Source organism: Chinchilla lanigera, unplaced genomic scaffold (genome assembly GCF_000276665.1).
Source record: "Chinchilla lanigera isolate Chin_1 unplaced genomic scaffold, ChiLan1.0 scaffold00005, whole genome shotgun sequence".
Taxonomy (NCBI): domain Eukaryota; kingdom Metazoa; phylum Chordata; class Mammalia; order Rodentia; family Chinchillidae; genus Chinchilla; species Chinchilla lanigera.
In genome coordinates this window covers 21155573-21227661 of record NW_004955406.1, presented here as the reverse complement: position 1 = coordinate 21227661, position 72089 = coordinate 21155573, and the positions used below count along the sequence as shown (strand labels likewise).

At 43.0% G+C, this 72089-nt stretch overlaps 1 protein-coding gene across 1 annotated transcript; it reads left to right on the top strand.

The window, feature by feature from the left end:
• Positions 1-19509: 19509 nt before the first annotated feature.
• Positions 19510-45456, top strand: LOC106146425. The gene is made up of 4 exons (XM_013503176.1): positions 19510-19952; positions 41486-41519; positions 44777-44884; positions 45084-45456. The coding sequence occupies exons 1-4, from the start codon at positions 19718-19720 to the stop codon at positions 45454-45456; spliced, it is 750 nt and encodes a 249-aa protein (XP_013358630.1). The 5' UTR covers positions 19510-19717.
• Positions 45457-72089: the final 26633 nt, after the last annotated feature.

Sequence of the window (72089 nt, the reverse complement as noted above, 5' to 3'; positions counted from 1 at the left end):
CATTTCCTGTTTCCTCCCCATGGAACCTCTGGCTGGGGATCACAGGAGGTTCACATTTTGCTTCACTTTGCCCTGGGGCTGCTGCCTTCTGGGTCCCTGGTATGAACTGAATGTTTTGGTCCTCCCACTAGAAGTTCATACACCAAAGCCCTGATTCCCCTTAGGCGCTTGTGTTAGGAGCTGGGGATCTTTGGGAGGTGAGCAGGTCACATGAGGGCGTGAGGGTAGTGTCTGTGAGGGATTTAGGGCCTGGTTTTGTTTTTGTTTTTGTGTTTTTCCTATACTGGGGAGTGAATCCAGAGCCTTCACACTGAGCTACATTCCCAGCCCTTTATTTTTTATTTTGAAGACAGCGTCTTGCTAAGTCACTAAATTACGCAGGCTGGGCTCAGATTTGTGAGCCCCATACTTCTGCCTGCCAGAGGGCTGCTGTTTTGGTGTGCGCCACCACACCCTGCTGGATTAGTGGCCTGTATCAGAAGATAAGAGACAAAGTGGGAGAGAAAGAGATTGAGGTGCTGGCCTGCAGACCTGGGTACGCATCCTCAGCAGGACCCCATTGTGACCTTGGCCGCCTACGTCTCAAACTGTGAGAAGTAAATATCTGTGCTTCGGGCTGCAGGGTCAGGGGTGTTTTGTTGTAGTGGCCTGAGCAGACCTTGGCTCTGGACAAGATCAGGCAGTAAGCGATGGGGTGCAAGAGGATGTCCTCTTGGGTTGCTGCTCTATGTGGACCTAAACGCTCTCACCCTCGGGTCCCCCCATGGGTAGGAAATTGCTTAGAGGCTTTGGCTATGGAGAGGACAGTCATTGGCTGGTTTTGGTCTCCTCTCTGGGTGTCTCCTACCTTCAACCCCAGTTCTCAAGGCCAGGGCCAGGAGCTGGCATCCTGCTGTTAGGAGCCAGAGGACCTCAGATTCTAGTTTAGGGTCTGCCACTGAGCAGGAGACCAGGGCTAGGCCCCGCACTTTTTCTCCCTGGGCCACAGGCGCTCACCTGGCTGCCACTTATTCCATGCACTGATGTCAAGTGTGCAAGTGCCTGCTTGGTGCCGGCTCTTCCAGTGCTGGGATATGGCGCTGAGCAGGGCAGCAGTGGTTCCTGCCCTTGTGGAACTTGCCCTGCATGGCTAGGAGACAATAAGCAGGTAACGACTGACTGAAAAGTGCTGGAGGGAGGCAAACAGAATGATGCAACAGCCGGTAACTAGGAGGATGGGGTTGGGACTGACTTTGTCTTTTGTTTGTTGGTTTTTCTTTGGCCAGCATCAGATTCATTTATTCATCTTATGCATCCTTATAAAGTTTATTATCATACATACAGATTAACAGCCAGACTAAGAGGCCAAAAAAATGTAAAACACATAAAACAATCATAGTAAATCAAAGTACACTTTTAGACACGTTGTCCATGTTGTTATAACTTTTTTCTCTCTTTTCCTATTGTTTGTCTTTTACTTTGCACTTTACTTATATATTAAGTTACTCATAGAAGAGAAGCTATGTGATATTTAAGCTTGTGCATCCATTTTCCTATAAATGACTCCAGTTTATCCTTCTTTGTGGCAGAGTAGTACTCCATTTTTTATAAATATCACATTTTTCAATCCAGTTATTTGTTGATGGACATATAAGTGAATTCCAAGATTTAGCTATTGTGAATTATGCTGCTATAAACATGGTATGCATACATCACAGTGATATGATGTCTTTAACTCTTGGGGGAAGGTGCCTAGAAGGGGTATAGTGGGGTCAAATGAAATTTCTTTTTTTACTTTACAACTCTTTTTTTTTGGTACCAGGAATCGAACTCAGGATCTTGCACTTGCCAGGCAGGCGCTTGTGCCACTGAGCTATATCCTCAGCCCTCTTTTTTTATTTTATTTATTGTCTTTTGGAGATAGGGTCTCCCTATGCAGTTCAGGCTGGCCTTGAGCTCACATTGAAGCCCAGGCAGGTCTTGAACTCGCAGTAATCCTCCTGCTTCAGCCTCCTGAGTACTGAGATTACAGGCATGCACCACCATGCTCAGTGAAGTTTCTATTTTTAGTTTTTTGAGAACTCTTTGTACTGATTTCCATAATGACTGTACTAGTTCATACTCCCACCAACAGTAAAGAAGGGTTACTTTTCCCCACCCCCAGCCTCTCCAACATTTGTTATTGGGTAATTTCTTGATGTCAGCCACTTTTTCTGGAGTGAGATAGAATCTCAGTGTTGTTTTAATTTGCATCTCTCAAATGGGCAGGAATGTTGAACAGTTTTTCATGTATTTATTCTTTTTTGTTTGTACCAGGAATTAAACTCAGGACCTTGCACTTGCCAGGTGGGTGCTGCGCTATATCTTCAGCCCTGCATGTATTTATTCTTTATTTGACATTTGTACTGCTTCTTCTGAGACATCTCTGTTCATTTTGGATGGATAGTTTTGTTTGTTTGTTTGTTTTGTTTTGTTTTATGAGACAGGGTCTTGCAGTATAGTTCAGGCTGGCCTTGAACTCATTATGTAGCCCAGGCTGGTCTTGAACTTATGGTGATCCTCATGTCTGATGTCCATTTTTTGACTGGGTCTTTAAGTGTAAGGGAGGGGCTGGGGATTTAGCTCAGTGGCAAAGCGCCTGCCTGGCAAGCGCAAGGTCGTGAGTTCAGTTCCCGGTACCGGAGAAAAACCAAAAACCAAAAAAAAAAAAATTAAAAAATAAATAAATAAATAAATGTAAGGGAATCTAATTTGTTGAGTTCCTTATATAGTCAAGATATTAGTCCTTTGTCTGAGGAGTAGCTGACAAAATTATTTCCCATACTGTAGATTGTCTCTTCATTCTGTTGGTGGTTTCTTTTGTTGTACAGAAGTTTTAAAATTTGATGTGATCTCATTTGTAGATTCTTGGTATTATTTCTTGTGCCAGCAAGGTTCTGTTTAGAAAATCTTTGTCTATATCTGTGTCTTCAAGAGTTTTGCCTGTTTTGTCTTCTAGCAGATTATTTCTTTTTTAATATTTAGATCTTTGATTCATTTTGGTTTTAGTTTAGTGCCTGGTGAGAGATATAAGCTTAGGTTTAATTTTGGGATATAGATAGGTAGCTTTCCCAGCACCATTTGTTACAGAGGCTATTTCTCCTCCAGCAAAAGGATTTGGTCCTTTTGTCAAAGAGAAGACAGCTGAGTGTGCCTGGAGTTGTTTCTGCATCCTCTATTCTGTTCCACTGAGCCACAAGTCTGATTTTGTGCCAATCATTGTTTTTATCACTGAAGCTTTGCAGTATACCCTGAAGTCTGGAATCGTGGTGCTCCTAGCCTTGCAGTTGTGGTCCAAGATTGCTTTTGCTATTCTAAGTCTTTTCTAGGTCCATAGGAATCTTAGGGCTGCTTTCTCTAGTTCTGTGAGGAATGCTGCTGGTATTTTGATTGGGATTACACTAAATCTGTGTGCCATTTTTGGAAGCACAGCTATTTTGATTATATTGGTCCTGCCTATCCCAGAACAGGGGATATCTTTCTAATATTCTCTTTTTTTCAGAGTAGTATAGTTGTCATGGTCTTCACTTCCTTGGTTAGGTTAATTCCTAAGTTTTTCTTTTTTCTTGATGTTATTGTGAAAGATATCTTTTTTCCCCCTAACTCCTCTCTCAGTTTGTTACTGGTGTACAGGAAAGTTGTTGATTTTTGAGTGTTGACTTGAGAGTGACTTTCAAGAGATGATGTTTATTGAAAAACCTCCACCTGCATGCTGAGAAGGTGCCAGCCCTGCTAGTCATGGAAGAGCTTTCCAGGAAGAGTGGTGAACTAAAGGAAATAAAAATGCTTTAGAAAGGATGTAGTGTGGCACAGAGACCTCGTTTGATGGGAATGAATTGTCCTGAAGTCTCTGGCTTTACCCCCATTTCCTGATCAGGCTGAGAGTGGGCTCAGCTCCCTGGCGTCTGGAGACCGTGTTAGGGACCATTTAAGTTACATAGGAGGCCGGTGGCAGAGCTTTTAGGAGAAGGGCACAGAGGAAAGATGAGTGGACTGAGAATTCCATTCTCTTTAAGGACACGGCCCCCTAGTCTCTGTAGATTCTTGTCTCACAGCCTCGCATCCCCAAATGCTCAGTCCTTTATCGTGCTTTCAGTTTTCAGCTGGCATTTTGGAGCACCTGCTGAGAGACAGGGATCCTCCCCTCCTCCGAGCAGGCAGGAAGTAACACCCTGTTCTGCCATGTGCAAAGGCTGCTTCCCCCATCCTGCTGACCTTGGGCCTGTGCTGGCTACAGTCCACCTTGCTTGCTATCTTGCTCTCCAGCTGGATCCCTTTGGAAAGCCAGCAGAGCCATGAGAAGAATCGTGGTTCAGCATGCAGCTTCTCTCCCTGGAGAAATGTCATCCTGTCAAATGTCCTCTTGAGTAGGGAGTGATAGCGCAGTGCAACTTCTGGGAATCCCAGTGGCAGAGTTTGCTCACTGGGCAGCTGGAGAGACCAGAAGGTGGGGCTCTGGCTCAGATTGTCTCTGGGCACCTTTTCTTAGAGCTATGAGCATGCACAGGGAGCCATAACCGCGGGTTTCTGCTTGCTGAGCCTGAGATCTTTTACATCTCTTTGTTGTGCCCTTTCAACGCTTGACATTTCATAGCTGAGTGACGTTAGAGGGACAGTGATTTTCTAACCTCAGCAGTTGTTGGAATTCTCTAAGAGCTTGTCCTGTAATCCCAGCTACTCAGGAGGCTGAGATGGGAGAATGACAAGTTCAAGGCCAGCCTGCACAACTTAGCAAGACCCCATCTTAAAAAACAAAACACCCCCCAAAAACACCCCAAAACAAAATACACAGATGTAGCTCAGTGTGAGGTCCTCAGTTCAACCTCTAGTACAGGAAAAAAATACCCTGCAGATTCATCAACCTGCTCAACCAGTAGTACGGTCAGTAGGGGATCAGGGATTTGTGTCTCTTCTACATCCTCCACGAATGCCCTTTGCACCTCTGGGGTTTTGGCATTGGTGTCTCTGCTGTCTGAAACCTCTTTCTGTAGCTCCTTAAGAAGATGGCTCGTTCTCCTCTTCACTTCTTACCTCAGATGCTACCTTCTCAGAGAAGCCCGTGCTGGTTTTATCTAAATGGCCTTCCTTTATGTATTTTGCCTACCACTCTAACATTAATGACCTTTTTATGTTTTTTTATTGTTTATTGTAGGTTTCTTGCCGTTAAGGACTTTGTCTGCCTTGGACACTATGCTAACCAGTGGTCAGCAAATATTTGTAGAATGAATGCATGAATGTGTAAAAGAGGATTTCTCAAGACCAGGGGTTCTCACACTTTAGCATGCAGTGAAATCGCCTGGAAGGCTTTTAAAAACAGGATTGTAAGAGAAGGGGATTAAAATAAAAGAATTAAAACTCCCTAGGGGGAATGTGATCATTATGTACTTGAACACACACATACACACACACACATGATTGCAGAATCTTCATTCCCAGAGCTTCTGACTTTAAGTTTCGGGAGTGCGAGTTGGAAATGGGGCATTTTAACAAGCTCCAGGTACTGCTGCTGATCCTGCTGACCCAGACATGGTACTTTGAAGGTCACTGCACCAGGCTGAGCCTCACCTTGCCCCCACTTGCCACACAATGATGTTCTGGGTAGTGACAGATCACGCACACAGGAGCAGTCCCCGAAGCTGCAAAATTCCTATTGCCCAGTGATGTCACAACCACCCCGATGTTATATAGAAATACATCTCTAGTGTTCACGGTGATGCTGGTGTAAATAAACCTATTCTGCTGCCAGTCATAAAACCCAGAATATAAGGCTTGACCATGATAATATATGTTTGACTGTTACTGGTTTGTGTGCAATGCTTTTTAATCATTACTTTAGAGTGTACTTATTCAATTTAAATTTTAAAAAGTTTACTGTCAGATGCCATGTCAAGTTACACCAGCTGTAGCCTCAGACATTTTGTGTTACTGCATCTCTTGATTGTGTCCTTTATATTGTCCTTGATTTGGTCTCGTGTTGTTTTGTTCCTCATGACCCTTTCTGCATATGGTCCGGACAGCCTAAGTGTATAGTAGGATATGCCATCCAGGTGTGTATATACATTCAATCATGTTCCTGACATGATGAAATCAAGTAACAAAGTTCTCAGAAGCAGTGCACGGCTGTGCTCAGCAGTAAATCATACCAAGGAGGCTGAGGGAAAGACTTCAGGCTGAGGGACAGAAGTCAAGGTGGACGACCTCAAGGCACTGTGGAAGGTACGGGGCTCCAGGACCATGCTAAGGTCTCTTTGTTCTCAGAGAACCTGGCTTCAGAGGTCAAAGGCTGCTTTCTCAACAGGAAGCCAGGGGAATCAGCGGAGCTTTCCTTTCATGGCTGCCAAATAAGCAGAACTAAAAGTGTATCTTACGCTCCTAGACTGAACAAACAACGTAGTCTTGAGGTGCAGTAGTGTCCTGTGTTTTGGAATCCTTTCTGTCTTCCACAGTTCCAAACGATCTAAATGAGATTAAAAGTAGGAAAAGGAGAAATTCTTATCTTCATCCAAAGGCAGCTTTTACCAAAGTATATTCTGAAAAATAGTAGTTCCATAAGTTGTCCATGATGAAAGAGTTCCACAGTGAAATGAACTTCCCAGATGTGGAAAACCATGTCCCCTTCTTTGAGACTCATGGAGCACAGCTGAAAAATCTTCGAGTCTGGAAATCCATGTAAGATTGTGAAGTGCAGTCAGTGGAGATGGGACCGAGGAGCGTTTTTGCCCATAACACATACTTGGAAGCAAATATTTAGAGAAGCCCTACCTTTGGCTGCCTTCTCTGGTCAAAGGGAGGAGTTTTGTTTTGCTCTGGATGGAAACTCCATGTAGGCATTTGAGGATGTTCTGACACAAAAAGACACGCACAGGCACACATGTGGCCACCGCCAAACTCAGTCCCCAGTAGGCAGGGATGGAAGCATCTGGAGTGAACAGCCCACTTCTCTTCCTTTCCAGCTGGAATCTGCCCTGAGGTGCGACATTCCTTGCTCCTGGGTTGGGACCTGGGCCTGCTCCTTAACGGGGCAGTGAGGGTGGGTGGAAGAGGAGAAGGAAGAGGAAGCTCTGGGAGTGAGTGATAGGCAGGCAGGAGAGCCAGAGCCTGGGCAGCACTGAGTGGAATTTTCCCTGGAAATCTTTTGGAACTGCAGTAGGTTTGAATGCTGTACCCGTGGCCACCCAGGTCCCAGGGCTAAGTGACTTCTGCCTTCATTTCCAGTAATGATTAACATCACTGCAGTGACCACAGCTTAGATTTAACTATGGGGATGGAAGCAAGAAGGAAGCCTCTCCCCAAGGCTGAGTGAAATTTGTGTTCCACTTCTGACAGGTGGCGGGGGGAAGGAGGGCCTGAGTCCTTAGCATGCGGGGGAGGACTGCTCTGCCTTTTCTCATACACTGCGCAGTAGCTTATTATGCTATTTTGGCATAGCACCCAGTTGGGGAAACTGGGCGATATTTTCATCATCCTAGTGACCCTGCAGAGGGCAGTGTTTTGGACCAGGAAAAAAGAGACCGAGATACCAAGCAATCCTTCTGGAGTAGGAGCAGGGAGGACTGTGGCTATCTCCAGAGCCTCACCACTGGGTCCAGCCCCACATTTCACACTGAATGAACAAGCCAGATCTGATAACCAAGTGAGTCAGAGTCCTGGCCCCAAGGAGGGGATGCCCCTTGTGCGGCCCCTCATTGCGGAGGAATGCTTCGCCCCTGTCCCCAGCGTCCAACCAACTCTTACAAAAAGAAACATGTGCTTTTATTTTGTGTTTTAGATTTTGTCCATTTCCAAATGCTATCTCCTTCCTTCTCTCTTCCTTCTTCCTTTCTTCCCTCCCTTTCTTCCCAAGAAAAAGGAAAGAACAAAAATCATTCCCAAATTTGAGAGAGGTAGCAATAGAGAATCATCAGAACCTATAGCAATAAGGAATCTGCTTCACAGTGTAGGGAGGGAGCTACCTTTTGCAGACCGTGTGTGCCCTTAGAATGTAGAAGCAAAGAGGGATCCTGAGGGTTATCTCCAAGAGGAGCTGGAGGTTAATCTTTTGCACAGGACTCATCCACAATCACAGCTCCACCTCTTTCCCTGCCTACAGGCTGGAAGAGAGAGCATTTATTTGTTACTTAAGGTGGAGCTCTGTGGAGCTCCGTGCTGGGGTCTCTTTGGAACTTTAAAATGGAGCACCCTCTGGATTGTGCAGAGGACATGATCAGCTTGTTACCTGAAGGGCGCAGGAAGAAAAATGCAAGAAAAGGGAAAAAGGAGGAGGAGACCTGCAGATTCCAGTGTGTTGGTGGTGGGGTCTCTAAAATATTGGCCAAGTTTCCATCTAATTAATTATGTGTTTGGTTTTTTCTGTATCTTAAGTAACAACTTGAGCTATGAATAAAAAGAAGGCATAGGAACACTGTATGTATTTCCCAACATGAATCCAAGACTGGATTCACACCACATGCAGCACAGCTAGATAACGTCCCTCAGTGACAGCCACAAAGATGGCTAAGAAACTATGACAGCTGGGAACGTGAGGATTGTCAGATCGTTGAGTTGGGTCCTGGGGCTCATCTCATCCTTTTTCCTACCTTCTGGTTCTCAGATAGTGAGTGACTCTGGCTGGAGAGTGCTCCTCATTTTGTCCCAAGTAATCCATACCTGAGATGAACTCTTTGTTACAGTGATGCTTTTACTCTACTCTTGCATTTAGTTTTTTGAGACCCCAGTGTATGGATGAGAATGACTAACATTATCAAGAGCATGTATGATGTATCTGGCACTGTGCGCAGCACTTGTAACTCATCTTACCTCGTTTAATGCAACAGCCTGATGAGGAAGATGCTTCATTTTATGGATGAAAAGACCAATGCGTAGGGGCTGGGGATTTAGCTCAGTGGCACAGCACCTGCCTGGTAAGAGCAAGGTTGTGAGTTCAGTTCCCGGTACCGGAAACCCCCCCACAAAAAAAAGACCAATGCATAGAAGGGTGAGTGACTTTTTCTTGATTACAGTTTGCAAGAGACAAAGGCAGGGCTTAAACTCAAGTTTGCTGTTCTGCTCTTCCATCTGTAGGAAAGCCTTATGTTAGAGCCAGGTGTAGTGCTGTATGGCTGTAATCCCAGCTCTCAGGAAGCTGAGACAGGAGGATCACTGAGATTGAGGCCATACAGGATTACATAGTGAGTTCAAGGCCAGCTTGAACTACATAGCAAGATTTTGTCTCAGGAAAAGAAAGAAAAAGAAAAAGAAAGCCTTGTGTTAGAAAGTGGTTGTCACTTATTTCTGTATCATTGGATTTGATGTGCAAGTCAAAAGACAGTCTCTTGTAAGTAATTAGAGATTCATAGTTAGGGCTGCCAAATTTAGCAAATAAAACCACAAAGTATCCAGTACATTTGAATTTCAGGTACAAAGCATGTCGTTTTTTAGGTTAAGTACATCCCTAATATTTTGAGTATGATTATTTCCCAAATATTACATGGAATATGTTTAAAACCAAAAAACTTCTAGGCCTGGTGACACATGCTTGCAATCCCGGCACTCTGAGACCAAGGCAGGAAGGTGGCCATGAGTTTGAGGCCAGCCTGGGTTACATAGGATCTGTGCTGCTGAAGCAAGCATGAGGCTGGACTATGTAATGAGCTCAAGGCCAGTCTGGACTCTGTTTTGAAAAAATAAAAATAAAAAATAAAACACCAAAAAACTTCTGTCTGAAATTAGATTTACCAGACAGCTTATATCTTACCTGCCTTCCATAATCACAGCAAATGCCGCAGAGTTGGTAAGTTGAGTCCCTCTGAAGGTAACTTAGGGCTGCTTTCTTCCACAGCAATGCTCTCCCTGTTCATTCTGGTATAACTTGGATCAAGAATGTCCTCTCAAGGCCCCTGTGAAGGCTTGATCCTCAGCCCCTGTTGCTATGGGAGATGGTGGAAGCCCTAGGAAGTGAGGCATTGTGGGAGGAAGTCAGGTCATTGGAGGTGACCTTGATAGGGCCATCGGAACACAGCACTTTCCCATCTCTCTTTGCTCCTGGCTACCATGAAGTGAGCATGATCTTCTACCTTGTCATAGGCTCAGAAGCAATAGTCAACCCAACATGAACTGAATCCTCTGAAACTGTGAGCCAAAATAAACCTCTCCTCCTAAGAAGAGGTTTCTCTCAGGCATTTTGTCACGGTGATGCAAAGCTGATTAACATACCTGAGGTCTCTTCTCCCAAGGCAGTCTACGAATCGCTTCAGTCCCATAGTCCCTTGGTGTTTGTTTTAATAGTGGACTCTAGAGCCTACTTTTGGTTGGCTATTTGTGTGGCAAATATCTTCTTTTAGTTTGTGTCTTGCCTTTTCACTGTTTTCATGATAACAGATTTTTTTTTTTTCATTTTAGGAGAGTCAAATTTATCAATCTTTTCCTTTACAGTAAGTTCTTTTGATGTCTTGTTTAACAAATTTTTTCCTGTTCTGAGGGCACTCAGGTGTTGCCTTACAATTTCATTAAAATGGTTTTTAAGTTTTAGTTTTTTTGTTTTAATTTAAGTCTTTAACCCACTTAGAATTTACATTTTGGTGCAGTGTGTTGTAGAGACCTCCATTTCATTTTTTTGCCATAGAAATAACCAATGATAACCAGTTGTCTACAACCTTTTATGACTGTTCTATCTTTCTTCACTAATCAATATTTTAATGTTTCTTTGTGTGACTGTCTGTCCTATCAATAGAATAAGAGCTCCTTTTATGTCTGTCTTACCCGAGTCTAACATAGAATTTGTCTCTGACAGCTTGCTCAGTGATTACTGAATTATATTTTTTATTTCATTTCTTCCTTTTTTTCTATTTTTCCTTCTCTCTTCCGTTCCCCTCTCCTCCCTTCCCCTCAATTCCTTTCTTCCCTGAGGGCTAAATCCAGAGCCTCATACAGGCTTAGAAAATGCTCTAGCACTGAGTCATTTTGTGGTACTAAGGACTGAGCTCAGGGCCTTTGTACTGAGCTACATTGCCAGTATGTATGTATGTATGTATGTATGTATATATATATTTATTTATTTATTTGAGATAGGTGTCACTTTGTAGTCCAGGTTGGCCTTGAACTCACTATGTAGCTCAGGCTGGCCTCAAACTTGTGGTGATCCGCATTCTTCAGCCTCCTGAGTGCTCAGATTATAGGCATGCATCACTATGCCTGGCTTCTTCTTTTAAATTTGGGAAGTTTCCATGTGGGACTCAAACTTATGATCCTCCTGCCTCAGCCTCCAGAGTAGCTCAGATTATAGGCATGCATCCCCATGCCCAGTGTGTCCAGCTTCTTGAAATATATACCTTAACCCTGGGTATCATTTCTCAAAAATCTGTTCATGTAAGTTAGACAGGGGCATAGGACTTTTTTGAGTTACATAAAAAGTGTTATTGGAGTAGCTACTTGAATTGCCACATGAGTTACCAAGCCCTTTGTCACTGGAATAGCACTAATGTTTTCATAATAACTTAATGATACTGTTCATTGAGATTTGACCCAGGCTTGGTGGAGCTTTGCTCACATAGTGAAGTGTTTGGGAAGAAAATATCAGCATCACTGTTTAGAGAGGAAGAAGCTATGATTCACAGGGGTGCCCTGATTTCTAGGGGGGTCAGACCAGCCTCACTGAGGACAACTCAGAAAGTTTCTACCTCTGGGCGTGGCCACACCCTACCTTCCAAGCATCACAAGGTGCTCAGCCTAATATCCCATGAAGAGCACAGCTCTTCAGTCAGGATGTAGCTCAATAAGGACCTGAGGCATTTATAGCCAAAAAGCCCTTGGGAAAGAGCTGTAAGTAGAAATTAGCACGGCTTACATTTTGATTCAATTTGAGAAGAAGCTGTGTAATAGAGAATTATTCAAAGTGGAACCTCTGCTGCCACACAAGCTATAAACTTGTCTGTCCCAGGCAAACTGTGCCCTGCCTACCAGGCACAGGGACAGGTTCTGAGTCAGTGCCCACCTTCCACTCCACAGGTCTTACTTCCAGGTCTCCATTCTCTTGTTGTCTTGAGCCCCTTTTCACTCTGAGCCCCTATATCTTGGAGTTTGAGTATTCAACCAGCATTTCTTGGGTTCCCCTTCGATGTCAGGTACTATGCTAGCTGCAGAGGTTCAGACACAAATAAAACAGACCTCAGAATGGTCTGCTGAGGAGCAAAGATTCACAAACATGACTTCATTTAATCTAGTAAATGTTAAGGCATGCACTGGCTCCTAAGGAAGCCCAGAGGAGTGCCCTGGGCCCAACTCAGGATTTCAGAAAAAGATATCTAATGAGATACATGTCTCTTAAAAATGGGAAGTATGCCAGGTATGATGGCACATGCCTGTAATCCCAGCACTTGGGAGGCTGAGGCAGGAGGATTGTTGCCAGTTTGAGACCATCATGGGCTTCAAAGTGAGCTCAAGGCCAGCCTGAACTGCATAATGAGACCCTGTCTCAAAAAGACCAAAAAAAAAGAATGGGAAGCTGGTGTGGTAGCACGTGCCTGTAACCTCAGCACTAGAGCAGCCGAGGCAGAAGGATTCCAAGTTAGAGGCCAGGCTGGGCTATGTAGTGAGTTTAAGGCCAGCTTGAACTACATAGCAAGACCCTGTTTCAAATGTTAAAAAATTGGGAGACGCTGTGGACCAGGCAAAGATGGATAATGATCTCCCTCAGGATGATAGAGTTGGGGGCTGGGAGAGCCTTGCTCCACTAAGAACCACAGTTGTCCTGGAACCCTAGCATGGAATCTTTACATGCTCTACTGTGTATTCCCTTTCTGAGCTCCCTGGAGCTTTTCCCAATCTTTTCTCTGTGCACGGGAAGATTTGAGGTTCTCCCATTGTTCATTATTTTTGCCTGTTGCCAGAGAAGGATTTCTCTCCATAGACCTTTGTTTTATTCTAATTATGTTCTGGAGTCTGAAAGTCTACGGTTTTAAGGAAGACACTCAGACAGAAACAGGAGGTAGATGAGGCATCCACAGCACACCCAGCCGTGGTGGCAGCACCCACCACAGCGTGTCACTTTGTGCGCCTCACTTCTGAAGCCTGGAAGCATCCACTTCCTCCATGAGAAGTTACTTTCCTTCCCTGGGGCTCAGTTGTCTTATCTGTAAATTGTCATAGAAATAAGTGCCAGGCAGGGTCCCTCTAGAATTAAACAAAATGAGTAGAATAGACCGCCAGGCAGGTGCTCTGTGTTGCTTTCTTCCAGGCTTCATATTAGCTTTCCCATTGCTGGACACAATAACTGACATTCACAATTTACAAGGGCAGAGGTGCGGGGTGTGGTAGCTCACGCCTGTAATCCCAGCACTTGGGAGGCTGAAGCTGGAGGATCAACGCATGTTCGAGGCCATCCTGAGCTACGTAGTGAGTTCACAGCTAGCCTGAACTATGTATCGAGACCCAATCTCAAAAATAAAACAAAACAGCAACAACAACAACAACAACAACAAAGGGGCAGAGGTTTATTTGGCTCGTAGTTTAGGGGACTCAGTCTATGGCCAGCAGGCTTCCAGGCAGAACTGTCATGCAACAGGGCATGGAAGAGCAAAGCTGCTTAGTTCATGACCTCCAGGAAGCAAAGTACAGAGACAGTGTGAGAGGAAAGAGTGAGAGACCCGACAGAGACCTTAAGGTCTCGCCTCCATGATCCACCCAGACCCACCTAGAAGCGCACTCCACCCATATCTTGGGTGGGTCCTGCAGCTAATCAAGTTGACACCATCAAGTTTAATCATCACAAACTGACCTGAGGGAACGTACTTCAAGGTAACCATTACTCCTTTACAAAGCATTCAATGAAATTGTGAGGGATTTTGGACTTTATAGTCTTTTTTGTTTTAATCTTACTTGTGGCACTGATAAGCCTGGGATTTTCCTTAGAATCACAGGAGTGGGAGGATTTCAACTGTAATCTGATCTGAGGATCTCTCTCCAGCAGATGTGGTCACACCCTGCTTGACGATGAAGATATACCCCTAGCAATGCATCGCTAGGCAACCTTGTCCCTGTGCAAACATCGTATGACATGGTACACATACCTAGATGATATAGCCTGCTACACACCTAGGCTACATGGTACTGTGTGCGTGTGTCTGGTGTGGCCTGTTGCTCCCACAGCCATGATAAACAAAACAATATGAGATGAAATCAAGCACAGGAGAAAATGATGCAATCAGGAGACATACCAAGCAGGAAATGATGTATCTTCTGCTGGTGTAACATGGCATAACACTCTATAGTAAACTTTCTTTTCATCTGTAGGATTATACTCTAAAATAATGGTAAAGCTAGGCATGGTGGCACATGCTTGTAACCCCAGCACTTTGGAAGCTGAGGAGGGAATATTGGTGTAAATTGAAGGTCAACCTGGGCTGTATAGTGACTTCAAGTCTTACTGAAAAAGATAGCGAGATGTTTCAAAAACAAAACAGTGGTGAAAAGTATCATTGAGTACTGTATAGTAAATACAAAGGCCAATGCCACAGTTGTTTATTATCACGATCAAGGACTACACACCGCACATAAGCGCAGGTGCTGTCCTTCCGCATGACTGAAGGTGCCGGGAGTGTGTTTACACCAGCAACCCCACAAACTCCTGAGTGATGCGCTGCTCTGCTGCTAGCATGGCTACAACATCACTAGGTGACAGGCATTTTTTAGCTCATCATAATCTTATGAGACCCCTGCTGTAGATGAGGTCTGTTATTGGTTGGAACACCATGATGCAGCCTGTGCTGTGCTGGAACAGGTCACCAGGGAGATCAGCACCGGCCATCACACCATCCACCTGTGAAGGGAGCCTGCACAGCATCACATGCTAGCTCGGACTCTACAGCATCACACTGTTAAGGACGCCGCCTGTGTCTCATTCAGTCTCTTCCCCAGCACAGCAGGGCGGGAGGCTGCCAAGACACAGACCTTGTAACTGCTCCACAGCGTCCTGCTGCATTTAAAGCTCTGCCAGCTGCTCTATTTCCCTGGTGCACAAGTCATTATATTGCGGGGCTGAGTTTAAACTCGAGTTTTCTGTGTTGAAAATTTAGAGTGTTTTCTATTTTCTTTCACCGAGGGTCTCTTCTTACTGGTCACATGATCCAGGAGCATCCGGCATCTCCAAGGGCAGTGCAAGGTGTCTTTGTCCAGGAGTTAGAAGATGCTGGAGTCCCACTTTTGATCTCTTCCCTGTTCCCCTGGAGAATGCAAGGACACCGGATCTTTTCTTTATGAGCTTTTTAGGAATACCAGGGGCCTGAAGTAAAGCAAGAGTGTCCTTGGAAACTGGGGTCTTTGCATAGGAAGATTCAATAGTATGTTTATAAACTATGTAATGTAACTTATTATACATGTTAAATTATATAAACTAATATATAAATATAAATTTATGTAGAATATAATTACATTTTAAATTAATTTATAAGCTAAGTATGGTGGTATGTTCCTATAATCCCAGCACTCTGGGAGGCTGAGACAGGAGAATTGAAGTTCAAATTCAGCCTGGACAACTGTTTTTGAGACTTAGCATGACCCTGTCTCAAAAAAAGGGGGAAGATGTGGTGGGGTATAACTCTGTGAGAAGGCCCTGGGCTCAATCTTCACTGCCACAAAAAAGATAAATCATATATTAAATTGAATATGTATATTTGGGATGAAGGGAGGAATAAGAATTCTTTTTTTTTTTTTTTTTTTGAGTTTAAACTGGTCTTGAACTCATTATGTAGCCCAGGCTGGCCTTGAACTCGCTGCCTCAGTCTCTCAAGTACTGGGATTATAGGTGTACCCTACCATGCCTATTTTAAGAACTTTCATCTGATTTTTTAAAAGGAGTCCAGGACCTGAAAAAAGCTAAATCACCCATTTATTATTATTTCACCCAACAGTTGTTTTTGAGTGCTCACTGAATGTGAGACACTCTACCAGGCCTGGAGGGTATAATGGAAATAAAACACACAGTATCCCTACCTAAGCAGCACTCAATTCTTTTTTTTTTTTTTTTTTTTTTTTTTTTTGGTTTTTCTCCGGTACCAGGAACTGAACTCACGACGTTGTGCATGCCAGGCAGGCGCTTTTGCCGCTGAGCTAAATCCCCAGCCCCCTTTTTTTTTTTTTTTTTTAGACAGAGTTTTGCTACGCAGTTCAGGCTGGCCTTGAACTCACTTTGTAGCCCAGGCTGGCCTTGAACTTGCAGCAGTCCTCCTGCCTCAGCCTCCCTAGTGCTGGGATTACAGGCATGTGCTACAACGCATGGCAGTGCTCACATTCTCCTGAGAGAGTTAAATGGTAAACAGTAAACAAATAACACAAAATATATTCATGACTGACTGGAAACAAGATAAGCCTGAGAAATTTCTAACTAAATGGATGCACCTTGAGACCATATTCTTAAGTAAAATAAATTGGACACACATGTTTAAATACTGCATTTTCTCTGGTGCAGCCCAAGAAACTGAAAGTGTAAATAAAGACCAAAATGTATGATCGACATCGGGAAATGGGAAGAAAATGTTCAAGTGAGAAGGGGAACAAGGGATGGAGGAGAGGGAAAGGAAGGAAGGGACAAGAAAAAAGAACAGAAGAAAAAAAGGGAAAGAAAGATTTTGTAAATAAGGAGGGCAAGAGGAGCTGAAGGGAGGGAAATGGGGAAAAAAAGCAAGGTATGTCATGTACATGTATAAATTCCCTATGAAGAATGTATTTATTATATCTAAATGTACTAATAAAAAAATAGACACACAAGAACCATTGGTGTAACCGGACTGTACTTCTATCTGGGCTCTGAGTTCCAGCTCTCCTCCTCCTGAGCGTGTTGGGCTCCTGGAGCAGACCTGGCCTCTGCTCCCAGTTGTCACTTATGCAGATGGCCTCTGAGGCTCAGAGCTGCCTCCGCTTCAGTGCTGTGTTTCGTCCAGGCTGCTGAGAAGACTGATCCTTCTTCCCTTCTCTTCTTCCTTCTCTCCTCTCCAGGAGGCAAGGCAATTCCAGGTCTCTTGAAATGAAAAGCAAATCTGTGTGGGTAAGTGTGGTGTCCTATCGCAGAATCTCCCTGCAGATTGCTTCCCTGGCTTGTGCAAGGCCCAGGCCCTGAAAGCTGATGGAGGACAGGCCACCAAGATGCATTGGTGAATTTTTAAGATTTGTGTATTGTGAGTGAAGATATTCAAAGTTTTGAGCCAGGGATATAGCTCAGTGGCACAGCACCTGCCTGACTGGCAAGCATGAGGTCGTGAGTTTGATTCCTGGTACCAAAAAAAAAGAAAGAAAGAAAGAAAGAAAGGAAGGAAGGAAGGAAGGAAGGAAGAAAGGAAGAAAGAAAGAAAGAAAGAAAAACTGTGAGCTACTATTATAAAATTTTAAAAAGAAGCTGGATGTGTTAGCCCATGCCTTTAATCCCAGCACTTGGGAGGTTAAGGCAGGAGGATCCTTGTGAGTTTGAGGGCAGCCTAGGCTACAAAGTGAGCTCAAGGCCAGCCTGAACTGTATAGTGGGACCCTGTCTCAAAAAGACAAAAAAATAAAAAAAATTAAAAAAAACCAAAAATCAAAGTTTTATTTGAGATTGGAATGTTGTTTATTGTTGAGTAGATTCTCCTAAATGCTTACCTATTACATAAAAATGCAAGCAATTTACAAATCCTCTTTCTCCAAGCTTTAAGAAATTCACAGAACAATGCAACCATTGTACAACCAGACAAGCCAGGCATGATGGCATTGGTCTTTCATCCCAACACTCAGGAGGCTGGGGCAGGAGGATCATCACAAACTCAGGGCCAGCATGGTCTACATAGTGAGTTCAAGGCCAGCCTAAAATACATGTGAGTCTCTGTCTCAAAAATACCCACACAAATAAAAATTTAAAAAACCAACAATAATAAGAACCAAAATAAAAACCAAAAGAAGAACTAGAATTGTGCCTGCTCTTGAATTGGTGTCTTACTAAATCACCTATAGGAGTAAGCAGTACAAAGGAGAGACTTGTTGAAAATTTTAAAACGCAATGGCAAAACTGAAATTCAATTCTAGGACACCTGGCTTCTGGATCTCTGTTCTCTAGGCACAAGATTAGCTCCAATAACCCCACTCGGATGAGCTACGTCATAGACAGACAGCATTATCAGACTACTGCAGGGATTAGCTGATCTGTATTTTCTGTCTTTGGTAATTGTAGGGAATATGAGACATAATTGACTGAAAGATTAGTTCTCATAGAAACAGCCTACTGCTGAAATATGTGTCTATGGCTGTAACAAATTTAGGGTGAAAATACATAAAGGAAATATTTTTTAAAAAGATGGTGAAGGCTATGGATATCACTTGGAGGATGCATCATATAATGGTTAAAAAGAAAAGAAAAAAAATCGAGGGGAGATGGTACACATCTGCAATCCCAGCACTTGGGAAGCTGAGGCAGGAGGATCTCCATGGGTTTGAGGCCAGCCTGGTCTACATAGTAAGTTCAAGGCCAGTATGAGCTATGTAGCCAGACCCTGACTCAAAAAAAAAAAAAAAAAAAAATCCCCAGGTCAGTATCTGCAATCCTATTGGTTGTGCAAAAGAAGTCTGAATTGGTTTGTATGAAGCTGCTGGCTTTCTTCTCCACAAACTTTCTTTCTCCCTCCCTCCTTGCCTCTGTTTCCGTTTCTGTCCATTCCTATCTTGGACTCACTGGACAGCTACACCCTCTTCTCCCGAGTCCCTGTGGGTGTGAGCGTCAGGTGACACTATTCTACCCTTGGAAATGAGCTGCATGGGGTTGGCCTTTAGACCACGTGTCCACCACAGTCCAGCAGCGTGGGCGTGGAGAAAAGCGAGGAAAGGAACTGGGCCTGCGGTGGAGAGAAAGGCAGGCTTGCTTCCCCAGGAGTCATTAAATGCTAACAGAGAGGCAGGCTCAGGTTTTCCGCTCACTGCTGAAAAGCTCTTGTAGCCCAGGCTGAAACACCTTAGGCCGCATCCTTCCATCTCCTGAATCTAGGGAGCAGTGGTCCCTGGGCTGGCCCGAGGGCTGGCTTGTGCTAGGAAGAGATGAAATCCAAATCAAACGGGAAACTTCCCTTCCTCCTAGTTAATGTGATTCAGCCAATTCCAGGATTTAAACTCAGGCATGCTAAGCCCTGCATTTGGGTCTTCAGGGAAATAATTTTTCTTAGGGGAATTATTTCTGGGCAGCAAAACTGCTATTAATTCTGTTTTAGTGTAGTTGCTAAGTGCTTGGCTCCTATTACTTCTCCCCCTGGGCAGCAGAAGGGAAAGGATAGAAATCAGGCATTTATTTTCTTTCTGTAAATTCTCCGGCCTGCTTCAGCGCACCACCCTGCCTCACCCTATGCATACACACCATTTCACAAGGTAAATATTTGTGCAAATTTTCATATACAGTCCCGTCATTGTTTGAAATGTGCCCTAAAGTTCTACATTTGCCTGAGGAAACAAGGAAGTGCTGCTGGGAAATTTTCCTAGGCTCTTGTTTACGTCTCAAACTGCACAGGTGATTTTGGTTGTTGTGGTTGTTTTTCTAGCAACAGGCACATAGGCTTGGCTTTCTGGTGCCTCAGTCAGAGTGCACTGTTGGTCTTAGAATGTATGTCAGTTCTCTCTCCAATCAGGGACAAATTTGCCTGTTGATTTAGGCTGATTCACCTGTTCTGTGTTGTAACTGATTTGAGGGGCGGGGGCAACTTCTCGGCACTTTTTGGGCCAAAATGCACAGGAACATTCTTCTCAGGAATGCGGTCTTGGCAAGGGAGCTTGCAAATTCCTTACAGACTTCAGGAGAACATAATCACAGGCAGTGGGAGAGCGGGGATACATCTGCTGGCTGGAAATTCTGGAAGCAAATTCTCATTCCAAACCAGGAAAGCCGGTTTTCTGACTACAGGATGCGTGTACTCAGAAGCTCCAAGCGCAGGAATCCGTGTGCTCAAGCCAAAGTTAAAGGTGACGTCTGTGATTTATTTCTCGTTCTGTTTCCATCATCTGTTCGCAAGGCCTATCAGTCCTGTCTTCAAAGCGGGTCCTGAGGTCATTCACATTTCAGCCCTCTCTCACCTGGACAATGCCTCCTTCAACTAGTCTTTATGGTTTTTCTTTATCGGCCTTCTGATCCAGTCTCCATCCAGAAGATAGGGACCCCTTTTGCAATTACAATTTAAACCTCACCATTGCTAGAATGCTGAAGCCCAGGGTTTTCTGGTTCCTGCCGACCTCCTCCGCACCTTGTCCTTCCACTCTCCCAGCCTCAGGGCTCCAGGCACGGGCCTCTGAGGCAGCCCAGCCAGGCATTTCGATCCCTCCGGCTATGGCTCTTCCTCTCGCTCTGCCGGGAAGGCTCTCCCTTGCATCTGCAGAGGCCAGATCCACTTTTATTTCACAGCTGTCTGCTTCAGGGTCCCTTTCTCCTGATGGCTTCCTCAGCATCTAAAGTAGGAGTGCTTCCACATGTTGTAGGATGCCACTCCAGAAAATAGTAGTATTCCCATCCTTCCCCATAGTTGCTATCTCATTACTTTTATACTTTTTCTAGTATCTATGGTCATCTAAAAGTATCTTATTAATCTACTCACTAATTACTTAGCATAGTCTCGTAAGTATGATGGTAAGATGTATTTCTAGGTAGATCTGTGTTACCCAGTACTGTACCCACTGGAGCCACATGGAGCCATTGAAAATTTGAAATGCGGCTAGTTTGAACTGAGATGTGCTTTAAGAATAAGCCAGGCATGGTGGTGCACGCCTGTAATCCCAGCACTCAGGAAGCTGAGGCAGTAGGATCACCACAGATCTGAGGGCAGCCTGGGCTCATGGTGAGTTCAAGGTCAGCCTGGACTACATAGCAAGACTCTGTCTCACACACACACACTAAAATAAAAAAAAAGAAAGAATAAATAAAATACACTTAATATAAAAAAGAGTAAAATGTTAATTTTTAATGTGATACTAGAGATTTTATTAGATTGATTGACTGCTGTCCTAGGGATTGAACCAAGGGCCTTTGCTCTGGGCTACATACCCACCCCTTTGTTATTTTTTCAGTTTTGAGATGGAATCTCACTAAGTCAATAAATTGACCAGGCAGGGCTGGAGCTTGCAATCCTCCTGCCTCAGCCCCTTGGAGTACTGGGATCAGGCCTGCAGTCCCAGGCCTGGCTTACAAACTTTAAAGTACATGCATGGTTCACATTATATTTGTTGGGCTGGATTAATCTGGGTCATCATAAGCTCTCAAGTTGCATTTTAAATACTTGTTTACTGAATGAGCTTCTACTTTCCCTTTGATATTTGCCAAAGATAAGTGGCTTCTAGAATTGTCAACTGTTCTTCATTTCCTTGTTCCATCTGTTTTGAATTAAGAGAGAGACGAAGCAAAACTCAATACCACCACCACCACCACCACCAGCCAGCAATCCCCAGAGCCATCCTGCGCAAGTGGTGATCAGGTGGACAGGAGGGAGGAGGCAGTGGCAGAAGCCAGAGACCTCTCCTTAGCCCTGGGAGGTGACACCACCAGCTTTTCTCAGCACCTTCCAGACACAGCCATGACTCATGAAAAAAAGCAGAAGGTGGTGAACATGGGCTCCCCCAGCACGGGCACGGGGCTCCCTGAGGAGCAAGTCCAGGGGCAGAGGGATGTCTCTGCCTTGTTGGGCTCCCGGAAACACGTCTTTCTGTGCATATGGTGAGAGGGGTCCGGGAAGGAGAAGCATCATGTGGTGGGGAAGGGCAGTAACCAAAAGCCCGGGAAAAGCCCTGAAGAGTTTTCTTTCCGGTCTTCTCTAAAGCCCTCCAGAGACAGAAGGGAGTCAAACTGCAATGTAGGGTGAAGTGAAAACTTCCTTAGCCAGCTCGTTAGCTGGGTTTATCTACTGAGTCTTGGGGGCCTTGGGTCACAAATCAAACCGAGAAAATTTACCTAAGTGTGGGAAGTTTTACAAACCCTGAAACAGAGGCTCCACAGAGGCTATTAAAGTGAGTTGCGTAAGATCAGAGATCTCTCAGAAGAGTGACCAAGACTTTCCAGAAACTGAATGTGGTGCACACATTTAATCCTAGCACTCTAGGAGGCTGAGGCAGAATTGTAAGTCTGAGCCTACCTTGGGCAACTTAGTGAGACTTTGTCTCAAAATAAAAAATAAAGAGGCTGTCGAGGTAGCACATGCCTGTAAATCTCAGCACTTGGGAGGCTGAGGCAGGAGGATCACTAATTGGATGCTACTTTAGGCTACAAAGCAAATTCAGGGCCAATGTGAGCAAAATAGCAAGACCTTGCCACAACAAACAAAAGCAAGCAAACAAAAATCTAGCTGTTATTTTGGCTATTACTGGTCCATAGCAGACTGTGAGCCTGTTGAGGGCAGTGACTTAAGCATAAGCCTGGTGTCTGAGGTGCTCAGGAGACAGCTGTGTCCACAACTCTCCTTCCTTTAAAGTTGGCTTTCCCACTCTGAGTCTCTGACATTCAAAAGGGGTTAGTGAACTATAACTCAATTCCAATTTTAAAAATAAACTTTTTCTGAATTAAAGTGGGAGAAAAGAAAATGGATATTTATAGGTTTCTCAACTGGGCCAGGGTCCAGCCAGCAGGGGATTAGAGAGCTCAGAGCCTGCCCTGGTCTGTCTCGTGGGTGCATTAGTGTTTTTTCTCTAAGGAAAGCACTTACAGTTTACCTGCCATCTCTCTCCACAGTGGGGTGTTAAGAGTTTTCCAAGCATGTGGTGGTGAGGGAGAGGAGTTTATATGTAGCTCAGGGCGGGGGTCAGCTTCTGGAGAGAGACCCAGGAAATGTACAGAAAGATGAGGTTGAGATTTTTCTAAAGGACCTGCAGATGAGAGCTCTTTCTGAGCTCGAATATCCACCTGATCCCTAAGGCAGAGGCAGTAATCATTGCTTTTATGTTTTTGTTGGAGCGTTTGGAAGTCCTGAGAATAGGGGTTCATGCATCATATAAGGGCTCAGATGGGTGGGGAGCTAGACTAGATCAAGTAATTACTGTGACTAAACTTTCTGAACTCAAAATAGGATAAATTATGGTTCAAAAGACTTGGTTATGTCTGATTTACAGTTGGTAAATAGTCGTGCAGATATAAAGCAATGAAATTGCATCAAATAAACCTTTACTAAAGACTCAGGCAAAAAAACCCAAATATAATAAAAAATACTTTAGTGAGCCTGGGGTGTGGCACATCCCTGTAATCCCAGCAGTCAATGTAACTGAAGGCCAGCCTGGGGTACACAGTGAGTTTCAGGCTAGCCTGAACTATGTAGTGAGACCCTGTCTCAAAAAACAAAACAAAAAAATCAGTAAAAGAAACTGACAACTCAATGCAGTATTGGACAAAAGACTTACACTGAATTTTCTTTACAAATGAAGTGATGCAAAGTATTACAAATACTAACTTTTTTTTGTTTGTTTTTTGAGTCAGCGTCTTACTGTGTAGTTTAGGCTGGCTTTGAACTTACTATGTGGCCCAGGCTATCTTCAAATTTGTGGCAATCCTCCTGCATCAGGCTCCTGAGTGCTAGGATTACAGGCATGCACCACCATGCCTGGCTTCTTTCATTGATTTTTAAGAGTTCTTAAAAATTCTGGTTCTGGTTGGGCATGGAGGCACATACCTTTGATCCTAGCATTTGGGAAGATGAGGTAGGAAGATTACGGTGAGTTCGATGCTAGCCTGGGCTACATAATAAATTCAAGTTCAGTCCAAAGAACATAGCAATACTCTGTGTCCAGAAAACAAAACAAAACAAAATTTATTTTGAGACAGGGTCTCTCTAAATTACCTTACCTGGCAATCCTCTTGCCCCAGCCTCCTGTATAGCTGAGTTTATAGGTTTGTGCCATAGTATTCCACTTTACTTTTTCCTTTTAAATAGTTGTGTGTGTGTGTAGTTTTATTTAAGATCCTTGCTCATTCCAAACTGATGAAGATTTTCTAGATTTTCTACTACAGACTCTATCATAAAAGAGGATATCCAGGTGGCTAGTAAGCATGTGAAAAGATTTACTTTGTTATTCATCAGAGAAATTCAAATAAAAACTATATCAAGGTACCTGCACACCAGAAGAGCTAAAAAAGTAAGTTCAGTGAAAACTTACATCAACTGTTGGAGAGCAACTAGAACTCACAATCTCCTGGTTGGTGGGTAAATTAAAACAACAGATTAGTACAATCACATTGGAAAACATTTTATCCTATGACCTAGCAAGTTCACACAACAGAATATGTGTATATATGCATCAAAACACAAAATTCTTCACAGCAGTCCTACCCTAACAACCCCACATCAGAAATAATTCACATGCCTAACAAATCTAGAATGGATAAATGTGTGTGGCAGATACAGTCAGTGTAAACTATATAACAATGGGGAAAAAAGAACAAACTATTATTGTGTGAATTCATGTATGGATTTCACTCACATAAAGTTGAACAAAAATAACGAGACATAAGCTGGGCACGGTAGAGCAGGACAATAATTCTAGTATCCTGGGAGGCTGAGGCAGTAAGATCACAAGTTCAAGCTCCACCTGGACACTTAATAACTTAGCAAGACCTGGTCTCAAAATAAAGAATAACTTACATTAAAAAAGATCTGGGAATGTAGCTCAGTACAAAGGCCTTGGTTCAATCCCCAGTACCACATTTTTGAAAAGTAGACACAAGAGAGGAAACTATATAATTGTACTTACATGAAATTTAAGAACAGGAATTTTTTTTTTGTCTTTTTGAGACATGGTCTCACTGTGCAGTTCAGGCTGGCCTTGAGCTCACTTTGTAATGCAGACTGGTCTCAAACTTGTAACAGTCCTCCTGTCTCTGCCTCTCAAGTGCTGGGATTACAGGCATGCACCACCACACCCACCTAAGAACAAGAATTTTTGTCATTATTGATCTTTTTGTTGTGTTTGGTTTTGAAACAGAGCTTCACTATTTGGTCCAGGCTAGCCTAAAACTTGCTACATAGCTCAGGCTGGACTCAAAGCCTCCCAAATGCTGGAATTATAACAATACATCACCACTCCTGGCTAAGAACAGGAAAAACTGATCTATGGTGAAAGAAGTCAGAATCCTGGTCATTGTTGGTGGAGGTAGAGTGGAGCTTGATTAAAATGGGGCTGAGGGAAGCATCTGGGGTGTACATAGTATACATATTGATCTTGATGGCAGCTTATGCTTGTGCATATTTATAAAAATTTATCAAGTGTAATTCAAAGATATGATGACTTCAATAAAAAAGTTCAGGAAAAAATATTAGTTAATAGAGTGTTTGAGTTGTAACTTTCATCATTCATTAACAATAGAAGTTGATAACAGCATTGTTTTCTTAGAATTGCATTTGAATAATTCTTTCTAATCATTGTTTACTGATCTGACTCATTTGGATATTTTGCAGGAAGATTAAAATTTCTGTGAAATATCAATATTTGTGGGACCTAGTAAATTTTATGTAGTCCTAGAGAATATGAGGAACAGAGTTACAAAAACTCTAGGATCTCTTCTGATTCTAACATATAATGATGTAGCTAATCAGTCTTGGCTTGGCTTGAAATCCACTTTGTCTGCAAATAGAATAGCTACCCCTGCTTTTTTCCAGGTTCCTATCACATGAAATATTGTTTTTCATTCTTTGACTTTTAGTCTATGCATTTCTTTTTGAAGTAAATGTGTTCTTGTATGCAGTATATTGTTAGATCTTGCTTCTTGATCCATTTTGCCCATCTGTTTCTTTTGATTGGTGAATTGAGACCAATTTCATTGATGATTATAACTAATATGTATGAACTTACCCTTGTCATGTTATTTTCCTGTTGTTGGTTCTCTGTTTTCTTCCATCTGTTTAATTATTTGCCTTGCCTGATGGTTTCATTCTGTTGGAGTTCATGGAGTTGTAGTCCTTATGTTTTTTCAGAATGTCCTTCAGAACATTTTGGAGTTCTGGTTTAGTGGTCATGCATTTCTTAAGGTGTTCTTTGTTATGGAAGTATTTTATTTCTCCATCAATTTTAAAAGATAGTTTTATAGGGTATATCAAAGATAGTTTTATAGGGTATCCTTCACAAGTCTGGGTTAGTTGTTGTTTTCTTTTAGGGCATGAAATACTTTACTCCTACCTCTCCTTGACTTCAGGGTTTCTATTGAGAAGTCTGCTATGATTCTGATGGGCTTTCCTTTATAAGTAATTTGTTTCCTTTCTCTAACAACTTTTAGTATTCTGTTCTTATGCTGAATTTCTGGAATCTTGACTATTATATGCCTTGCTGTAGATTTTTTTTTTTTTTTGGTCATGGTTAATTGGAGTCCTTCATGCCTCACTTATTTGTATGTCAAATTCTCTTTCCATGCTTGGGAAGTTTCTGCCATTACTTCTGTGAACAGGATTTTTATGTTATTTACTCTGTCTCCTGCTTTTTCATTGACTCTGACCAATCTTATGTTATTCTTCTTGGCATCATCTAGCAGCTGTTAGATTGATTTTTTTCATGGTGCCTTGCTTTTTTTTGTCTTTTTGAGACAGGGTCTCACTATGCAGTTCAGGCTGTCTTTGAGCTCACTTTGTAGCCCAGGCTAGCCTTGAACTTGAGATGATCCTCCTGCCTCAACCTCCTGAGTGCTGACATTACAGGCATGTGCCACCATGCCTGGATCTGGTCCCTTGCTATTTTTAAGAAATCTTTCTTTCCATGGTGACTAACCACAATATTGTCTTCTAATTCTGATAGTCTGTCTTCAAACTGTTTCATTTTGCTGTGTATACTTTTAATGGAATTTTTAATCTCCTGAATATTTGTTTGAATCTGTTTCATGCATTCCATTTCTTTCTTATGTTGGGCATTCATGGTTTCCATCATTTTCCTAAGCTCCTCTATTTTTTTTATCTGTATCTGCTCTAGAGTCACTAACCATTCCTTTCAATATGGTTACCATCTCCACAGTTATTTGAAAAATTATTTCTGATTTGATTTTTGTAAAGCTTCATTCATCTGCTTTGTTACTTCTACTGTTACCACTTCAAAGAGTCCCCATGGGTGGGTTTTGAATTATTGCACTTCATTGCTCCCTGGATTTCTTTTTGGTGAGCTAAAAGTCTAGGTTGCTTAAATGTCTTCTCATTTTTCTTTTCTTTCTTTCTTTCTTTCTTTCTTTCTTTCTTTCTTTCTTTCTTTCTTTCTTTCTTTCTTTCTTCTTTTTCTTTCTTTCTTTCTTAGTTTAATTCCTAGGTTGATGCTTGTAAACTGCTTATGGCAGGTAGCTTTATTGCTCACATTTAGAACTCTTAGAAATGACTACTTTTCAGAGATATCTTCCAGGTTTAGCTGGCTTTTGGGTTTTGAGTCCATTGCAAGATCCTACTTTTTCAATTTATTGGGGATGAGAATTGCTGCCTTTTTGGCCCAGCTCCTGGTTCTTTTATGATGATGTATCCACTATCATATATATATCATTGATTAATATGTTAATATAATGATTTGATTATCAAAGTAATGAGATAATAAGTAACAAAAACTTGCTTGATGTTGGCACACACCTGTAATTATAGTCACTAGCAGGTGAGCAGAAGGATCATAGTTTTAAAATCAGCTTGAGCAACTTCTCAAGGCCCTGCATCAAAATAAAAAATAAAAAAGGCTAGTGATGTAGATTAGTGGTAGAACACCCCTGGGTTTGATTGCATATTGCTAAAAATTTTGATTGATTTCTTGTAATATATGATAACAATATTATCCTTTATAAAATCTTTGAAGTTTTGTTTTTTTGTAAAAGTTGACTAGATTTACACTGAATTTTCTTTTTCCACAGAAAACATTCCAAATATTTTGAACTTGTCTTATATTTTCCAAGGAGCTTTTCTATATATCATACTTTCTGCTGCTTACATGTTGAGTGCATGAATCAACAAGTGAATAAAGAAACACACAAGTCATTTTCTCTAGTCAGCACTAGGTCACAGTAGAATGGAAAACCCAGCACAGCTTCCTGCCCTGAGAAGTGCTTACACTTCTAGTGGAGACACCGACCTCAAGCAACCTATACTAGGCATAGGAGTGCAAGGCAAGGGGCAGTCTGATCTAGGAGGCTAACCTGGCCTTCAGGATTGCCATGAAGAACCTAATGCTGGACATGAGATGAGTTCAGTGTTGCTAGATAAATGGGAGAATAAGGTCCCAGGTAGAAAATAGCATACATCACCCTGAGTTCTCTGCTCTTTGTTTAAAGTTAAGCAGAAACAGGAACTTGGTCTTAGAAGTGAATCTAAGAGTGTGGCTGTCCTTTCATGATCTTCACTGATGCCTGCCCACACTGGGGAGTGGGGGAGCTGACTCCTCACGTGGATCCATCAGAGCCTTCCTCAGCAGAACCAAAACACTTATTCTGCAAGAGGAAAACCCCCACAAATCATGGGTTCCCTTAAGACCCACTTGCAATTCTGTGCAAGGGCAAATGTCACTGGGGAGAGTTATTAAAAAACAAAAAAGTTTCTAGAACACAGCATCCAGTGAATTGAAAGCAGCAGTGTTTTTTTTTTTTGTGGGGGAGAGGAGCAGGGAGAGAGAGAGAGAGAGAGAGAGAGAGAGAGTGTAAATAGTTGTAGAAATGCTATTTCTTTTTTTTTCTGGTACTGGGAATCAAACTCAAGACCTTGTCCTTGCCAGGCAGGTGCTTGTGCCACTGACCTATGTCCCCAGCCCAGTGTTACTTCTTGAACTCTCTCCGCTTCCTATATGTAGTTCTGGAAGCCCACTGACTCCCAGGTCTTGCACATTTCCCTTCTGTTCCCACTCTTCCTCCCCATCCTGCTCTGCATGGGCCATGGCTCCCCTTTGCACACCTAGAATTCTCTGTTGATGCTGATCAATACCAGTTAACTGTGTTTTAAACACCTCTACTGTCTAACTCACAAATCCTGTGTTCTAGAAACAGACCAATGGGTTTTAGAACTCTCTGAGGTGACATTTGTCTTTTTACAGAATTCTAAGTGGGTCTTATGGGAACTCATGATTGGAGGAGGTTTTGGTATTTGGATTTCATTCTTTTGATTTCCTGTCAAGTGGAAATTCTCTTCTCCACGGTTTTGTTGAAACTTTTAATTTTGGGCTTTCTATTTTTAGTTGGCTTCTCTTGCTTTGCACCCCATTGAATGCTACTAAATTGTAATTTTTTCTTCCACATTTGCTGAGTATTATAATGTATTCCTGTACATCATTTACTGATGACTTTTATTGACATAATGAATATACATATTCATAGGGTACAGTGTTATAGTTCACCTTATATATATGTATTATACATATATCAGATTGAGGTAATTGACATATTCTTCCTTCCTTTCCTTTTTCTCCTCTTTTCTCCTCTCCTCTCCTCTCCTCTCTTCTTTTCTCCTCTCCTTTTCTTCTTCTGTAGTGGGGATTGAATTCAGAGCCTTCACACACTGAGCTACATCCCTAGTCCCTTTTAAAAAATATTTTGACACAAGGTCTTATCAAGTTGCTAAATTGCCCAGTCTTGGCTCAGAGTTATAATCCTCCTGTCTCAGTTTCCTGGAGTGCTCAGATTATAAACATGTACCATCATACCTGGAGTCATTTTTTTTAGATGTTAGAAACATTTATAATCCTCCTACTAGCTATTCTGAAATACACAATAAATTATTAAGTGTAGTCACTCCATTCTGCTATAGAATAATAGATCCCAATCCTCTTATTTTACTATATTAATGATTCTTAAATGTATATTTTGAACTTCTACATCTTCTGTGCTCCAGACCCAAAATATCAGTAATTGCCTACTGGATTTCTTTACTTTGATGACCTAAAACTGTGCCATAGTCTACAAATTGAACATCAAATTAATCAAGCCTGTGTCCTCTTCATTGGCAATCTAACCTCTACTCCTCCATCACTTTCTGTCTCCATTAATGAATGGCACCAACCTCTGTACAGGTGACCATCCCAGAATCATGAGGTTCATCCTTGAACTGGTGCGTCTTCTTCCCTGAAGAGTCCTGTATACTGTGAAGTCCTATTAACTGTGTACCCAGGATTTTTCTCTTACCACTGTTCGCCATCACTCATGACCTTTTTGTTTTTTTAAATCCAAGTTTTCCTCATGCCAGTGCATCTCTCTATGTTGCTACTAATGCTCATCCTGAAAGTATGTGTTTGATTCTGTCTGCTAAACGTCGCCCCAGACTTCCCATTACCTCCAAGGTAGAAGACTCCTCCTCCTGGCTATGTGCAGAGGGTCGTTCCAAGTGTGGTTCCAACTTACTCTCAGCAGTCTATTTCTGCGCAACGCTTCTGCTTGAACATGCATACATGGTCTGCCTCTTTGCTTTGGCCCTTGGTATTTTTCTGTACCAGAAGAGCTTAGGGAGTGGAGCCCTCATCAACCCAGTTTCCCTATTCTTAAAAGCCTCCTGGGCTTGAACTTGTGGTCCTCCAGCTTTAGCCTCCCAGGGTGCCTCAGTGTTCTGTGCGTTTCCCTATTAAGGCAGCTCTGCAGTGTTGCATAACTATTTGCCTTTTTGTTGCTTCTCCCTCTCCTAGAGACTTTCACATACTCAGTACTGTAATTTCCAAAGGGCCTGGCACATAAAGAGCTCTCAATATGTATATATTTTAATGTTTTCTCTCATGCTCTTCTTTTTGACCCCTTCCCAGTTAACAGATTAAAAGTGTAGATAAAGCTCAGCTCCTGTTTTTCCCAGCAGAGGCAGCTCAAAAAAGACACAGCAGGCCCTGAAAAATAGTAATAAGAATGGAAGATCAAGGGCTGGAGAACAAAGAGCACATTGAGCTTTTTCAGTAGGGGTGACTGGAATTGCACCACCCCCAAGTGCTTGCTCAGAAAATAACAGTCATGCTTTATAACATAATCTTGCCTTACACTTTCCAAAGTGTAGGCCAGCTGCTGTTAACATGCAGGGGAATGAGCCAAGTGGTGGCTGGGTGCACTGGCAACGGCTTTCTGGTGATGGAGAAAGGTATTGTCTCTGTATAGGAGATGGGAAGCAGGGCTGGTATCGGGCCATGGTTCCGCCAATACAAGGTTGACCAACTTTCCTACAAAGGCAGGAGGTATTTTGGACCTTGTGGGTCCCATGTCTCCATTATGCACAAAAGCAGCTACAGAAGATGCATAAATGAGTGAGCATGACTTCCAGAAAATTTTATTTATGGAGCCTGAAATCTGAGCATCATATACTTTCCACATGGCATGGAATATTCTTCCTAATTTTTTTCCCCTTAACTCTTTTAAAAATATGAAAACCGCTCTCAGATCTTGGAACAAGGAGCAACAGGTAGGACTTGGCTTGTGGGTCATATCAAGTTCCTTCCCCAGCTCTAATGTGTGGGTCATTGCTCTCCATCCAGAGTGCCTGTGCTTGAAGTGGAATCACGTGGCAAGTCCGACCTTATGACCTGGTCATAGTAGCCCGCCTGCTGAGTGCCAGCTACATGCCAGGCTGTGCTTCAGGCTAGAAACACGCTTTTCGGTATTGCTCAGAACCACTGTGTGAAGGGGGAACTAGGGTCGTCCCTTCTTTAGAGGCGATCAACTCCTTACCCAGCTGTACCTTTTGGAATCAGGCTTTTGCCGGGTGTCTGATTCCAAGGTTCCTGTTCTTACCACCGTATGGCACCATCACCATGGCCAAGTATCATTCCTGTGAAAATTATATGTGATTGGTTATAATCCTCAAGAACACAGACATTTTTATCGAACAGAGGTCAATTTTCCAAAAGAAAAATTAGCAGCAGGGAGGACTAAAGAAAAGATGTTGTCATATCCAGCTACAGGAAGATCTGATCAAGATCTCCCAAAGCTTAATACATTCTCCTGAATTTTTCATCTGTTTTTTTTCCTCCAGGAATTCAGAAGGATGTAATTAGTCTTCTCACTTGCCAGAAAGATTCCTCCTGTCTCCATCTCCAGTCCCCACTACTCTCTTTTGCTACACACATATACACAGACACACACAGACACACACAGACACACACGCACATCTTAGATGTGCACTTTGAACTTCTGTAAGTAATCTATCTGGCATTAGCATCTAAATAATAGATGCTGACAGATTGCTTCAAGAGGGTCCAGCTAATGAATGCAGAAGTGGACATTTCTCCTTGTAGGAATCACTACTTCCCTTCCCTCTGCCTCACCAGTATCTCTCCTTGGGCACACACCTTCTTGGAGTCCTGCACCAAGAGTGGTTCACGGGCCAGCAGATTAGGGACAGTATAACGGTGGATTACATGGGATGTCCTCTCTGAGGTTCTGCTAAGTCTGCCCTAAGCTTTGCTTCCCTGCTCTTCCCCCACCCCACTCCACCCTTCACTTCTTCCCTGACCTCAGAAGCTCCATTCCTCTCCAAAAATTGGGGTGTGACTGTCACCAGGGCAACAGTAACTGCAGGCCCTGGGTAAACAAGTTCAGTTGAGGATGATGCAATTAAACTGGGTTAGAGGTGGAGCTGGAGGTTTTGGGTGAGAGGGACAAGAGAGACACAGGCAGCTGAAAACATCTGACAGAAGAGTAGAAGGCCCTGAGCTGAGGAGGAGCTGACCTCCAGCTATACCGTGCCTCCGCTCCTTGGTTCTCCTGCCAGGTCTTGAATGAGGCACTTTCCACTCTTTATTAGAAACTCCCGTCTGGGCTCCTTTGCTTTGTTTTTCTCCTGCTCCTTGAACCTCTTGAAACAAGTCCTGGTGGCCCTGAGGTCTGTCTCGAGGCCTGTCTCTAGCCTGGTTCCTGAAGGACACCTCCCCTGGGCTTTCAATTCACCTCTGCCCTCAGATAAGGGTAGGGGCCTTTATTGGACACTGCTGGACAACAGGAAGAGCTTGTGTTCTGGTAGGAGGATCTGAGCGCCTTTGAACTCAAATCACTCAGCTTTCATCCGAGCTTCCTGCTGAGATGGCGAGAGAGGCAAAGTAATCTCTGTTTGAAAAGTAAAGTAAAATACTTATTTCTCCCACCACCATTACTAGAGTCACATTTACTCACAGTAAAAGACTTGGACAGGAAAAAAGAAGGCAAAGACCACCCATAATTCCACAATTGGAGAAAATCTCCCCAGGTAATTTGGTATATTTCCTTTTGGTGTTTGTTCATTACCTGTCTCTATCTCTGCCTATAAAATTTGATATCTACCATTTTATATCCTGTTCCATCTGTTGACGTTCTTTTGAGTATCTCCCATTAAAAAATTTTCCAGTACAGTGACCAACAGTTTAGGAATCGGCATTTGCCTAAGACTATGTTATTATCTGGGCATTAATATCAAATTGACATTGAGAACATTAGCATCCTCAACAACAACAACAACAACAATACACACACACACACACACACACACACACACACACACACACACACATCAGGAAGGCAGGTGGATCAAACACTTGTTACGTGAGGGACAGGCTCTCCAGATGAGATTTATGGGGCAGGAAGCCTGGAGTAAGAGGTGGACACAGAGGGATTATTTCTAGCTTTTCACTGTCCCCCTGAAGCCCCACCCCTTTACCAGAGAAATTCTTCTGAGACAGAGTATGAAACTGTTATCTGACAACTGGGACCAGGCTCAAAACCATGTGGGTGTATGTTTTGATGCTAAAGAAAACAAGATGATTCATCATGACCTCTGCAAAACAAAAACAAAACAAAACAGAATTGGATGCAGGAGTTTTCTTTCCCTGAGAGTGCCAAGATTATTCTTCTCTATCATTCTTCATCATCCCAGCTTTCTGGGTTTCCCTAATTTCGCACCACCTGCAGAACAGAATGCATCCTTTTCCAGGGAGATGGTGGTCAGCACAGCCCAAAGACCACTGCACAGTCACATGTCCAGTTCTGGGAAGTAGAACCTGGGTAGGACTCTGGGGTTTTTGGGTTAGTACAGAGCAGAACAGTGGGGTGAAGGTGGGAGGAGCAACCAGCAGCAGCTGTAAGCCACCTCAGAAAGCATGACAGAGGTACAGGGAGAGTTCCTAAGGAATGGCTCCAAGAGCCAGGGTTCTCAGCTCAGGTTCAGCAGCTGGACTAAGAGGGACTGAGATCTCTGTGTCCAACAAAGAAATGAAAAATAAGGGTAAAGAGGAGGAAATAAGGGCAAGGCTGGATTGCCCAAGAGATGACTATCATTCTGGACATCCAGACAAGAAATGACTACGTGTTTTTTTGTTGTTGTTTTGTTTTGTTTTTTTGAGACAAGGTCTTGCTACATGGTTCAAAAGGGGTTTTACTCATTATATAACCCAAGCTGGTCTCAAACTTTCATTGATCCTTTTGCTTCAGACCTTCCAGTGGTGGGATTATAGGTGTACGACACCACACTTGGCTAACCATCAGTTTTTAACAAATGGAATTTACAAAGGCCATTCATGTAGTGCCTGGAGCAGAAAACAGGGAGCGCTATGGTAGAGGAAAAGGTAATCCTTCCCCCTTCATAATGAGGGCCTCAACAGGTCCTGAATGGGCACAGAGAAATGGGAAAGGAGTCGCACCACTCTGGGAGGTTGAGGCAGGAGGATTTTATTTCAAGGCCAGCATGGGTATATCAGTCAGTATTTACTAGAGAAACAAATACAAGATATACAAATATATAAGAATTTGCAAGACTGGCTTACAGTGGCCACTTACAGAGTCAGATGTGGAAGGGTGCAGAGGGTCTGCTTTCACACTGGAGATCTGAAGGATCCAGTCAAAGGTTTGGAGCTCATTGCGGTGTCCCTTTTGAGTCCATATCAGAAGGCCAATGAGTCTACACCATAAGCCAGAAAATGATGCCCAAGACGAAGGGCAAGACTTGAGTTCCTCTGCCGAAACAGAAGCAGCTTTGACTTTCTTCATTTCCTTTTACATCATCCAAGCCACCCTACAGTGGGCCTTCCACATTCCAGGGTTTGGAATTGCTGAGCCATTTTAGCTGAACTTCTCTTACACAAATTGACACAATCAGCCAACCATCACAATGGGTAACTCAGCAATTCCCTGTTTCAAAAAGCGAAAAAAGGGCTGGGGATGTAGCTCAGTGTGAAGGCCCTGGGTTCACTCCCCAGTACTGAAAAGAGAGAGTGGAAGAAAGAGATCATGGAAAAGTGCATGGAGGGGATAGTCACTTGAGGTGAGACTTCAAAGGTCAGATTCACAGGTTGAAAAGATGGAAGGAAAATTTCAGGCTAAAGAATTATAAGAGAATTACATGGAAATACGAAAGCATGCATTGGGGTCCAGGAAATTTGATTCTTCACAGGTGACTTGAAGGGACGGAGACTGCACAGAGAGATAAAAGAAAGTCATGGAAAAGGCATGAAGCAGAGTGCGAGGAAGAACTTAGCAAGCTGCCCACACACAGACATCCAGCAGAAGTGGTGCAGTCAAAGGAGCAATGTGCTCAGGTCAGGCCCACCATGGGTCACCTCTCACTCCATCTCATTACTGCCAACTGACTTTGAACAAGTTATTGACCCTCTTTGAGTCTCATTCTCTTACTATATAAATTGAAGATGATACTCTTACCTCTGAGAAAGGGACGACATTTGAATGACATAACATTTAGAAAGTCCTGCACAAGCACACGGTGGACCCTCAGTAAATGATGTCTCTTACTCCTTCAAGTGGAGTAAAATCAGAGACACCGTTGAGCATCAAAAAGTTTTCTACATTGTCATTCTTTTCACAAGTAGTTATTGACCATCTACCATATCTCAGGGCCCTGCTACAGGCTACAGGACATTCAAGGCTGCAACTCTCAAGGAGAGAATAATCTGAGTGGAGGGACAGCGTGTGGTAGCCCAAAACACCCAGCCGTAGAGCTACCACAGGACTTCGCACCACTGAGAGGCAAACAAGCCGGTGTGATTGCTGGCGAGTGAAGGGAACTGCATGCAGGGAAGGTAAACTCTTGGGAGCTGGAAGGGCTGGAGAGATTTTGGAGGATTAAGAGAAACAGGAGGCAGACCTGGAACTGGTTAGCATTCGGAGAGACAGAGAAGAAAGGCTCAATCATGTTGAGCGGTAAAAACACCAGCCATGGAGCACTGTGAGCTTAGGGGACAGTCTGGTTTGACTGTAGAGGCCCAGGAGGTAAGGCTTCCAGGGAGGGTGGGGCTTAGTTACACAAAGCACTGGATGTTAATTTATGATTTCGATTTCCATTGTAGTAATGTGCTGTGTGCTCTGAGTCCCACTGGCCTGTCCCCTACCTGTAGCCTGCAGCTTTATTTATTTGTTGAATTTTTTCTTTCTTTCTTTTTTTTTGTTTAAATTTTTCTTTTTTTGAGACAGTCTCATTATGTACTCCAGGCTAGCCTTCAATTCACTATGTATTCCAGGCTGACTTTAAACTCCAAGCGATTTTCCTGGCTCAGCCTCCTGCTTGCTGGGATTACAGGTATGCTCCATCTTGCCTGACTTAGTCTACAGTTGTAAAATGATACCCATTTTTTAATATTTGTATACTCCCTTGTACTATTTGCTTTGAGATCTCTATCTCTATATCTAATCTATTTCATCTACCTATATCATCTATGTCATAGTATGCCCTAAGCAAGACTGTAAATTCCACAGGACAGGTTGCATAAAATTTTCTTCTGCAGACATGACTCAGTGAGTTGGCATAGCTTAGAGGCTGGGAAGTGAGGACAGGTTGAAGAGATCCACGGAGGTGCTGGGACCCCACTGTTGTGACACTTTGTATTAAATCCCAGTCCCTGCACTGTCACAAGTCTTAAAACTTGTTGATGTTGATTTAGTGTGCCTGGACTTGCCTTGATGGTTTGACCTCTAGTTCCTCGGCAATATCCCTATAAGACTGTATTTAGTGCTATTTAATGCCTACCAGTACAAAATTCTTAAATGGAGGTAAAGGGACACTTTTTTTTAAGAGACCCATTTTTGCTGAAGGATCCAGACTTTTCAGATTCAGGGGTTTTGCCTGTCAAGCTCCTTGACCTTCCTAAAATCAACCAAGGCCTCATCCTTTAACAAGAGAATTACTGTGTGCTCCTAACCCTTTTTGCTTAGTGTCCCCTGACCTTTGATATCATCAGCTGCCTTTTCTCACCTTACCCCCCAGGGAAAAAAATCAACCAGGAAGCTTGGAAATCAAGTGACCAAAGCAATAAGTAAGAGCTGGGGCAGACAGCACGACTAACCACCGTGCCTTCCTGCATATTTGCTTTGGTTTAAAGAGTTACTGGGGATAGTATGCTCACCTTTTGTTTTGCAGGGAGCTTTGCTTTCTTAGTAAATAGCTCTTTTAAAAAGTATCTCTATGTGACTGATCAAACAAATCCTTAAAGCAGACCGACAGCCTTCTCTGGGATCAGCCAGGATGGCAGACATGACACCCGGGCCATTGGCCCCTGCCCATGCCACTCAGGAGTCTGTGTTAATTTTCTGTCCACACCACAGCCCCTCACTCATTGTTTCTTTCAGCTGTAGCTTTTGGTAGCTGACACCTCCACCAAGTGGTAGACTCTTCACATGGGTTTTTGTGTCCAGATGAAGCCAGGGTGCCTCATCCTGGGGCAATGCATGGACATTCCTATTGATCTGGAGTTGATTGCTTTGGTTTCACAGACACCTTTTAACCTGGTTCTCCACAAAGCAGGGCACTAAGGTGGGTTGGGGTGAAAATGGGCACGGGGTCATTCGTAGTAGTTCCTACAAGGAAAAAGGGCAAATTCCCCCGTTCTCAACAGGAACCTGCTCAGGCTGATCTGCTGACAAGGTCACACCCACCCTTCAAGGCCCTGCTGATGCTGACCATCCTCCTCTGATTTCTCACCTCCCATATGCACCGACACCCCCAGGACACACACATACACAGGCTTCATGCCAGTTCTCTCCTCCGGCCTTTGTTCATGCCCTTCTCTCCTGACAAGTCCTTCCCTTTCCCATGTAGCCATTCAAATCCTTCTCATCTGTCCGTCACAAAGTCTCTCTAGAATCTTCCTCACAGTGTGGTTCTGGTTCTTATCTTCTTGTTTTATGTGAGTCAGTTTGGTTCTGTTATACATGAGCTTATAGTCTGCACACTCTAGGAGGAAAGATATCCTATTATTCCTTTTCATATAGTTCCTACATTCCCTAAATATCACTCAAGTACCCTTGGATACACACTTCTGAAATGCCCACAGCTACCCACCTTAAATTGGAGATCAATAAGTTTTTGCTAACTGGTGGATTTTTCCATAGCTTATATTAAAGAGAAGAAAAAGGCTGAGTGTAGTGGTGCACACCTATAATACCAGCACTCTGGGAGGCTGAGGCAAAAGGATCACAAATTCAAAACTAGCCTGGGCAACTTCGGCAACTTACATTTCAAAATTTAAAAAACAATAAAAGGGCTGAGGGTTCAGCTCAGCATGAAGGCCCTGGGTTTAATCTTCAGTACTGCAAAATAACAGCAACAGCAATAATAACAGCAACAACAAATAAAATGACAGAGGCTGAACATGATCCATGAGGCTTGCTTTGGATCTTTGAAAATGAGCGTGTCTAAACACATACCGGCCTTCATGTGCATTTCTTTTTTATTTAATTGACCACCAAGGGAGTCTGACTTTAGCTCTTCCTGTCTAGTTAGAACAATTCACATTAGTAAAGATTAAACGAACCTCTGTTAAATGCATCTCTCTGTGCTGGAACCTGCCTGACACTGGGATTGGAGGCCTGCTCCTGGAGAAGGGAGTGGAAAAGCTTTTATTAGTCACCACTCACTTCCTTCTCAGTGCTAATGGGAAGTGACCATGACAGCTATGAAAAGAAACCACAGTCTCTTCAGGGTGAGGTAAACATGAGGAGGAAGTCTGAAAGGATCAGAAAAGCAGGAACGTAGGACTTCAGTGTCCAGAAACACAACTGATTGATTCTCAAAGTCCACACTGTAGCTCAAAATAACTCAAATGATCGATTACACAAGTGGCACACCACTCACCAGGACTAGATGAGCCGGCACACAGCTCTTTCTGGGGGGCGGCCAACCCTTCCACAGTCAGGGAACAAAGTCAGGAAAGGTCCTTGACAAGAGCTAAATTTATCCAGCTGCTTGAGGGCATGAACTTCAGGGCCAAAGGGCACCTGAGGTATCATTCAGATGCCAGGGAAAGAAACCAGAAAAAACAGTACCTGGGGCTGGTGACTCACAGCAGCAAAAAAGGGGACTCTCACCTGTGCTGACTCTTGCAGCTATCTGTGCGTGTGTTTGTGTATATGTGTGTGTATAGGGGTGTCTATCACAGTGTGTGTATGTGTAGGGGTGTCTATCACTGTATGTGTGTGTGTGTATGTATAGGGGTGTCTACCACAGTGTGTGTGTGTGTGTGTGTGTGTGTGTGTGTAGAGGTGTCTTCCCACTGAGGACCTTGAGGCATCTTGGCAATTTTGAAATGGCAGATCAGAAGCCACCACCAGCTTCTGCTATCTCTGATGACTCCTAGAAATGTAATGTTTTCTCTAAGAACTAGGTAAAGGGCTGAGAACGGCAAAAACATGCCAGCTTATTCCCAGTGATCAAAGCAGAATCCCACTTACTGGTGAAGAACAGAGAACTATGTTGAGACCATTGTCAATGTGGACACGAGTCTAATTTGTAAGGAGTCAGGAAAAGCCATGATGGTGTGTTATCATTGCCTCTCAGGGTGACTCTCAATGGTAAGATGGGCAGCAGGAGGTAGGAGGTGAGGGTTATTGCTGAGCAACTACTAAGACCTTTTGGAAAACATTCAGCCCTTTAAGTATCATCTTCCATTTACAGATAAATAAACCAAGATTTATGGATCTTGCTAATGTAATAATGGTAATGATAGTAGTAAGTGCTCAAATTTGGTTGCATAGATCCAACACCTGGGCTCTGTCTGCTGGGCTTCAGAGATTTCTAGCTCTCTCTGTTCTCTATGAGGTTGAAATCCCAGCAGGGGAGGACCCCATAGAGTCAGGCCATGGGGAGGGAGTTGGAGAGCCTTGTTCATAAAACCTCACGGACCAATCAAAATCTTAGACCAATCAAAATCTGACCATCAGTCAACACCCTCCTTGGGGCTAACATCACTTTCCTACTTGGAATTTTTATTTCTTCCAGAATGGCATTTTCTGAGAAACACACTTCATGAAGTGAACGTGGGCTTTTCTCTTTGCTGTTAGAGTATGATTACCTTTCTGGTCATGTATCGTCTCCTTGATCTTTGCCCTCAGTGCTAGGAAGTGCACATTTGCTCAGCCTTTATACCACAGGCTCTGAGCAGCATGTGCTCTAATTGGGACTGAGTCCACTTAGCAGATGCCCTTCTATTGACCCTTTCAGGAAACTCTTATCCCCTTGGGTTCTCCTGGGGCCTCCTGGCAGCGACAGCGCTGAGATGGGGCAGAATGGACAGATACCTACTCCTCCACACTAAGTCCACTAATGATCTCACCAGCTGCTTCAAGACTAACCTTAAATGCTTTTGCCCCTGCTTAATTCCTCCCACTTCCTTCCTTTGGTCACTTCAAGCATTAGCTACAGATACTTGTAACGCGTTCAGTACTCTAGAGGAAAGCAAGCAATGAGGACCACACTCTCATCTCCAGGCATGCAAGACGGTTGCTCAGATCCATGTGCTGGCTCCAGGAATCCCCAGTAGTTTCCTTTACTCTTCTTGTGCTAAAGCTGATGTTTCTTAGGATTTTGTCTGGGGCATCTTACGGTGACAACAGTCAGTACCCATAAATCCACGACTGACATATCTCTTTACAGACCCTGGCACCCATCTGTCCATCAGATACCTCAACTTGGGAGCCTCTCCAGACATGGGAGGTGCTCAGTGAGTCTTGTTTGATCACATGAACATTTTTGTAGAAAGGATGTTGTCAGGGGATTGTTTAAACCTCAAAGCCTGGCAGCTCAGGCAGAGATAAACCTCTGACTTGCTGATTTCATGGTCCCGCTTTATCACTGCTGCTTTGTGAGGCCCTTCAGAGTGGTAGAAAGATCAAAAGCCTGATCATTTCAGGTCCAGACCTTGCTAGCACATCTAGTTTTATCATCTGACTATCTGAAGATTACAGGTCAAGCTGTGAGGTAGGCAGTGTGGGGTCCCAGCTATGACTCTCGATCTGGTTCTGAGGCAAATTAGTTGTGTTGCTCTAGGCAACACTCTTCTTGAGTCTTTGAGTCTCAGGAGATGGTTGAACCACTTGATGTCTAAGGTTCTTCTGACACTTCCCTTTCAGTGGAAAGTATTTTAGCACTTCTGGGTAAGATTCCACCCCCCACCCCAGCAGCAATGTAGAGTTCATCTTATTTCTCTGGTGTTTTGCTTAGACTTATCTAATGAGACTAACTAGTTGTTGGTTTCACTGCTATCCAGAATTCAACCCACTGTCATAGGAGAGGCTTCAGGATAAATATGAAAATGTCTCTGTCCCACACAGACTCTTATATTTGTTCAGCTTGCCCATTTTCCTTTGTTCTGGAACACAGGTTGGCAGAGGCAGTTATGGCCTGAGCATGCCAGGTAAGAGTGTCCCTGTGTGGACGACTGCACGAGGGGGCTGTAACTGCAGGTGGACAGTGTCTTGACAGACATGCCTAATCCATAAAGGACACACCTTTGTTGTTACCTTTCCAACCAACCTCCTTTGTGGGTACAGAGTTATTCTAAAATTGTTTGGGAGTTGCTATTTCTTTCTGACTACAAACAGTTTAAAGTTTAATCAAAGTTTAAACAAGTCAAATGTGCTAAAAAATATTGACTGTAGCAGTCTAGTAGCCTCCAGTCTTCTTGATGAGGGCAAATATGTACAAAGCTTTCAGCTTTTCCTTGTGACAGTTGTTCCTTGTTTTCAAGTAATATGTACATACTATTGTTACTTGAGCAATACTTTGACCTTTTTTCTATTTATTGGAGATGAGGTTTTAGATCTCATTTACTTCTATCTTCTTCTCACATGGGTCCAGCAGAACACTAAAATATTTTTTACTGATTTCCTTCTCTGAACGCCTGCAGATATCTATTGCCTCACTCATTCCGGCATGCACTAATTCATACCTCTCAGATTGTTTTTGGATGTGGTCACAAACCCATGTCCACCAAGAGCCAGGATATAATGAAGTCTCCTCTGTGAGTTGGACAACAGACAGCATGAGGGGCTGGTGAGCTAGAGAATGGGCACTTTCATTTCAAGCAATTGTTGCCCAGGGGAAGGTGGGTTAAGAAGTGCACATCTTCCAGTTTTCAAGAAAAGCAGATATCCAGATTTCTATGTCTTGGTTACTTTTCTGTCATTGCTGAGACAAAATACCTGACACCCACAGTTAAGGAAGGAAAGGTTTATTTAGCTCACAGTTTGTGCTGGTTTCAGTCCATACTCAGCTGGCTCCAAGGCAGGGTGGCACAGGGCAGAAGGCAACAGTTCATGGGCAGAAGACAGCAAAAGCAGGAAGAGTAAAAAGGGAGGAGCGGTGGCAAGCAGCTCCTTCCCTCCCTCACATTGTATGCAAACTACCTGCTCCAGGGCAGGTGTAGCACCCACATCCATAATCATAATCAATCATGAACTCTAAACGCCCACCCCATGGCTGCATGAGGCTTTTAGGGGATGTCCAGACACAAACCATAACACTATGACTTGTTAAAATATTGGTTCAATTTTACACAAACATTGTGTGGGACAAACACGATGACTATTTCACACTGTATGTTTGCAGTTTCTGGCATGGGTCTCTCATCATGAGATGGCTCTTGAGCTCCTTGTTTTTGAATTCCACTCGGCATCTCAGACATTAGCTAATATATATATAGTAGATGCCTGATAAATACTTGCTCAACTTTTTGGGACACCATATCCACACCAAGCAAAATTATTGCTCATACGTGCTGTAAGGAGAAATCTCCCCCTAAAACTCATGTATGTATGAAAGACACTCTTGCCCACAAACTTGGTGGGGTTAACACATTTGCCTGGTAGATGTAAGTGAACTATTACTGTGTTCTTGACCTTCTGAAATGAAACCCTCGTTCAGCCTTCCACTCCTCAAAGCTCTTACTAACAGCGGACGCACACTGCCTCTTCTTTACCATTCTGTTTGCTTTCCAGTCATCCCTCCACCTACCATCCTTGCCCAAAGTCTCTCTTGCTTAGAGCCTGTGAATGCTGTGGTGTGAGTCAGTCTTGTCCTACCAGTGACTTCAGTTAGACTCTAACGACTTGGATCAGACTGGAGTGCATGATGCCACTGATCACTTCTTCCTTTTTAATTTAGTTTTTTTCTTTCCTTTTTTAAATTATATATTTGTGGTACATAATGCTTCCACTTATCTTGGGGAATTGGTGCATATTCCTCTTTTTTTGAAATTCTCACTTTCCTCGGTCTTTGTGTCGCTACCCCTTCCTGAATCATCTTCAATCTTTTTGGATGCTCCTCGATGGACTCCTTTTCCTGCTCCATCCTGACACAGCTGATTGGTGCCACTCCAGGCTCTCTCCTCAGCCCTCCACAAGCTCACCCTGGGTGACCCGACCCCTCCCGTGACTGTGCCCCATGTGAGTGCCGATGACGTCCAGTTCCGTCTCCGCTCCAGCTCCAAACTCATCTAATCAGCTGCTTTCTGGCAGTGTCTGTCTCCATTGATCCTCAACGTCCAAGGCTGAGGTCATCTATCCCTGCTGCCTCCCGCTGCTCTTTTCCAGGCCTCCAGTTCTCTGCGAGGAGCATCCACCTAGTGGCCTAATCATGAATCCCTCAAACCTGGCCCCGTGAAAGATTACTCAATCAGCACAAAGAAGCACAGTTTGGAAGACCAAGAAAACAAGACCAGGATGCTAAAAAATTATTCTGAAAGAATTTAGCACTTTAAAATAATGCAACTATCACAGTAGCCATGCAGGAAAAAAATAGAAACTTACTGGATTTTCTTACACTTGTGTTATGGTTGGATATTACTTTTTTCTGGATGATGCTTCCAGGAGGGTGGGTGGGTATGACTTATTCAAGGCTTAAAACCATTGAAGTCATTACTGTAGCCCATTCTCAATGACCCTTCTCCATGCACACTTGATTCCTAATCCCTGTTGATTCTGCTTCATTCACAACAATTGAACCATCTCTAATACAAGGCCAGAGCTTTGCTGTCTGCAGCCTGGATTGCTCTAGCAGTCTCTTTACCAGCTCTTCCTTGCTGTCCATCCATCACAGAGCTGTGACCTGCTTCCTGTATGTCACCCTTTTTTCTAAAATCTTTTTGTTGCTACTTAGTAACTTCAAGGAAGTTCCAACTGCCTGGCTATGCTGAGTAGACCCAGCATGCCCTGCCTCTCCTAACTTAGCCTGCTCATCTCCCTGTTAGGGTTTCACACGAAGCTTCATTCTGGATTTCCTACCCTTATTCTACCCGCTGCAAGTCTCACCCATTACCCCTGTGCCCAGCCCAGCTGGGGAAAAAATCTGCATGAGAAGTAAAGGAAAGGACAGGAGACTCTCAACACTGTGGTCTTCAGAAAGGAAATGACCTCCCCCTGCTGTCATTTGAATATGATTCGTCACCTCCAAAACTCATGCTGAAAGATAATCTCATGATGGGGCATGCCACTGCAAAGTTTGAAAAAGGGGGAAACGTAATCTGACTGTGGTTCAACCAGAGGCCTTCGGGAGGCGATTAGGACTAGAGAAGGACATCAGAGTGGAGCCTGCATGATGGGGTCCTGGTGGGTTTGTGGGTAGAGGGACAGAGACCTGAGGACCCACGCATGTGTGCTGCCTGTTTCTTGCCAGGAGGTGCCCTGTACCACCCTGCCACCCCAGGGCTGGGGACTTTGCCAGCAAGAAAGCCATCACCAGGTGTGGCCTCTCCACCTTGGACCTCCAGAGCTGTGAACCCAAGTAAACATCATTTCTTTAAAAGGGATCATGTCTGTAGTATTGTGTTATTAGCAATGCAAATCAGACAAACACACCTCTCACCTCGTAAAAGCCTTCAAAGGAGAAATAATCAAATATAACCACAAAATAAAGAAACGCGGAAGCCTCTTTTTGCCCCCCTGCTTGTCTTTTGATCACTACTTTTGCCCCTAAAATGCAGGTACATTCATTCCGGGGGGCCACATGCAGAAGAGGGCCATTGTCTTCTTCCCTCAATGCTCAGCTCAGTGAGACCATCTGCCGTCACCATCCATGAGCAAGCTGGCTCAGCTGACAGACCCCATGTCCTGTGTAAACAGTGGCTTGGAGAACGCTCCGTGCATTCCGGTCCGGTCCGGGCCCAGCCCCGACAGGGAGAAGGACATTACTCACTTGAGCCCGCCCCGCCCTGTTTGCCCATTTTCACCAGGGGGTTCGGGGGAGTGGGCGCGGAAGGCGGGAGAGCACAGGAGAGTGGAGCTGTTTGTTTTCCCCTTTGTGTTAACAATACAACATCTGTTCCCCAGCCTGGCAGCTGGAGCAAAGTGAAATGATGTGAGCATTCATTGCTGTCTGGATGAGGGGGTGGGAGTGGGAGAGAGGACGAGGGAGGGGCGCGGAGAGGGCTGAAGACTCCCTGAACAATAACAGCAACAATGGAAATATCTCTGATACCGCTTGGCAGGCACAGAGTCAGGAGCCCACAGAACTGTGTAACTTGATGTTCTGGTGGATGTACTTATTGTAACTAATGCACTGAATAGCGATCTGTGTGCACTTCCCTTCTGAGTATCTATTTTGGCTCATGGTCTGTGATGAAAAATGTCTTTATCTACCTAAGCGTGAAACTGAGAGAAGTACAATGAGACCAAAAGAGCAACCCGAGGGTAGAGAAAGGGCAGTGCAGGAAAGGAGGACTCAGAGTCTCTGGCACTTTCTCCTGCTTCACTCCTGTTCTTTCTCTTCCACGTTGGCTTGTTCCTTCTCATCTTGGATGTCTAAGACTGGTCTGCTCCAGAGCTCAGTGTCTTTTTATCTGCACTTAATCTCATCTAGTCTTGTGGCTAAGGGATCCATCTAAGTGCTCACCATTCCCAATTTATGCCCGTGGCCCAGACCTGTCCCTGGAATTCCAGCCAAGAAGGCAAGGCAGACTCTCCAGTCCTGGAGACTCGTTATGGCTCCTGGAAGGGCTCTGGGAGGGCTTGGTAGAAAACACAAACAAAGGCCTTCGTTCCAGTTCACAGAGCTCCTTCTGAGCCTTCATAGAGACTGCAAGCTCTAGACAGTCTCCCTTATAGGTGAGATGAGAATTTAGTTTTATTTGAAGGAAAAATAATATTTTCTACTTCGCTTCTGGTTCCTGATGTTGGCATTTTGTTTGACTTTTTTTGGCAGAAGAAAATCGTTTTGTCTCATGTTTTCTACTGAGTCATTGCTGAAGTTCCCTCAAGGCCCAAGTCTTAAATGCTTGGTCCCCAGCCTGTGGTGCCTTTAGGATATGGGGCCTAGTGGAAGTAAGTTAGACCATTGGGAGTGTGCCCTTGAAGGAACTATGGGAACTCTAGTCTCTGTCTCTGTCTCTGCTTCCTGGCTGTTATGAATTGGATAGACTTCTTCTGCCGTGTTCTCTTGCCATCAAGGAGTAGTGTGACACCATAGAGCCAAAGCTACAAGGCCAAGTGGCCATGGCCAAGTGAGCCTACATAAACCTTTACTCTTCTTAAGTTGATTATCTCAGGTATTTTGTCACAGGGATGGAAAGCTGATTGGCACAGTCATAAATGATTTCAATAGCTGAGTGAATAGGCACATTATAGTGAGGTTGCTTAATGAAGGCCTCCATTATAATCAGGATATAAAAATCAGTAAATGTAAGATAGTTTTCATTGGGTTTTATTATCATGTTTTATATAGCCTTTTATTTCTTTGTAAATTTTTTCTGATCTTCATTGTAGTACATGATATAAATTAGTATAAAGGTAGAAATATTAACTTTGCACCATTAAATCCACATCTGTTTTTCCAACTGCACATCAAATGGAAAAATAAGAAAGGTAATATGTTCATCTCCTAAACAGCTGAGGCAAGCATTTAATTAAAACTTCTACTAGGTCCCATTTTAAGGACAGATGGATATCTGCTCCTAAGTACATATCACAGGCCTATCCGAATAGCTCTTTTTTTTTCTTTTTCTTTTCTGAGATAGGGTTTCCCTATGTAGTCCAGGCTGATCTTGAACTCTCTATGTAGCCTTGGCTGACCTTGAACTCACAGCAATCCTTCTGCTTCTGCCTCTCAGCCCTGAAATGATAGGCATGTGCCACCATGCCCTAATAGCTCTTGAGATAGTTGCAGGAAGGGATGGTTGAAGGTGATATAATAAAGTAGGTCCTCCTTAAAGTTAATGACTCAATGTCAGGCCAAATGAAGCAAGAGTTAAGGTTGGTTTGGGAGAACATTTTGATGTTTCAGGTTTATTCTATTTCACATGTTTTTAAATCAGAGATTTTAGCTGGGTGTGGTGGTGCATGCCTGAAACCCCAGCACTTGGGAGGCTAAGGTAAGAGGATCACTGCAGGTTCAAGACTGTGTAAAAAAAAAAAAATCAGAGGTTTTAAGTTAACTAAAATTGCTTCAGAAAATGTTCTCAAAAATACTTCTGACATTTCGTAAAAAGAAAGTATAACTTTATTGCAACCAAAGGGATGTCGAAGACTCATCTGAATTTGACTCCCAAATGATAGCTTGTCTAGGGTTTGAAGACAGTTACTAAGTCTCTTTAGTAACTGTAATTTTCTTGGCTGAATATCTTTAGTTCCTTAGTGACTTCTTATGTGACAGGGCTGCCCAATTCTGAATGTCTTGTCTAGTTGTCATTTGGTGTACTTGTCAGTCTGAAAGTACGGCATCCAGAAATGAACTTACCACTTCAGGTGTGTAAAAGAAAGTGTTGCTTCTGTAGCCCTTCCTCAGAATTTTATGCTTCTGTTGATCCTAGCCACACCCACATTAGTTTGTCAACTGCATCCATTTTAATTCACACTGTCTCATAGTCAACTGAAGCCTTTAAAAGATCTGCTGTTATTTCCTCTCCTGAAAAAGGTTAATTTTTAAAGATTATATTTGAAATAATGATAGATTCTAAGAAAGTACGAAGAGGTCCTGCATGCCCTTCCCTCAGTTTCATCCAAAATTCACAATTAATTAAGGTATAGTATTCAGATCGGGAAAATGACATTGGGATATCAGGTCTATAGTTCTATGCCATTGTATCCATTTCGACTTGAAGGAATAGATCTGAGTTCATTAAATCATAGCCCTGTAACTACCCAAGTTTCTTTAAATGCTATCCTCTTTTTGATCATTTTAGAATTGTTTGTAATCATCAGAGTTGAATATTTGAAAGCTTCTCATTTCACTCAAACATTCTTCTCTTCATATTCCTAACATTCCTCCTGACATGAACAATAACAACAAAAAATCAGTCTCACAAATAGGAACCTCTTCTCTCAGTGTTCCCATATCAAGAAAAAGGTGCCACCCTTCATTCAGTTGCTCAAGTCAAAATTCTGGGAGACATCCTTACTCACCCCCTTCACTTACACTTTGTATCCAATGCATTGGCAAGTCCTACTGATTTTACTTCAAAAGTCATCCTGAAGCTGACAGCTTCTATCATCCCACATTATGATTGCCTTGGCCTAAGCCACTGTGGTCTAAGCCACTCCTGACTGTGGCCACTAACCTTGGCCTCCTAACTGGCTTCTTAGTCCTACACTTGCCATCTGTTCCACCTGAGGACACAGATGACTTTTAATCGAGCATGTTGAAGCATTGGTACTCTTCTGCCTAACATCTCCAGCCGCTTCCCATATAATAAGAGCTAAAAACTTATTTATACAACACTCATTTTGTGGTAAGTGATTTTAGTACTCATGATCCCCCTACCTAGGCTTTCTAGTGCTGGGGTTATAGGTGTGTGCTCATTTACTTTTAAGTAAATCCTGTTTTTTTAGAATCACTTAGGTTTCTAAAAATTAACAAATATGACTACAATATGCAGAATCTGCATAACTACCACTAAATTCTTACAATTCTTGACAACTTATTTTGATTTGATACATTTATTACAACCTATGAATTAATATTCACACATTATTACTAACTAAAATCTATGCCTTATTCAGATTACCTTAGTTTTTACCTTTTGCCCTTTTTCTGCTCCAGGATTCCACCCAGAAAACCACATGTTATACAATCATCAAGTCTCCTTAAGCACTTCTTAGCTGTCACAGTTTTTCCTTGTTTTTGATGACCTTGAAGTTTTTGAGGAGCTCAAACCAGGAATTTTAAAGAATTTCTCTGTATGGGGACTTGTCTGATGGTTTCCTCATGGTTACACTGGAGGGATGAATTTTAGTGAGCAGATCACAGAGGAAAAGCGACCTTCTCACCTCATCAGACCAAGGGGGCATGTCATCAATATGATTCATCATAGTAGATACTGACTCTGGTCACCTGGCTGAGATCGTCTTTATCATGTTTTTCTACTGTGAAGTCCTGCAAGTTATTCTCCCCACCTCCGTTCCCGGGATGGAAGAAAGTCACAGTGCACAGCCCATACCTGCAGGCTGAGGAAGTGGTGCTCCACCTCCTTGAGACTGAATTATCAAAATACATTACTCGAAATCCCACACAGGAGATTTCACTCTCCCCTTCATTATTTACTATGTATATCATCGATATGGTCTTGTGATTATTTACTCTGTACCTTAGGTTATAGTTTAATAGTACTTCATTTGGTTGCTCAACTTATTCCAGCTTTGCCCATGGGGAGCTCTTTCAGTTTTCTCCTGGGTCTCTTTAACCTACTTCCATCAACGCAGAGTTTTGCCTTGTTTTAGTTTTGAGCACTTCCTTACTTCCTACAAAATGTCTTAAACTTATCTTACATATTTCCTGCCCTAGTCCTGGAATCAGCCATTTCTCCAAAGAGTTTAGTCAGTTTTAAAAATAATACTTAGCACTATCTGACTTTTTATGATGTATTTATTTGTATATATATTTTTTTGTTTCTTCCTCCCCCAGCTGTGCTGTGAGTCTCACAAGACAGGAAGTTTGCTGTATTCCTAGTCAAAGCATCAATTTTGTTGAATCAGCTCTGACCAGGGGACCAGAGGTCTTTTTGCTTTGAACTCTACTCTGCTCTTCATGAGCTGGGAGCACAAAGTTTGCCATTTACTTGTTCTGCTCTTGGGAGAGTTAGGATTATTTTTTCCTAAAATTTTCCACAGCTTTGCAATCCTGATCATTCGTTATTTATTGATTGCCACTGAGCCTAGAATAGCAGTTCCCTCTGTTGGTGTCTCCATTATGTATGCAACAGAAAAATATAGAAAAGTTTTGTTTTGAGGAAAATGAGACAGATTTTCAGGTCTATGAAGGCAATTTCTCATCACAACGGCTTTTTAGATGCTGTGTTATGAGAACATCATTCTCCATTCAGCCGTGGTGCTATTGCTGGTTTTCCTTGTCTTCAACCTCCCTTTCCCTTTGGGCTTTGCATCGTTGAGTTAAGGGGCAGCCAAGACTTACTAAGTCCACTAAGTCCTGCAAATCTGCACAAGCACACCCATGTCCACGGTCGTGTGAGAGTTACCAGATGCTGAACACCAAATTGCTGGAAAATTCAAAGGTTGTATTTGCATTTTTATGCAGAAGTTAACAGCTCATTTAATCACTTCAACTTCAGTGGTCTCCATCCAGAAGTCAGCTGTCTGCTTTCTTCTTAGCCACTTTCTGCATTCTTTTTGCTTCTCTTAACACTTGCATAAAATCTGATTTTTGAGTATTTACCTAGGAATGTTGTCTTAGTCTCCAAATATTACTAGAAACCCCTGATATAAATGGATATTCTTTCTGTCACTTTCTTCCTGGTTCTAGCTGGATTTATGCTGCTTTTGGCAAGAATTCTATCTTCTCTTATTCGCAATTATAAGTCAGGATACCAGCTCCTACTGGGTTGCCAAGTCTTGTGTTTAGTGTGACATTTTGGTCTTCCTTCTCTTTCCACATTGTGAGATAGATTCAGCGAGCTGACGGTGATAAGGGTTATGGAGGAAAGACAAAAGAGTTATGAAGTCTGTGAAATGGGTGGAGCTGATGTATTTGGATAGCAGGCCCAGGGCTGGGGTGGGAAACCACTGAGAGGAAGACGTCCTATGGTAAATTGCTGAAGGAAGTGAACGAGCCAGCCATGTGGCTATCTAGGGATGACTGACTGACAGGGCAGAGAGTGAGAAGGTCCTGAGGCAGGAACAAGCCAGATGTGACACAGAACTAGCAAAGCAATGAGTGTGGCTGGAGCCAGGTGAGGGAGAAGGAAGTTAGCAGATGAAATCAGGAAGAGAACAAGAGGGGAAGCTGATCATATAGATGATCATAGTAAGGAGTTTTTGTTTTTATGCTCATTAAGTGATGAGAAGCCATTAAAAATTGAATGTGTGTGTGTGCATGTGCACGTGCACACGTGCATGTTTGTGCACATGTCTGAGGCTTATACCTGGGATGAAGTTGAAAACATAAAGTAGGGATAATATTTATCAGGCTAGCAATTATGGACTCTTCCTTTCTGGAGATGAGCAAAGTTATTAAGCAGAAGAGAGAATGCATGTTCACAACAAGCACAAGCTACAGTTTAGTTCTGAGTGTACTGTGGGCATTTATGGCTGGGTTTGTTGTCAGGATCTCAGTTCTGCAGGTGGAGAAACAGCGACCTAGAAGTACAGAGAGAGCTATTGCTGGTGGGCTGCCGCTGTCTCCGGCATTGAATTTATCGGATGCCAAGGGTCTTTGAGGACTTTTTGTTGTGTCTGCTGTAAGAACGCCGGTAAGGAAATATCCATTAATAGCTTTGTGTTCCTTTTTATGGAGACATTTCAGAAAAAAATTTTCCATAGTTTTAGTATCAGCTTTTGTTCAGTTCCTGGACATATTGTTATTGAGGTTCTTAATATATTCCAGACAGTGTTCTAGGATGTACAGACCAGGTCTCTATGCTCATGGGTCTTTTTTTTTTTTTTTTTTTGGTTTTTCTCCAGTACCAGGAACTGAACTCACGACCTTGCGGTTGCCAGGCAGGTGCTTTTGCCGCTGAGCTAAATCCCCAGCCCTTCATGGGTCTTATACAATGGGAGAAATACGTAATGAACAAACTATCATGTAAGTTAATTAAAATATTTCATATGTGTGAAGCAATCCTGTTTTGAGATTAAAGGAATGGAGGGTGCTTTAAATTGAGAAGGTAGAAAGACGGCCGGGGATATAGATAGCTCAGTGGCACAGCACCTGCCTGGCAAGTGCAAGGTCGTGAGTTCAATTCTCAGTACCAAAAAACCCCCAGATAAACAAACAAACAAACAAAAAAACAAAAAGAGAAGGCAGAAAGCACTTCTTTGAAGATGGAACTTGGAGCAGAGATCTAAATAACAAAAGCAAATTAGACACGCAAAGACCTGAAAAAAGTGCTTCCCAGGAAGACAAAAAAAATCATGGTGGAAAGACCTCAAGTCCTTGAGTGATCTCAGCATGTTTGAAGAAAATGAAGGAGACCAGTGTGGCTGAAGTGTGGTAAGAGGCAGGGGTACCCAGGGGAGTATTTCCTTAGCGGTATTCTTACAGCAGACACAACAAAAAGTTCTGAAAACTGAGAAGGTTTCTGGGGCCAGCAAGGACCCAAAGAATTCTAGGTGCAGGCAGAAGCTGCTGGATTGTACGGATACATCCAGGCCGCTTGGCTTGGACAGTGCTCCTTTATCTCATTAACCTTGTGAACTGTGTTTTTCCTTCCTCATCACATTAGGGCCGGATTTTGATCTGCCTTTGGTGAGTGCCTAGGACCCTGCATGCCAAGGTCTGAATGTTTGTGTCCTGCCCTGAGTCACATGTAGGAGCTTGTGTTCTCTCTTCTTGCTTTCTGCCCTATAAGAACGCAAGGAGAAGATGGCTAGATCAGGAGGTAAGCCTGTACAGACATCAGATCTACTAGTACCATGACTGTAGCGTTTTCAGCCTCCAAACTGAGAAATAATGTGTGAGGTGTAAGCCAGCCAGGCTATGGGGTATTTGTTACACACCACTGTATCTGTGTACTGCCTGTACTGACCCAGTCACTCCATTATCCTGTCACCATTTTGTGCTCCACATTATATCTTTTTTTTTTTTTTTAACCCTAACACTGATTGTTTTACCTAGTTCAGGTTTATGTTATTTTTTTGCTAAGTCAATTCAAATTTTTTTGGAGGGATGAAGGTGTATATAGAAATACATTACATATGTATACAGTGGTGGTGGGACAGGGGTAGTAACAGTCCCTTTCACAGAGTCTGCAGATTAGGACAGTCTGGAATGCTTTCAGCTTAGATGAATTGAAAGCTATGGCTTTCTTCTCCTTGGGCTTTTGTATATGGCTATAGTTTTGCAAGAGATTACTATCCATACTCATTATTTATAGTAATTGTGTGCTATTGTGTTGCCAAAAACACTGAACTGAGTAATTTTGAGACATTAGTCCTAGGAGAAATACAGTTAGGTTCACAGTGTTTTCAAGTGACACATGCCTTTGTCTTATGTGTTTCTGTTTAAAGACATTTTGTTTACCGTATATTTTTGACTGATTACACTCATAGGCAACAGCACTATAATTCATTCCTCAGGCAAGCTTACTGAGCACATGTGTTTTCTCTGTAAGGTACATCACAGTACCTAAGGCACTTACACTTAGGAACACTATGCAATCCCCAGCGCACGGGGAGCCTCGGGCGGGGAGCACCGGTCTTTGGGGTCTTGGGACCGGCGACTCACTCCCGGCCTCGTCGTTCCCGGAAGGAGGGCTTCCGGTGCACAGGGAGCCTCGGGTGGGGAGCGCCAGTCTTCCGGCTGGCTAGCTTCCTGCCTGGTGGCTCCCAGAGGGAGCCATGTGGCGGCGAGCGCTGTTGCGCGCCGGCCTTTAGGCCAGCCGCTGCCACTCAATTGAGATCTATCATGACACAGAGAAACAGTGACACAATTGGCCCACCATGCACCTACTGCAGTTGCCCACCCACGGATGTGTGTGAATCATTCAAACTTTGAACAACCCCTGGGAATACATGCCATACAACGGGCCACTCTTGCTCCTGCCATTGGGAATCATAAAGGTCCAGAGCCAGCGGAGGAGCAGCTGCTGAACAAGGACTCAGAGAACATGAGAATGCAGACTAAGCCCACGGAGTCAGAGGTCCAGTGGACTGGGTTCATGAGAGCTGCTCACAAGCTGTAAACCAGGAGGACCTTGCACAATACCTGCAGAGACTCATTGGAAGCCATTCTTCCCCTGACAGTACAGGCTGTGGTGGAGCTCCGGAGAAGTCTGCAGCAGGATTCCTGCTGCCTCTGCTGACAGTTGGGGAGAGGACACTAACTGGTTGTGGGGCCCCAAAGCAATGGGAAGCTGGAGAGAAAAAGCTACAAAGAATGGCTTTCACCCCAGATAGCTCACTTGAGATGTTAGTAAGAATGGCCTCCTCAGTATTCTATAGCCATGATGAGGAGGAGGCCAAGGAGAAAAAACAAAGAGACCGAGAAAAAGCAGCTGCTTTTGCTGCACCACTAACAGAAACAGATCCCAGGTCTGATTCCCGGGGCTCCAAGAAGAACTTGACAACTGCATTCATCTGCTACCACTGTTAAAAGCCAGGCCACCTCAAGAGGAACTGCCCTAAGAGGCCCCATGGGCCATGCCCTGGATGCAAAGGAGACCACTGGAGATCGGTCTGCCCTCTGAGGTGGAGGCCCCAGAGCTCAGACCCATGCTACCAGTTAGTCCAACAGGAATGAGAGGGCTTGGGGCATGGTCTGCCTTCTCCCTCTGGCCAGACTGTCATCTCCAGCGAGGAGTCCTGGGTAATCATGACTATGGAGGAACAAGAAAACAGCCTGTTGCTAGACACAGGTGCAAGTCTCTCGGTCCTTCTTTTCAATCCTGGCCTTCCTTCCAGCCATCATACCTCAGTGAAAGGAGTCACTGGTGAGGAGGTAATATGCTATTTTTGACAACCCTTAGGCTGTAACTACTTATTAGATCCTTCTTGCATATCTCTGTCTTCCTGAGAAACCACTTTGAAGATACCACCATGTATTACAGCAGCCATTGATATTTTCCTACTAATCTATCCATAACTGTGTAAAGTTTGTAATGTTCTTATCCTATTTCATAAATGGATGTATGTTTATTATTATGTGTTTCCTACAACAACCATTGAGAATAGTTACTGATTTTTCAATAGGTCACTCATGTATAGCTCTATTTATTTTCTTTAGAAGCCACTTTGAAGATACCAAAGTATAGCACAACAACTCTTGATAATCTCCTACCTCTTTTGTCTCTAATGCACTATTATTTGTGTATTTGTTTTCCTGAGAAACTATTTTGTAGATAATAATATGTAAAACGATAACCATTGGTAAGTTCCTACCATTTTGTCTGTAATATGCTAAGTCCCCCCATTATTATGTTATTCTTGTTTTACTCTTTAAAATTAAAAAAATAAAATAAAATAAAATAAAAGGAACACCATGCAATATTTTGGCACCATGTTGGGGAGGCGGGGGATTTTAAATGGAAAAATTACCAACAATAAGCACAAAATATGAAAACTGTGACATTAACTACATTGAAAAGTGACATTAGTTTCTAGCATAAGACCTTAAAGAGGGGCTGGGCATGGTGGCACATGCCTGTAATCCCAGCACTTGGGAGGCTGAGGCAGGAGGATGGCTGCAAGTTTGAGACTGGCCTGGGGTGTAAAGTGAACTCAACACCAGCCTGAAATGCATAGCGAGACACTGTCCCAAAAAGAACAAAAAAAAAAAAAAAAAAAAAAAAAAGACCTGAAAGAAGAAGGCAGAGCATTTCTTGTTTTGCCTTAGTTGGGAACATGCACACATAGCCTTTCAAAGTTTTCTAAATCTGCACATTTATGTGAATGATCGGGAAAGTGCTTTAAATATTGGTTCTGGGATTACAAGTAAATTTTAATAAGAAGACAAATTTCTAAACACAATAGAAGTAAATAACAGGGCTTGACAGTACTAAAAAATCTTTTTTACCTTTGAGGCAGACCAGGGTAACCCCAGTATTGTGATACATGTCAGCAAGTCTATTTATATTCATTTGTATTCATCAGACCCTCAAGTGGAGTAGTCCTTATATTTTCTTCAATGCAAAAGATACAATTTATAATTCAGAGTGGTTCAGCCCCTGTACTCCTTTTATGCTGAGATTATTTTTACTTCTTGAAATAAAGAACCCGCATTACTGAGAACATTTGGCAGATGAATTAGAAAACTTGTTCCATGGTTTTCTCTAAGGAAGATAAAGAACCCGAAGGTACAATCAAAGTAGTTAGAAACTAGATCAGAAATTTCTTGAAGTCTGTGGTCAAGAGGATTAACAGTCTAGCTTCTTGTATAGACTGTCTGGAACTCAAAAATCACTGGCTCCCAGTGGGCACCGAGGTGGGGCTGAGCAGAGGAACAGGGAGTAAAACTGGGCTCTGGTACCTCTTCTCCATCTTCCCATGGCCTTTGTTTGCGGTCCCCACTGTTCTGGGTATCAGCTTCAGTGCTCCAACCATGCACGGTGCTCCTTCCTCTTGATCCCTCTGCTTGCTTAGTTCCATCAGCCCTCAGTTCTCTTTCCATCTCCTGTTTCAAGCCCACAGATGCTATTGTAGCCAATGTATTCATTACTGATTTCCATACTTATTGCAATAGATATCTAATTATTTTCTCTTCCTCTAATTCACTCTCTTACAACTGACTTCTTTCTCTAAGGGCCCTTTACCAAAAACCTTCTGTGACTTACTGTAGGTACTGATTTAAACTCAAACTCAAACTGATTTCAAACTGTTCCATCATCATTCATGGTTCTTCCCAAAGTAATTCCATGTGATTTTTCTAGTCTTATCTATCACTACTCTTCAACCTATGCTTGTGTACTTTAGGCAAACTGTCTTCCTTGCTATTTTCATAAAACATAGCAGGGCATGGTGGCACATATCTTTAATACCAGCTATGAGGAATGATCGTAAATTCCAGGCTAACCTGTGGGACTTAAGAAGACCCTGCCTCCAAACATTTAGAAAGTTTGGGGATATGGCTTAGTGGTAGTAGAGTGCTTGTGTCATGAGTCATCCATACCTTTCTTCTATCTCTATTATTTAAACCTCTGCCCAGCCTTAATGGGACAAATATTCTCACCTCCCATTTCCTCTGGTGGATTCAGGTTTCTTTCCCCTAAACTTTCACAGTACTTTATTTTTGACTTAGTGGTATTTTATATTTTGCTTTACATTAGCTCTTTTCTGCAATATTTGTCTTACCATTCACCTCCTGTATAAGGGCCATATAAAATTTCCTGTTTCTTGCATAGAATTTGTTCAACAAATAATTTATGAAACCTTGAAGGGTGTTATTAACTCTCTCATGGTAATTTAGCAGCCATCTTTCTAGAAAGAAAAGAAGGAAGGTGGGGGGGTACCACCAAGATTTTATACACGAAGCCACCACGAAAGTTATAAGATGTGCCCAGATAAAAGGGGGAATATACTCTATATTTCATATTTAAGAAGCCACAGGTAAAGCAAACAGAACTGGAAATTTCAGGCATTCCCTAAAAAGTTCTTTGGAGCAGCTATGAACATCTCACAACTGTTATGGTCTCCATAGGCTCTAGGCTCGTGGGCCATTGCATTGTAGCAAGCATCTCAGGCTGACCTAACTCTCTGGTCATCGCTAGCCTGGGGTTGATGAGAAAGTAAGGCTTTGAGAAAAAGATATGGAGACAAGGGAACTTGTCACGTAGTGATGATCACTCCCTTCCCCTTGCTCCCTGCTCATCTACATCCCTAGCCTTTTACTTTTTGTTTCAAGATTGAGTCTCACTAAGTAGCCCAGGTGGCCTCAAAGTTAGCATCCTCCTGCCTGAAAGTCCAGAGTTGCTGGGATTAGAAGCGTGTATCATCATATCCATCTTCCCTATCCATTTTATTTTATTTTATTTTATTTTGGTACTGGGAATTGAGCTCAGGACATTGCACTGGCGAGGCAGGCGCTTGTGCCTCTGAGCTACATCCCCAGCCCTCCTATCCATTTTAAAAAGAAAAATAGAAAGCATTTAGCATGACTATGAGATTGGGATGGAGCAATTCATTCACTGGTTATCTCTAGCAAAGTAGACAAAGAGATAGCCTACAGTCAATGAAGTAACATTTTTTTGCTTTAAAATAACTATGTTTCTTTAAATTGAATGTTAACCTCTGCCAGAATTGCCCTCCACTCATGTACTCCACAAACCCCCATTGAGTACACTTTTCTAGACACAAGATACACAGTGAAACACGGCAAACTTCTCTTTCCTGGAGGACAGTCTAAGCTCTCTGTTGGTGCCAACCACAAGGCAGTCCACTTCCCTACCGTCCTGAAGTTGGTGAGTCCCTCTTGAACATAAGACCACCATGTTTCTTGAACTGCACAGGGACTTCATGCAGAAGGGAACGGGTTAACCCAAGGAGAGAACTTGGATATTATTCTTGACTCATGCAATACTCTGCCACTACATTTATGGAGGTAATTCCACAATGCCAGGGGTCACTTCAAACCCCTACGAGTCCTCCTTGCAAACTTTACGTGAGCCTACATGTTAATTTTTCAAATCACTATCTTTTCCCCCTCCATCTTAACCTCCAACTTGTACCACTGAAGGAAAAACAAACAAAACAAAACAAAACAAATCACCAAAGCAAAGTAAAGTAAAACAAAACCTAAAAACTGGAAGGTGTACTTCTTCTTTATTATTTTAATTTTCATGCTCCTCATATCTGGACTCTGGAGCAACTGGCAGCAGAACTGCTGACCTCTCACAAGAATGGCTTTTCTAGGGGACAGTGTGGCCTGAGCGGCAGTGACAGCAACAGCAGGAAGTACAGGAAATCTCGTGAGATGGCCTGTTCTTGAACACTTGCCAGCCCGCTTTCTGCAGACTCATGAGGTTAAGAAAAACATCCCAGTTACCGGGGAGGCTATCAGAACACAGCCCAGTTCTCAACTGTTGAGGTTCACCCGTTAGGACCACAAAGACCACAGGGCACAGCCACAGCCTGTGGCTACAGTGCTGCATGGTGAGCTACTTCTCATTGTAACTGCCTGAAGGCCCCAGGAAGCCAGCAGCTAACACTGGCCATGAAAGGCAAGCAAGCAGAGCTTTCCCTGCTAGTGCTATGCTGTGCTGGCTCAGGGTAAGACTCTGATCTCTGAGACCTTAGAAAGTCACGAGAGAAGAGGGAGGATCGAGGGGAAAGGGGACCAGTCTGGGTCACAGACCAGACTTAAGTTTCTTGAAACCTCAGGATGAGGCCCTGGGATTACTGTTTGCATTTCTGGACAATTTAGCTATCTGGGGACATGTGAATACAAACTCCAGGATGAAGACACTGACACAAAACCACCAGAAAGTTTCCTCCTTTATTAAGAAAGAGAAAGAAAGGGAAGAGGAAGGAAGGAAGGACAGAGGGAGACAGTGAGGGGAGGGCAGGTGGAACAAGACATTTCTTATGCTTTCTTGGCAAATGTTTCCTGATAGAGCCAGCTTAGCTCTGAATCATGACTGGGTTTCCCTGATGGGGTTTGCTAAAGTGCTGCACCAAAGTCAGTGTAGACAGACTGGCCGCAGACCCAGTTCTTCGACCCTTCTAGTTCACCCAGCCTGACTACTGCCCTTGTTCTCCTTTTCTGCTCCATCTGATCATCTCCTTGCACATTTAGAAAGCTGGAAACCTGGAATGGTTTGGCTCTGTCTTACACACACCAAAGTGCCAGGCCAGGTGTAGCTTCTAGTGATCCCTAATGCCTTCTTCAGGCAAGCCTTGAAGGTCAGTTTAATTTGGAGGAAGAATGAGAGGCAAGCTTAAATAGGGCCAGAGGTGAGAGACAGACCCTGGGCCAACTGCTCGCCTTGGATTCTGAAAACACCTTAGCACTTCTCTCGCCTAAAGCAGAACTCCTCTCTAGGCTGCAAACTGGGAGAGCAGAGCTGGATATTATGGGAACAGAGCTGGATATTATTCCAGATCGTAGCTCTGGAACTGGCTTGCCAGGCAGGAGACTGGGACTAGGACCTCAACACTATTGTATTCGTTGAGGATTCTCATTTAATTTATACCATGGGGATGCTGATAAGGTTCCTTGCTTGCTAATGGGAATAGTGAGAAGGTCCCTACATTGCTGATAATTTGGAAAGAAAGTATTAAATAACAAATTAATATAGGGCCTTCCCACTGAGCTACATCCCAGTGCTTTTTATTTGGGGGCAGGGTCTTTATAAATTGTAAGTTGCCCAGACAGGACATGAAATTGTGATCCTCTTGCCTCAGCCCCCCCAAGTGCTAGCATTACAGAAAGCTGGATCTTTTACTTAAAGTAAAAATCTTACAAGTGATACCAACATCCTGAAAAGATCAGAATAAAATAAACAATTTAAAATCTCTGTTTATGGGCAATATATTTTTAAAGAATATCCAATGTAACAATATTTTCTATAGTAATAATGACATAAAATATGCTCACCTCCTTACCTTATCTGATCCTTGTATTGACTCTAAGAGATAAATTGACCCAGTTTTCACCATCCTCACTGTGCAATGTGGATCAAGGCCACCCAGTTTTCTGATGAGTTATATGCTCTCAAGTATGGAACTAGGCTCTGATTGAGACAGATACCTGACCACATAACAGCAAGTGACTGTCAGGACTGCTTATCTTGAGCTGGGTCCTGTCAGATCCACCAAGATATAATGTGGGCCATGCCCAGCAGTAATTCACAGAGCAGTGGAAGTAAGGGGTACACAGGCGGGAAGAGAGGGCACAAGCACTGCACAGCAGAGCAAAGCTCAGCCCCCTGTGGCACCCACATTGTCGCATAGCATCCCTCCTTCAATTGTCCCCAGTTCCACAACAGCTTTACAGGGAATCAAGAGGCCCACATCTGCTTTATGGATGGGTTGGCTTAGTGCTTGTGTGAGGATAGAATACCGGTGAGAGCTTCACTATAGACCTGTTTATGCCTGACCTTGAAAGACAGGGGCTGGAGAAAACCGTTCCAGGGAGTGTACTTTGAAACATCCTTGTGGCCATCTCCTTTGTGTAGACAGGGAAGTCTGAAATCAGAATGTATGTATAGATTCATGTGCTGGAGTTTAATTCTCAGAGGAGGGATTCTTGATGTCAACCCAGTCTTACAAGTCAGAAGTTTGGGATTTTACTTTTACTGTGCTCAATTTCTTTGTGACAGCATTGCTTTGCCTCAGGACAGATCTAGTTCCTTGCTGGGCCCCTGTCAGGCCCCTCAGAGGTTTTGGAAGCCCATTTTTCCTTCTAGGGACTTGACGGCCCAGGATGCAGACAGTCCATAGTCCACATAGAGAACATGCCAATACCACATTGCTCTGAAACTCTATCCCCAGCCCTGGGTTAGTGCTCTGCCTGGCACAGACTTCTGTGAAGCCCAGACTAGGCCATGTGATTTTCTGTACCCAGATTAGCTAAGAATAACACAAATCTATTGTAAACATACCTTGGCACACGGAAAAATCTGTTTAAACTTGCATCTGTAACTGCCCAAGAGTAGAGGGGCAGAAAGAGAAGGAGGAGGTTCCTCAATTAGCCCCTTGATTGGTAATACAATTTAAATACTTTAAGTTGCAATTCAGCCCATCCTTAGACTAGGAAAGAATGACAAACTATACTGAGATTTTCAAAGAAACTTATTAAATAGGAAATGCTGCTGCTGTATCATAGAAAGATGGACCTAGAAAATCATGACCTTTTCCTTTTCTGGTTCTGTAGCTGCCACAAAATCACTAAGCCCCCAGGACAGGATAATTAAAAAAGGGCCAGATGACTCAGAGGATTGACTATGCCTTTGTTGTGGTAATTTTTTTTATTTTTAATTTAAAAATTAGTTTCATGAAGATATAGTTGATGAATAGTTGTATATATTAAAATGGATAATAAAATTCTTATAAAATTGTCACATACATATACAGGAAAGATGGTAATAATATTAACAATGATAAAGTAAAGCTATTACTTGTGTTTTTTTGTGTAAGACATACACACCTGGGAAGATTTTAAAAACACAAACACTGGAGCTCTATTCCCTGAGATGTAATTTAACTGTTCTGGGAAAGGTAAGCAGGCATCTATATATTTAGAAGAAATCCTGGGAAATGTAAAACAAGCCTACATGGGAAACCACGGAACTAGACTTTGACTTTCTACCATATGGTTCTTTTCCCCCAGAAAATATCCACTGTGTGTGTACAGTGAGGCCTGTGCCATAAGAGCCATCAGACAGAGCTCTACAGAAACCAGATACACCAGCTTATTTCATGATAACCCATCAATCTCCATTGTCATAGGCTCCATGAACCTTGCAAAACACATTATAATATAAAAATTCAGATTTCAAGCATTGATGTCAAATTGTTTGTTAATAATTGGGCTATACAGTAAGGTTAGTGTTTTACAATTTCCTTGGTTTGGGATCTGTAAGTGAGAAAGAAAGTTCCCTATTGGGCATGTCAGTCAAGGAAAAAAAGGCCCGCTGTTCCACTGATGCTCTCACAGGAGGTTGCTAGGACACAATATGGCAGCGTGTCACATAGAATCATACAAGTCCAGAAGCCACGTGACATGGGTTTTTGTTCTATTTCTGACATCACTGAGCTAGTGAATGATTTATATCAGACTCTTTTTCATCTTTAACTATTTTAATAGCCTGAAAAATAGCTGTGAGCATACGTTACATAAAAGTACTTTTCTGCGTTATTATTATTATTATTAATTATTTTTGAGACTAGGGCTCTCTACGCAGTTCAGGTTGTCCTTAAGCTCACTTCGTAGCACAGGCTGGCTTTGAACTCGTAATGATCCTCCTGCCTCAGCCTCTTGAGTGCTGAGATTACAGGTGTGCACCATGATCTGCATTATTATATTTTCATTCCACGTGTGATTTGGTCCAGTGGATCTTAGTCTTGTTTCATGAAAGGAGAAGTTGGGAAATCACTTTTTTCTTATTGTAATCTTTATTCCTAATGACCTTATTTTTGTTTTGGTTAGCATTCTTATTTCATTTCAATTTTTATTAGTACATGCTTGAAATATATAATGATTGCATTCATGGAGGGGACTTGGCACATGTACATAACACATCTTAATTCTTTTTATGTCCTCTTTTTCTCCCCTCCTTCCGCTTTTCTTCCATTTCTTGTTCCCCTTTTACATCCTTATTTTAGTAGCAAGAAACTAGCAGAAGTGCCAAAGAGGTAGTCCCAGCAAAACAGCCCTTGAAGGCAAAATTGTTTAAAGAGATCTCTCTTTACCAGGTTATACCAACAGTATTTTTCTGACCTCCACTCTATTATTAAAATATGTATTCCAAGGCCCAAGGAAAATCCACTAAATTCAGTACACATGATCTCAACAGCAGATCTATTCACAGAGGGCAGTTGTGAGCCTGAACATGAAAACACCTTGCAGGTTATGAGGCACTAGTCATATGGGATGGTGCTGACAGGGAGGGGTGATGGAGATGATGATGCTAATGACAGTTAATGACCAGGGATAATGTAGCCCAGACTTCTAACCTTGAGTAAGGTAGGAACATGAACTACTGGTCCCCACTTGAGTAGAAGAGGTAGGAAAGGAAACAGGGCACTCATGTGTAGTGAAGCCTAGGATTGACTTGGGGGGTATAGCTCTAGGCCTCCAGTCCACTCAGCTCACATCTGAGAAATGCTACACACCTTCCACACAATCCTCATTGGATTTTCTTCCTTGGTGCTTCTTCTTAGCTAGTGCATTCAAAGCATTATTATGCATGGGCATTATTCAAATAAGTCCTTCCTCCAACATCACCTGGGTGGCTCCTACTCATTAAACCACATGATGGAATAACAGCACTGATCAAATGGTCGAGTATAGAAAGGCAAGGCCAGACAGTAACAGAAGATGTTCACTGATCCTCAGTGCTACAATGCAAATGCACTTCTCAAAATTCATGTATGGGAAACCTGAACCTCAGTGTGTGGTGTTGGGAGGTGAATGCTAACAAGACGCAGCTGGGTCACGAGGGCACCACCTTCATGAATGGATTAATGCTGTTACTGGAGGCCGTAATTTCCTTATAAAAGGACAAAGTCCAACCCCTCTCATCCCTCTCACCCTTTCATGTCCTTGAGCCTCCCACCATGGGGTGATGTAGCAAGAAGGCCTTTACCAGCTGCTACCCACTGATCTTGCACTTTCCAGACACCGTTTTGAGAAATGCATTTCTTTCATTATAAATTATCCTGTCTTGGACATTCTGTTACAGCAGCACAAAACTATTTAATACACTACGGAAAGTTTCATGCATTTCTAGCCCTTGCAGCTCACTGACTGCTCCTTTTCCAATGGTGAAGCTGTCTTGAGACAGCCACGTAGAGGAAAGGAAATCTGTTGGCTAAGACTGGAAACCAAGATACTTGTTCTGAGTCAGTAATTAACTACATTGTGACTGTGGATATGTTTGTGTTGCTTCTACTTGATAAATGGAAGTAATAGGATATGTATTATGTCAGAAGTTATAAACTAGAAATCCACAGGTTTAAATTTAGCTTAGAAAAGTATTTTGCTTTAGGATTTTTAAAAATAATGCATTCAATAGGTCATATATTTGGACACACTTTTAAATACTTGCTCTCTATTATTTTGCTAAAATTTTAGTTTAACTCAAAAGTTTTTTGATGGACTATAAATAAGTAATTGATGGAATACTCAGGAATTTATTTATTCCTTTAACAAATATTTCACTGCTTACTAAATGCCAGGGGCTGTGACAGGCCTTGGGCTGTAAATGAGACGTCATGGTAGCATTTGAGGAATTTCCACTCTGGGAAGGGAAGGCAGGAATAGTACAGCATTAAAATAGCACATGCAGGTACCCTAGATTTCAGAACAGGCAGCTGCAATTCCACGTTGGCTGGAAGATAAGAAAATCTTCATGGTGGAAGGAGTAGGGGAAGGAGGAGGTGAAAAAAATTGGTTTAAAAACTAAACCAAGATTTATTTATTTATATATATATATATATATATTGTACATTTTAAAACAATTTAGTATCTATTTCAAAATAACTAGAAGAGTTCAAAGTTTCCAATACAAATGCTAAATGCTTGAGGATCTGTAAATGCTGATCACCCTGATTTGATCCTTACACATTCTATACACATATGGAATTAGCGCACTGCATCCCATTAATTTGGACAATTGTTATGTGTCCATTTTTAAAAAGTCAACCTCCCAGAATTATCCAGTAGTCATATTTCAGACTTCCTCTCTGCTGAAATTCACAATTGTAAAAGTAAAAACGAAGATTTATTAACCATCCAAAGAAGTTCACTTTGTTTTCCTTTTGGAAATAGAACATGAGTATCATTTCCTTACTTTAAATATGAGGAAATATGACAACAAACTGATGTAAACCCCATATAATGTCAAGACAAAGAGGATCTTGGTGGCTAATTCCCAGGTTCATAAATGCTCTTTGCATTATGTAATGGTCTTTTTTTTTTTCATCTAAAATCATCCTTGATTTCTTTACCTCTCTACCCCACATTTAGATATCATTCATTCTCCCCAAGACTCACTGTCTTTCATGTAGATGTTGCCCAGAGTTCTGCATTTTTTCTCTGTGACTCCTCTCCCTCCTCTGACTCCCTCTAGGCATCCTTTTCAGGATAAGAAGGCAGCTGGCTGGTGGTAAGGATGGAGTTTCTGGCACTCCTACTACGGAGAATTTTCTCATACAGGCTTTAGGAGGGAGAAATCATACATTTTTCATCATTGATTCTTTTTTTTGAGACAAAGTCTCACTATGCAGTCCAGGCTGGCCTTGAATTCACTATGGAGCCCCGGCTGGCCGCGAACTCATGGCAATCCTCCTGCTGAGTGCTGGGTTTACAGGTGTGCACCACCACATCTGGCCTTATGTTGATTCTTTTAACAGAAAATTTGGTAGGAGTCTAGGAATGCAAATCTACAGACAGATCCAAAAGAAAGCTTTGTCTTTGAGCAGATTCCAGGTATTACAGGCTGCAATGGGTAGGGATTGATGAAGCTCAAGCAGAAACCTTGTAAATTCCCATTTCTTCCCCAAATACCTGGCTCACTGCAGAACTTACAGTTCTAAAGAGTCTGCTTCCCACATGGCCAGCGTGGCCTCTGGTGATAGATGCTCTGGCTTTGCAGATGCAGGCTTTCAAGAGAAACCATGAGGGAGGGAGTCACCAGAAACAATTGGAACAAGCTCTCATTTTACTGTTTCAAGTGAGGTGAAAGGATCAAGTATGGAAGGATACAGGATTGAGGGAAAAAAGAGCATGGAAAACCTCTCACCCTCAAATTTGGGCCCATTGACAAGCAGGCTGCCATGTGCAGAGAGGCCAGCATGGACATCTGTGTGGGCCAGCATGGACTTGTAGAGCTTTGTTCATTTGACATTAAATTTCGTTAGCCAGACAGTGAGAAAGGGTTGTGCTGTTACTGAATGCATATTTCAAAACATTTTATATGTGCATATTTTAGCTAAAGGTAAGTGTGCATTTTCAAAATTAAACTGTAAACTACACAGCAAAGCAATCTTTGTTAAGTCAGGAGACATTTCCCAAGTGCTCCCAGGTAGACTAAATTTAGCCTTGTAATAAGGGTGAAGAGCTGGAATGACTACCATGAGATCTGGAGGACTGTCTCATCTCCCCTTCTGGAACATTTTCTAATAAGAGATTATCTTGGTTGCAGATTCTTAAGAGCAAATGGTTAGAAATAATGAGCTACTTCACCTTGGGAAGGCTGAGTGATGACCAGATTTCGTGAAGAAACCTAAAACAATACAGTAATAACACATAACTTCATATTTGCTCATGTGAAATCAAGATTGAATTAACTCTTTACTCTTTGGAGGGAATTTTGATTTGGAGAAATTAAAAAAAAAAACCCTCAGTTAAAAAAAGAACAACTTCATTAATGTCCATGTTCCTCACCCTACTTAGTGTGTTAAATAGTGTTGAATAGGGTAAAGCATCTGTCTGGATAGTTATGGGCCTAGGGGCTGGGGATTTAGCTCAGCAGCACAGCGCCTGCTGGCAAGCGCAAGGTCATGAGTTCGATTCCCAGTACTGGAAAAAAACCAAACCAAAAAAAACCCCTGAAAGTTGTGGGCCTAGGCAGACAGACTGGATACCCCGATACTGGGCTAGTGTCATTCCTAGGAGGTGGCACCTTTTCCTTTTTTGACCTTATCAAGCCACAGTTGGCGCTATACCTTCTTGTAATGAAAGCCAGCAGAGCTACATCAGACAGGCCATTCCTGAAGCTGTTTCCCTACACAGACCCCCAGTACCTGTTCCCTTTCACTCAAAGCAGCCTGGATTTCCTGTAAGGAATATGCACCAAGGAAACCCTTTTTTCCCAGAGGTTGCGGGCGCCCTCAGTGCCCTACATCTAGTTCAGGAGAATGGCAGGTGTCCACCACTGGGCTGGGACTTGGGAGAATTGTGTCGTGCTATAACTGTGTTGTTAAATGACTATGAAACAGGGGCAAGTAGCCGAGCCTGTTTAGGCCTTGTTACTGTCATGTACAGAGGGTTTTGGTCAGACAATCTCGAAGATCAGTGCTAATGTTTTAAATTTTATTGTAACTATGCTATCTTTGCACGACAGCTGACTTGGGTTCAAAGAGGGTCAGAGTCACAGTGCTAATTGCTGCTGCTTGGGCTCCTGCATCCTCCACCGCTCTGTGAGTTCTCCTCCCTTTCATTTATTTCCACAAGGGTCCAGGGGTCCTTTTATGTGCTCATGTGGCCCCACGTGGCATCTGCCATGGGCTTCCTCTTCTGCCATGGTGCCCTTATTGATGCTCATTTTCTAAGAAATCTCTTGAGAGTCCCCAACAGGCTTGTTGCCAGTGTCCTCTATTACAGTTACTGATGTCCCCAAAACTATACACCAAGGAGCTGTTACAGTCTCAGAAGAACTCAGTATGCCCCAAATGCCACAGTAAGGAAGCAGGCAGAATGTTGGTCCTTCTTACTGTCAGTTACCCTTTGTCACCTGACATTAGATCGTGCTGGTAACATCCATTCCAGCTTCTAAAAACTGGCTGTTGTAGCTTCAGCTAGCAGCCTCTCTTTCCCTGAGGCTGAGGATGTGTGGGACTTCGGGATGTCTGAGAATCCCCCTCCTCCATCGCTCCATTCCGGCGTCTACACTCCTGCCCCCAAATCTCCTTCCAAAGTGACCTTTGCTCCGTTTTTCAGTCACTCATACTCAAGCAGGTCTGAATTGCTGAAAGGAGCACTGTTTAGGCTGATTTGGGGAAACCCTGATGCCTATTTAAAGAAAAAAGAAGTACTGGCATCCCAAAGCTATTCATCCTGAAGACTATTCATGGAAACAGGGAAATTAAACACAGTCTCCCTGAGTGTAAACCCTCCACAGGAGGAGCTTGGACCATTGTTTCCTTCATAATGACAGTGCACCTCTGGGAGTTTGGAAGGGGGCACTCTCCCTGCTCAGCACAATCCCCATGGGCTGGTTCAGGTATCAGGAAGAGAGGAGAACAAAGCTATATTGTCAGGAAGCCTGAGGGTGGACCGAAACACAGCAGCAGTCCAGAACATTATTTTGGAAAATATTCCCTATGTAGCTGCCTGTGGTTGTTCAGCCTGATTCTTAGTCAGACTGGGCTGGGAAAGAAAAGCTACTTATCATTCAGCAGGGAAGACTTCATGCTGCTATTCTATTCAGGAGAGAAACACAAAGAGAATACCAAGGCCAACAGGGTGAGGGTAAGCACAACTCAGAAGAAAGCCATGCTTCTGCCCTCTTTATGCTCCCTCCTCAACCTCGCTTTTGGGGACTCCAGTGCTCCCTTAGCTCTGCTGGCAGATGTCATCAGGAGAAAGGTTGGAGCCGGGCGTGGTGGAGGCTGAGGCAGGCGGATCGATGTGAGTTCAAGACCAGCCTGGGCTACAAAGTGAGCTCAAGGCCAACCTGAACTGCATAGCGAGACCCTGTCTCAAAAAAAGACAAAAAAAAAAAAGAAAGGTTGACTCCACTTAAACATAAACCTTGCTGTTAAATGGTTCCTACCTGATCACCTGCTCCTTTAATTAACTAGGGTCTAATGAGGGCTGGAAAATCCCAGAGGCAAAGGAGAGACCCAAGATAGTGAACCTAGGATCTTTAGCATTAAATTGTTGTTCTAGAAAAAAATTGTCATCTATGGCCGTATGGCCCCAAACATGCCTGATCTCATCTAGAAAAAATTGTCAAAATGGAATCTAAAATGAGTCTGGCATCAGGAAGATACCTTACTCCCATTTCTCTTGATAATTCCACGGACTGCCCCACAGTAGGTTCAAATACCCTATGAGAGGATACAGAGTGTATTGCTGATGTGTGTATAAGCTATGATTTGAGCAAAATTAAATTTCTCTAGAGTCATGATCTTTCAGGATTATCTGGTTGAATTTTCCGTATTATTAGTAAATCAATTTTGTTTTTAAAGAGAGTAGGAGAAGCTATGGAGGAATCTTGCAAAGTTAAAGATGAAATGAGGAAAAGAGATGTTCTACCAATGTCCAGTCAGCTCATACGAATGGCAGTGGCTTCTGAGAGTTGTTTGTCCTTCAGTTTTCATTCACGCCTTCAATCACCATATGTGCATGGAGCCCCTAGAGTGTGCTAAGCACAAGTGTTAAGGATAGGTAGGTTGGTGAGCGGAATAGACCCTTCTTGCAGGCTGGTGAAGGAGACAGACTAATAGGACACAAGTAGATTACGTAATTGTAATTGTGGTCAGTGCTAAGAAAGAGAACACAGGGTGCTATGAAAATAAATAGCAAGAGTGGTGAAGGGTCAGAAAATTTCCATGAGGAAAGCTGAGCCCTGAAGATTAGCTGGATGCGGGGGCGGGGAGATGAGGGAAGCAAAGTAAATGGGAAATAAAAGCAGGAGTAAAGAGAAAGGCAGGTGAAAGAGTGAGTCTCAAAGATATGAAATCTTAAGTAAAGGGCGAGTGCACAAAACTAAATAGAAAACGCAACAAAAAATAAAGCCAAACTTCAGTGGGTCAGACATGTGCTTCTGAATGCTGCCAACTGTGGCAGAGCATGCATGCAGGCCTACCCACCACCCTGGCTCCTGCCTCTCTCATGTCGAGGGCAGGAAGCACTCCTTGGAAGGACAAGGTCAAGTCCCTCACTACTCATTCCTAAGTTGACACCCTAAGACAGATGGATGCTGTTAATTCTTTGTAATATTAAAGTAGTTCTGGAATGGTAGAACGCCAAGGTTTGAGGTAGGGCTAAAATTACAGTTACGGAATACCCATGACAGGACCAGACGATGTTGAGGCACTTTTTCCTACTTCATTTAACTTTCCAGTAGGGCTGCATGATGGAGAGTATGTATCTTATATCCTCAGAGGAACTGCAGCCCTGGGAAGACGAGTTAAAGATGGCAATGAGCCTCCTCAAGTTGGGCTAGTTTCTGATATGGGATTTCCATACTCTTATTCTGTTTCGTATCCTTAGAAGAACTGCAGAGCTCACCTGGTCTTGGCCCTTTGCTACTAGAAGGGAAGATGGAGACTCTCAAAATTAGAATACTCACCAGGCGTGGTGGTGCACGCCTGTAATCCCAGCACTTGGGGGGCCTGAGGCAGGAGGATCATTGCAAGTTTGAGACCAGCCTGGGCTACAAAGTGAGCTCAAGGCTAGCCTGAACTGCATAGCAAGATTCTGTTTCAAAAAGACAAAAAAAAAAAAAGAATATTCTCACATAAGGCCTAGGAAATGGGCACATGTAGGATTGTAACTGTTTTCCCATTGCTAATCCACACTGTTTCTGCTGTTTTAATAAACATAGTAAACACACACACACACACACACACACACACACACACACACACTCTTGTAAATTATCAGGATGCTGGAAGGATGCATAAATTCCTTATTATTTTTTTTCTTGAGTTCCGCCCTTTTTTTCCATGAAAACTTCAGTGCTGAAATATGTAGTGAGAAATTCCTATTGTACAAAACAAAAATCCCGCTAACTAATATGAAGCAAACACACTTTAATGTATTTTTTCATTTGGATTTTTGTATTTTGAGCTTTCTTAAAGTAGGGCATGTTTGTACTGTGCCTTTTATATTATAGTCCGCTCTATTCATCTAGTAAAATATAAAGTATATTTAATTGATTGGTGTCTCTAATAAAATCTCACAACCACAATAGTATATTCTGTTTGTACTGTACACTGAATCAGTGAAATAATACTATGGAAAAAAAGGACAGAAAATGGTAACTGTTGCTTCTTCAGACATGAACTCTACATTTCCTATCACAGGGTTTCTTCTAATTAGTTTTGACTTTAAACGTGTCGCTCCAACCTTCCTGATTTTGCATCTGGAAAATGAAGCTGTATCTCATGGTTCATATGACCCCTTCCAGCTTCGAAGATGGGTCTTGGAGTTGCATTCACAGCTAGCTCACCCTCTCATTCTTGGCCAATAACCCCCGGGCAGCATTCTCACCTACTGGGTCCCTTCATTTTAATTTCCAGCTCCTACCTATTGGAGTTTAGAAACGCTAAAGGGGATTTTTGAAATTTTCAATTCCTGGCCCTGAGCGCCCCCTAGGCACACAGAGGTAAACTGTGACAGCCTTCAAAGAAAGCAGGATTCTGGGAAGTTGCCGTCTTAGCTAAGGTCAGCACCAAATCCCTGAACTTCCCTGTTTGTACTATGAGGCAAGCACCGTGGGACTTTCCTGAGTCGGGCAGGGAGGCAGCTCGGAGGGATAAGAACGAGGAGGTGGCAAGCTCCGTAGTCCCGCAGGCCTTGCAGAGGCTCTCTGTAGAGCTACATGATTAGAATGCAAGAAGATGAGCTAGAGAAGCCACAGACCCTGCTCAGGGGAAAGAACTCAGTGGCCACGCAATTAATGTATGGGGGCTAAAGAACAGTCACTTGGAAACTTTACTGT

Bases quoted from the DNA above. Each gene is read 5' to 3' on its own strand.
- LOC106146425 (XM_013503176.1), top strand. From the start codon at position 19,718: ATGCACAGGAACATTCTTCTCAGGAATGCGGTCTTGGCAAGGGAGCTT. The intron at 41,520-44,776 runs GTAAGAGTGTCC...GTTTCTTGCCAG, and splicing joins TTATGGCCTGAGCATGCCAG to GAGGTGCCCTGTACCACCCT. The intron at 44,885-45,083 runs GTAAACATCATT...CCTAAAATGCAG, and splicing joins CTCCAGAGCTGTGAACCCAA to GTACATTCATTCCGGGGGGC.